The sequence below is a fragment of the Malaclemys terrapin genome, chromosome 15, assembly GCF_027887155.1.
Source record: "Malaclemys terrapin pileata isolate rMalTer1 chromosome 15, rMalTer1.hap1, whole genome shotgun sequence".
In the NCBI taxonomy this organism is placed as follows: domain Eukaryota; kingdom Metazoa; phylum Chordata; order Testudines; family Emydidae; genus Malaclemys; species Malaclemys terrapin.
The window spans coordinates 24904161-24965108 of NC_071519.1; the positions used below are offsets into that span (position 1 = coordinate 24904161).

General features: G+C 48.9%; 1 protein-coding gene across 1 annotated transcript; it reads right to left on the minus strand.

Moving 5' to 3' along the window:
• Nucleotides 1-34791: 34791 nt before the first annotated feature.
• SPATA19 (spermatogenesis associated 19) lies at nucleotides 34792-41569 on the minus strand. Its single transcript, XM_054005629.1, is given in 8 exon segments — nucleotides 34792-34854; nucleotides 36443-36527; nucleotides 38210-38287; nucleotides 38805-38896; nucleotides 40167-40271; nucleotides 41212-41268; nucleotides 41379-41474; nucleotides 41477-41569. Coding segments are annotated over 7 exon segments (597 nt in total). The 3' UTR covers nucleotides 34792-34854; nucleotides 36443-36451.
• Nucleotides 41570-60948: the final 19379 nt, after the last annotated feature.

Below are 60948 nucleotides of genomic sequence, written 5' to 3' on the forward strand. Positions count from 1 at the left end.
TGTCAGTAACAGGACTCCTGACCTTGGGAGTGAAAGCATCAAGCCAGCCTGCAGCTGGGACAAGCCGAGATTCTCAGCTTTTGATTTTGAGGGGCATCAGCAGGCGGATTTGCTCCTACTCTTTCCAATCCTGCATACACAGGGATCAAGCACAGTGTTCGAAAATGTGTCATCTAGCTCCCTGTTCAGCTCAATTTTGCCCTTAACACAAACAAAGACAGTCGTGTTTAAAGATAAGTTAGCTGACCGTGGTTAACCCCAGTGGGGATGCCAAGTAGCTAAACCAGCACCTTAGGGAAACAGAGGGTTAGCCATGACCAGTTACTGGGCTTTTAAATCACTCCATGCCCTCTGACTCCATCACCGCACATCTTCGGACTCAATGTTTTTCCAGGTACAGACCAGGCTTTGTGTGGTGCATGCATTTCCCTTTCACAACAGGGTACTTCCAGCTGTGATGAAAGTGCCCGATGTCAATACAAATCGAAGTGGTTAATAGATAAGCAGCCAGTGCTCAAGAATATGCAGCCCGGTTCCCAGGTTCTGTAGGACCAATAAAACCTCTGGTTGTACAGTATAAATGGCTCATCTGAGCAGTTTTTTCTAAGCCGCTCATAACGCAGCCCTGGGAGTTTTGTAAGGGGACCACTCAGTGCAATCAAAATAAGTCTGCTGACAGGACTGCAGGCTGGGAACTTGCTGCTTTATTTAACTGCACCACAACAGAGTTCAGGGGGGCTCCCATTAACAGGCAGTCAGGGAGGGGAGTAAGCCTTGCTCCACCCCCCAATGCTCTGGGGAACTCAGTTAACCCTATTGTTACCACTTTACTACAGGGAGTCTCTCAGTTGTGACATACAGACACAAGCAGCAATTATTTATCATGGGGGTTTCCTTTTCCCCATCTTCCCATGGAAGTGGTCTGGCTGCTTACTGATGGGGAAAAACAAGGCCATTTTCTTTGGTCCTGTGCAAAAATATTGGGCCTTATTCCCTTACCTGGCATGTCGTCATTTACAGCTCCCGCAGGGAGAACAGAAGGCTGGAGGAAGGAAAGGATGGGAGGCTGAGAACGGGATAGGGAACCTTGCATCTTGAGGCCACCAGTGCTGGCCACCAGAGTGCAGGCTGTGCAGCCGCTTGTGTGAAATGAGCTGGTGGGCTCAGCCCCCAGTTGCCAGCTGCTCACATCCCAAACGCCACCATCGCCTGCCCCGGGACACCATCTGCCCCCTTGTGGCCAGGCTGGGAACATGCAAGCTGGAACTAGGTACTGAGCTGTATTTGCATCTTAATTTTTAGCTGCATGTTTGCTGTGAGGCATAGAGCTTAGCTTTGTCCGGGGAGGGAGGGCAGACAGACATTTGGGGGATAACCCAGATCAGTAAAGGATTCTGTCACCACCTGCCCTGTAACCTGTGGGCACCTAAATGCTGAGCTGCTGTGTCAGACCCCAGACACCAGTCGCCTGTCCACAAGCGCACAGCCTCACTCTAGCTTCCACCAGCCTAGTTACTCCTTGCAGAGTCACCTGAGTCTCCCCAAATCCACCCTCCTTGAGTTCTTCTCTCCCAGCCACTCAGACTTTTCCCTTATGGTTTGCCACTCCAGTCTCCCCCAACGTCCGGCCACCAGCTTACTTTGGTGCACACACTCCACAGAGGCCTGCTTGGAGTAAAAACAAACAAAAGGCTTAGTTAATGAAAACATCACCAATCCAAAAATGAAATAGCGAGGCCGAGCAAAGACCGACAAGTTACCTGGAAAATAAACAAAGTCGCAACCTCAGACGTTACACTTTCAAATTAGATCAACTCCCTTTTCTAATGCAAGTTACCTATTGCCTCTGAACAGTTTCCCAGCATGCCCCCCACCACAGAAGGAAGCCAGTGTTTCACGGACAGCACCTGCCAGTCATGGTTCCTCAGTTTCAAGATGAAGACCTCTATTTCAAACCTTGGTTTATAAATGGTTTTTTCCCCCCATCCCTCCCCCTCCCCCACCTTTCTCTCCTGGCACAGTGATTAAGCGGTTATTCAGGGTGGGAAAATTGTAGCTGGGATGTCTCAGTGTCTCCCCATTAACTCTAATGGCCCATCACTTTTCTTTTCCTGGGTTGTACAGGTGGTTGGAGAGGCAGTCCCTCCCTGCCTGACTACACCACAATTTCTGAGCACAGTTTTCTATATACATGAATACATAAATTCATAATCACAGTATATCTATATCACAATGACCACCAAGTTTAGAACATTGTAAGCTTTTGTAAAAGGCCTTACTTGGCATATTTTTATACACAGTAATATTGTACACAATCAGTTGTTTCATCTGCTTATTTTCAGACCTTCCATTCTCCCCCGGCCCCTTATCGTCACAGTGTGTGTGTTGGAAATCAAGTGAAGGATTTACCTAAGACTCTCTCATTGCTAAATAATGGAGTTTGAGAGACAATGGAGTTTGAGAGACAAGGCTCAATTATTCCATGGGACACAAAGACCCATAACGCTGCATGTTGGCGGCTAACCAACAGACTTCAAGCTATAGCCCTTGGGAAGAGAAGAATCCACATTAGATTCCTCTGCCCAGCTGGAGTGGATATAGCAAGAGTGACTGGGAGGAGAACCCCCAATGCATGACTGTGCCCAAATGGTAATGATCCCAGCTAATACAACCTCCCAAAAGAACAAATCACCTAACAAACAAATAAACTCTCTCTCCCTATGAAAAGAATCCCCAACAGAAATCATACAAAAAAGCTGAAAATTCAGTGTGGAGAGAAGTTCGTAAATAATGAATATGAATTAGAAAAATAAAATATATTAACTTACAGAGTAGAGTACAAATCGGGTTGGTAAATATCAGTCTATAAAGAGCAAATTGCAGTGGCGCCTTGGTTTATTTAGTTTTACGTGAGGCTTTCTGAATGCACCCGCTCAAAACCACTCATCAGTTCAGCTCAGCGGTTGTCACAATTGTTCAGTAGATTAAAGGGACTGACTAGCAGTTTAGGTACACAAGTATTTTTTTATTAAGTGCTACAAATTATTTGGTTACATTTTGAATCTCAGTGAGATAAACAGTCACATTTGGATTTCTGCATTCCCCTTTAGCACATGAAACCCAAGCTATGGCCCAAGAAAGGAAACAGGAAGTGAAACTAAAGCTGCCTATTTTGATTTTCCAAATGCCAATGAAATATCAAAAAAGTTGAAAAAGCAGCATAAATGATTAAAAGTCAACCAAAAAAATCTTCTGGGTGCGTTTTAATGAAGTTAAGGAGGTGCTCACAGTATAGAAGAGGACAGTTGCTAGAAATAGTCTCTCTTTTGAAGAAGAAAAAAAAAAAGACAAGACTATCTTTTAAAAATTGGAATACAGAAAAATTGAGAAATATGTAGGCATAACAGTTTTCCATCTCTACACCAACCACAACGTAAGCACTGTTCCATTTAAAACACAAACTCAGAGCATGTCACATCATAAATGCAATATTGCCATTTCTTGCAATTTTACCACAAATCTCGAGACATTTAGTGTTTTTCTTAAAGCCCCAGCTCCTGGAGTCATGTTAACACGAGAGTTTTTTTTTTAAACTCAGACACACTGCTTCCTTCCCCAGACCTGAAAAAGAGGTGTGTGTAGCTTGGAAACGTGTGCCTTCCGCTAACAGAAGTTGGTCCAATAAAAAAATATCACCTCACCTGACTTGCCTCTCAGAAAGTCAGCAGTCATTTTTTTAAAAGTAAGTTTCTACCCTTGAAGCTGAGGAGAAATGGTTGAAAATGTGACTCAAGAGAACCTTAAAAGCTCAAAAATAAGAATGCAAAGAAAACACCCACTTTTACCAAAAAAAATCATGATTTTTAAGCCCATCTTGTCATTTTTTGAGGCCTGACTCGTGATTTTTTTTAAACAGTTGGGGTTGGCAATAGTGTGAAAGGAAGGAGGAAATGCTTGGTCCGAACACATCAGTTTGCCCTTAGGTACAGGGAGTGCAGAAAGGGTTGTCTGCCTGCCAAAGACTCTCATTGCTTGGTACGGAAAATGAAAACACCCAGAGTTCCAATGGCAAGGATTATATAAAAAATCCCAATGATTCAGGGCATAAACCAACCTCTGACTAATGAGGATCAGGAGGAAACTACCACAACTGCCACTTGCTGGGTTTCTTGAACCTTACTCTGAAGAATTTGGTGCTGGCCACAGTCAGAGACAGGGCTAGGAGGACCCCTGCCAATTCCTATGCTGCTAAACCCAAGGCAGTTCCCGAGAAGCTGCAACACTGTTAAAGTTTTTCCAGGCTTCTGAAATAGGGTGTTGTCTGGCTGCATGTGTGATCTCTGCCCAGCCTGGCCAAGCTAGAGGAGTAAGGCCTGTGCCCTCTGTTAAACAGCTTAATAACAAGAGAGACAGAGATAATTGATTCAACGGGAGCTGAAGAAGTGGAAGCGCCGTCAGCCATAACCCAGCCTGGTGCAATCGCAGTTCCAAATATTTTGAAAGACCTGTCAAGCTCCAGCGGAGAGAGTGAATGGAACTCGAGAACATCAGGGCAGGAATACAGCCTGGCTCACTTAAACGGTCCTGAAGACCCCGAGCTGGAAGGAACAGAGACAGGCAAGTACCAATGCAAAGGGATGCTCAGGTAAGGAACGTCAAACCACTGCTGCTAACTAGTGTCGAGAAATCTCCTGGTGCTCCATTTCCAGCTGGGGTTCACACTGGTTTGGCTGCTAGTATAATCAGGGCTGAGAAGCTCCCAACAGCCAGTTACAGGCAGTCTGCTGGACACCTGCTGAGACAGACCAGCATTTGGAGAGTTGAGCTCCTAATGGAATTTTGGCTCCTAACTCCCTTAGATTCCTTTCATAATCCCAGCTGCTGCAGCAGATCTGTCTCCTGACTGCTTTGAACCCCACTTGGGCACAGAGTAGAGCTGGTAGGAAATTTTCCAATGGATCAATTTTCCATCAGAAAGTCAGTTGGTCACAAGCAAAACATTTTGCGGGAAGGTGTCAATTTCGAGGAAATTTCATTTAGAAAACCAAAAACAAAAAAATCAGAATGGGGCATTCTGAGGGGGGGGGGGGAATGGAACATTTTGATTTTGGTTTCTAAACAACTTGGGTTTAATTTTTTTTATATTCTATAATATAAACTAAAGTCAAAACTAGAATGAAACTGTTCGATTTTATCCACACCAAATGTGTTGATCACCCATAATGTTCAGGAGGGTTGGGGTGGGGGGGGGTTGGAATTTTGTTTCCTGGGGCATTTCAAGATTTTTCATTCCATTTCGGAATGGAATGGGTTCTTTTGGAACACAGGGGAAATCCCGCGACAGTGAAGATTCAGTTCCCATCCAGCTCCAGTATGGAGAGGGAGAGAGACCCGCTGAGAATAAGGCTCCATCATACTGAAGCGTGGATTTCCTCTCTCAGCTCTCCCATGACCCCCCATCCCCTTCCTTCCCACTGCTTCTGCTGCAGCACATCTGGATCCCAAGGTGGCGCCATCCAAATGGGTGAAGGGAGGGAGAATTTATCATCTGGAGCAGAGATTAAAAGATGTTCATAATGCCCAAGCAGGGCCTCTGACTGAAGAGGATTCTTCCTCCGCACCACCCAAAGCCCAATCAGGTCCATTAACCACATCGGGCAGCCAGTAAAATAGCTCCCCAACGAGGATCCAGGTGAGTCCTCAACTTTAGGCTGGAGGGGGTAATTGTCTGGCCATGACAAAGGTGATGCACACAACCAGGCTGTCCGAGTCCCAGCAGGCAGCCAAGCTCCATGCACCGAAACAGAAATCACCAGGGACGGTCCCAGAGCAACCGGAGATACGGACCTTCATCCGCCTGGCGAGGACACACCAGCTTCTCCGCCCACCCTCTGCTGACGCGGGGCACCTGGCAGGCAGCCCTGTAACATCCACGTGCAAAGTTGGGGGCCTCCTCCAGGAGGACAACAGGGCTGGTGATGAGGGTATTAGCCACTGAGCTGACATTCGGCAGGTGAATTCTGCAGCGTGAAAGTAACGTCATCTTACAGAGGCTGGTAGAAAGAATCCAGTCCCCAAGGTACGATCACCCACAGGCATTTCAGTTAGGGCCCAGCCTGCTTCCATTGACTCCTAGGGGTGTTTTCCTATTGACTTTAATGGGGGTGAGAGCAGGTCCCTCGGCTTGTACTCAGCTCCGTGATCAGGAGTAACCAGGAAAGCAGTGCACAGAGATGGGAACAGAGTTTATGCCTTCGCCGCTACTGCTCCCAACTTAGCAGGCCCGATTCAGACCTCTGCTAGTCCCAGACAAGCTCAGGGTAAGTCCATTTACTTCAGTGCAGCCACTCTGGATTTGTGCTGATGTCAGGCTGGTTTCAGCTCTCGGGGGCCTACTGAACATCTCCCCCAAGCTGGGAGTGGTCTGGGCTCAGCCTCTCCATTCCGTCTCCTGAAGTACCCAATTCCTCGGTTCCTCCCACCGCCCTGCCAGGCTGCTGCGGTGCGAGCGTCTTGCATTGCTGTGGCTGAATGCAAGGGCAGATCTGATATACATAAATCAACATATTACTCATTTTCTAGCATTGCGGTTTGACAGCTGTTACATGAGCACATTGTTAAGAACTGTCAGGCGGTGATACATAGTGCCTTTTGCAACATATGTTGACTTTTATCTAATGGTTGTTCCATAATTAGCCCCAGGGAGTTCGAGTCTGAGCATCCGGTTGGCTGTGTGATCTCAGGTAACCTTTTCTTCTACTGGGAGAAAGTTAAGACAGGAGGGGAGGAGAGTGCCATGAGCCAGGCTGGTGGAGAACTGGAAGGCAGGTGAAGTTCACATGTTTGCTGCACCTAAAGTTTCCCATATTGCCGTCTAGGAACAAACAGGTTCCCATTTCCTTCCCTGGCTCCTTGTCAGCTAAGAGCCATCTGCAGGGCAGATCCTGAGCATCTGAGACTCGGGAGCTTTTCCAAAGAGCTGAAGCTGAATTTTAGGCTCTGTGTGAGTGGAGGGGGGGGAGGGGGGAGGAATATTTTTGAGACAGGATCTTTGGAGAAAGGAGGAGGGGGCAGGGAAGAAAGAGAAGCAAGACATTTGGGAAGCCACTGTGTGTGTGTGTGTGTGTGTGTGTGTGAATGCCAGGATGGGAGAGCCGCCAGAGGGCCCTTCCCAAGAACCCAGCCCAGGGTCTGCTCGGTCTGATTGCAGATCCTTGAAAAAAAATCACGTATAGAGCAAAACACAAGCTGGATAATCAAGGAGGGCAGAGCTCCCTGCCAGACAGCAGCCCCTCGGAGCTGATGCAGGATGGGTTGTTTCTTAAAAATAAACAAACAAATAAATATTTAAAAAGCATATTTCAGGGCTACAAGAGAGGCAAAGACGCTCCACCATTCTGTGATGTGTGCACCACTGCCTTCTGCTGGATGGAATCAAAACTGCTCAGCTGTGTGCTACAAGCCCTATACTGCTAACAGCTGGGGGGAGAGACTCCTTTAGCTCAGGTCACAGGGGCCATAGGAGGAGGAGGAAGATCTGGATGCTACCCCTGCTGTCACTGTGAAGGTCTGACAGCCTTTGAAGGGCTAGGTGAGCACAGGTTCATCACTATATATGCTTGTTATTTTGAAGATATAGTAAGGAGCCAGACAGTTCCCAGACATTGCAGGGGCATCTTGGGTGGAATCGTCCAGCTCTTGTTCCTAGCCGTGTTTGTCACTTTCATTAGCGACACAGACACCCTGTGGAGAAAGGAGCAGGTGCAGGCAGGAGAGAGATGCCAGGCTTGGTGTGCCATAGCATGAGGGGAGGAACAAGAAGCGGCATTAGCATACCACGCTGTGCCCAGCTCCACTCGATGTAGGGCAGACAAAGGACACGAGATGGCAAGGGGCAGGCAGTGAAGAAGACTGCTGGAGAGTTAGACCTCCCAGCTGAAATGTTCCTTGAGTTCAAGCTGAAGTAAGGCAGGAAGGTAGCCATTGGTCCTGAGGCTTTTTCCAGATGATCCCAGATCCCTCTCAGTAGCCAGGGAGCGGGACAGTAATGGGAAAGCAAAGCTATCCTCTACAGCTGGGAGAATATAGCAACCATGTAACCAAAGGGCAGCCCTGAGGCACGAGAACGCCTGAGCCCCCAGTTGCAGCAAGATGACCAGAGGATAGTAAGACTGTTGGGTGGGATGGATGAGTCGTCCCCTGCCCCCCCCCCTCCCCCTGCAGCCTTCACATTGGGAAGAAGAGGGGAAATATGGGAACAGGAGAGAGTGTGCCGACGTGGGAGGGGAAGGCACACAGCATGGGGAGATAAAGGGAGAGGACAAGGTGTGGAACATGGGGCAGTGCAGGGGGAATTCTTGGAGCACATCTTCCCAGACAAAGGTTGGGTCAAGAGGATGCTGGTAGCAAAGCCAGGGAGGGGCAGAGGCTGCAGGGCTTTGAAGGTCCCTTCCAAGTGTGAAATAGAGGCTGCTCATAGCTCGTCCAGCAGGTCTATCACCACCACCATTGGCTTCCAAGCACTGGGCATTGCTGACAAGCAACAGAGCTTCTTATCTCTGAGTCACAGACTCAGATCCAGCCTGGCTCGGTAGCGGCTGAAAGTCGCTGTTTGGTGACCAATGTGAAGAGAACCCGGTGGCTTTAGTGCGATTCCTGGCAGACCCCCAGCCATGCAACGAGGGTGGGCCATCTCAGCAAAGACCAAGGTCTGAATGGGACCTCACCACCACTACAGGGCATCCCTCCAGGTCAGGATGGAGGCAGCGGGGCACCAGAACACACAACAACCCTGGTGACTGAAGCCCTTTACCAGCACAACAATCGCTCAAGCACTAAAGAATGACTTGCTCCCTCTCGGCTCAGAAACTTGCGTCTCCCAGCTTGGTCCAGCCCAGCCCATCCCCACAGCCTGTCACCTCAAAACCATAGCCCTGGTGTTGGCACTTCTCGAATAGTTCCTGGGGAGACCAGGCTGTTGATGGTGGCACTGCCTCAGACAGCGGTCAAGTGCTTGCCTAGGCTCTCCACGTTCACATCTGGGGTCTCCAGCTTTTGCCACCCCCGCTCTCGTTCGATTTCAGGTGCACCAGTTCTTGGTCAACACAGGGCGGTGAGCGGGGGGGGGGGGGGGGGGAGGGAGAGTTGTTCTGAAGCAGCCACATTCTCCAGGATCATTGGCATTTCCCCCCCCACACTTTGTTACTCTGTGGCTGTCCTCCGTGTATTTGGAGGAAAGTGATTTTCAGAGTAAATCTTTTCCTGAACTTCAGCCTCCTGAGTGGTGGAACGTGTCCACGAAGTGGGTGTCTTGGATCATGTGTTTGGTTTTGTCTCTCCTTTTTACCAAAGGCACCCCCATCACTGGTGGTGGTGCAATCCTCAGGGAATGGGGGGAGGGTCCGTAGCAACAGTTGTTTTAAGTCCCTGTGGTGATCCTGCAGGACTGACCGAGTGCAGTATGAATGTCTCGTGCATGGCTCGATCAAGACCAGCAACCCAGAGAGAGACCGAGAGGGATTTTCTTACTTATAGGGCCTGTTCCGTTACCCTGGACATCATCCCTTTTAAAAACAGGAAAGAGCGTGGGGAGTTTTTATAGCTGCAAAGAAACCAGCCGCCGATCACCCATGAGCCTCCCAGGGGATGGCCTGGATCCAAACAGAAACCAGTTGACCCATTGTCCAAGCTCCCCCGGCTTCTAAGCAAACTCCGCTTCAGACACTGTGGCACACAGCGAACACGCTTGCTACTGAGCTGTGCAGCAAGCACCAAACCCCTTGACAAGGAATCCAGAGAAACATCTGGGGACAAAGAGAAAACTAGAATAAGACCAAGTCACTGCAGCCAGGGGCCCGGGCATCCACATGAGTGACCCAGTTTGTTCGTGTGTGTTACTATTCTGGCCACAGAGAATAGCACCTCCAGGGCGGACATTTGCACACACATCACAGGTATGTGACTACGCCAGACTACTGCATTTTAAAGCTCTCCCTCTGTAAGCCATGGGCTGCCTGCGTGACACAGCACTTGCCTTGATGCCCATCAGTTGCACAGAACCATGGGAGAGCGAGCCAGGAGATCCCATCCGGGCCCATCATCATCATAATGTAGAATGAGAGAGATGGACGGAATACAGCTGAATTTCCAGATCCAAGTCGAATTTTTAGGGCTGGCATCTCGGAAAAGTATCTGTTGCTTTGTCAGCTGGGCAGTTTGTTCTGGGTGCTTTGGAGGGAAGAAAGGAAGAGACAAACCTTTCAAGGTCAGTGTTTAGAGTGAGACAATTTTCAAACCACATTTGTGCTTCGGGGCCCGACGCTGCTCGCACTTCCCCATCTCCTGTGCACTTGGAAAGCACTGATGTCGGGGAAGGAGAGACAACAGGATAGGAGCTCACAGTGGCGGGGGGGGGTCACTACACACTGCTGAGCAAGTGTCACGAATCGGCAGCTTGGCCATCACCAGGAACTAAGCCTGGGAGATCCAGAGCTGCAGCACGGGTGAAAGGACCAAGTCCCCAAGCTGTGAACCAGAGCAGATCTGCGTTTTCTGTGGGTCAGCACAGAGAGGGAGGCGAAACATACCCCAAAGAATGGATTATGCACAAGGGGCTTTGTGTGCCTCCAGCAGCTGCAGAAGATCTGGGCTGGCATGGGATGGATCATTCCCACTTGCTAGTACCAGGCAGTTCTCCCAGCACACAGCTCAGCTAGACAGACTGTGCACTGGGGGAGGAGCACTGGGCTATTTAATAGGGCCATGTGATCAGTAAGGCAGCATTTCGCTTTGGAGTCTCCTTTTTGCATAGCGGGAAACCTCCCTTCTGTTGGGTCATCATATGTAAATGAAATTGAGTGTGGGGCAGGAGCGGACCACAAATGGGAAGGTTTAATCAAGCAGCCCAAGGTAGGAGCATGCCTTTGTGGTGTACTGAAAGCTATTGAAATAGTGATCTGTCACTTCAAATGCTTAAGTGGGATTCCTGGTCCTGCTTGCGGGAGAGGGGCCTACACATGTGATCTGGGGGCCTAGCAGCAGTCAGTTTGCAGACAGCCTGCTTACAGTAAGATGGGGTAAGTTGTGCCTCTCTGCTTTAGGGAGCAGCCTGCTTTCTCTCTCTCTGTTTTTAGCTCTTGTATTGTTAAGTTTCTGGATTTTAAGAAATAAAGTAGGGTTACATTGCAACCTTCCAGCAAGATAATTCTAGGGGTTTTTTAAACTAACTTCTCTGTGTGTTTGCCATGAACTTAACAACCTTACAGGCTGAGAACGTGGCAGCCAGTCTGCATCTCAATGTATAGGCAGAGAAGTTTGCAAGGGCCCTTTGAGAGGATGGGTGAGGAGGGAGAGCATTCACATAGAGACAAGGGATGATTTAGTGACCGGAAGAGTGGATACATGAAATTAATGAATGGAAAGGAGAGATAGATGGACCAAGAGACATGGGGACGGATGAGGACACACACACACCCCGAGCCAATCAGCACAAAACCAAAACAAAACAACCCCCAAGTAGCACAGCAGTCCAGTACCCCTGGAAGTTGGCACCAAGGTGACTGCCCCCCTTTCCCCTGAAGCCAGCTCTTGCTCTGAGAGATTTCCTTCAATTCAATTGCTAGAGGCCTGTGTTTTGGAGCCAAGAGACAAGGGTTGCAGTCCTGGCTCTGCAAAGAATCTTAAAAGAATTGTAACTTTGTCTGATGCACAAGGACCCATTGCATGGGGCTGTGAAACAGGACGGCCCCAGCACGCAAAAGGCAGCCCACCAGTTCACATATCTTCCAGGTGCAGACGCAGCACAGGGGGCTTGCCTCAGGCCTAATTCAGGGAGCTATTGGCAGAGCCCGGGAACAAGATGCCTGCTCCAAAGCTGGCCGAAGCCAGTGGAAAGGCTCCCGTTGATTTTAATGGGCTTTGGATTGGGCCTCGCCGAATAGGTCCACAGACCCCAGAAATACCAACTACAGACAGAAGTGATGGGGCAGTTATATACATAGAAGGATATATCTGACTAAACCAATAAACTTTGATTTCAAGCTCTTTGGGGCAGGGACCATCTGTTTTCTGTGTTTGTCCAGCACCTAGCACAATGGAATCCCGGTCTGTGGCCGGAGCTCCCAGGTGCTAACAACAATGAATGGCGAGGCAGATGAAAGAAAAGCTAGCTTGATGCTCCTTCAAGTACATCAGCCTGGGAAAGATCTGAAGCTGTTCAGCCTCACCCCCAGACATTATATATGAGAGACAACCCAACCACATTTCCCCCTCCATCATGGCCTGCATTATAAACCTCTTACTGCGACGTGGACGCTTGAATCCCAAGTCTTCCCCGTAAAGCCCCCTCTGATCCCATTCTATCAATATCAGTGTCAAATATTCACTGGTCCTTTTAAAGTGACTTCCAGCTGTTTGAGATTACACACGAGAAAGAGGATAAATCCAAAGGGATTCGCTGTTTTAGGGTTCGGGGGACATCAGCCTCAAGAAGTCTGCAAAGTTTGAGGGTTGTTTTCTCCCTTGCGTGCGTGTGTTTTAAGGGGGGTGAGGGAAGGGAAAAAATCAATACAAACACAAAGATAAATATGCTTTTCGGAGCTGCTTGGCTGCAGCCGATTCCTCTGGCCCTGCCACAGCGACTGCATAATTCATCAGCTCTCTAGTAATATGCAAATACTGCAGCTCCCAACAGGCTGTCCTAGGCAGGCCTGTCTCTCTCCTCGCTAGGAACCCGCGAAGCTGAGAGCTCACAACAGGAAACAAGAAACTCGTTGGCTGAGCCTTAATTGTGAATTACGCAAAGCCCCCCTCGTGAATTATACAGGAGGCATGATGCGCAGGCAATGGACTTGTTTATATGTTCTGCTCTTGTAGCTTTGAACTATAGCTTCCTACTTAGCTGCATATCCCCCCCCACCCCCCAATATTAGATTCAACCTCCCCTGCACCACTTTCAACCTTACCCTCCTCCAACATAACACACACGCGCAAATATTAGTCTCCTGTGAGTCTAGAAACAATAGGAAACCTGTGCTTTATGGCCACTGGTGCACCGACTGCCCAAGCGACAGATTAAAAGGCATACTGTTGTCAGCCTAACACTGAATTCTTCCATCGCAGCACCACTATGACTTGCCCATAGTGGTGCCACCCACATCATTTATTTTAAATTTCATTTATTTTTCACCGTGTCTATTTCATTTCAGTTGTCTTAAGCAAACAAAACAAATACTTAGCATTTTTTTTAATATGGTGATTTCAAGGTGCTTTGCAAATACAAGGAAACCGAGGCACCGAGAGGCGGGTTAAGTGACTTGCCTGAGGTCCCACACAAACATCTGTAGCAGAACCCGGGACTCTGCTCTGCACTGGATGGGACTGGTGACGGTCAATTTCATAGTTGTTTCCAGCCCTCTCACGTGCTTCCTTACCTGCAATCTGGACAACTGTAACTCACACTCCCTGGGGCTGAAGGGGAAATACACACAGCCAGGTCAAGCCACACAAAGCAGTCCTGGCTTCTTCAACAAAAAAACCTTCTTAGAGCCCCTCATACCAGGGCTCTGCCCACTCTTCTGCCTCCCTGCTACTATTCAGGGCCCTGGTTATACTCTCTAAAGCCCTTAGTGGATTGGGCCTGACCAGTTTATGACAGGCTTCGCTTTCTCCATGACCTGCCAGGAATGACAGAGCCAAGGCTCATGCTCTCAGGAGCTGGTGATTGCCCATGATGGGTTCCCCCAACTGCAGAACTTGGCCCTTTGGACAGTCCTAATAGATCACAAGAGTCCCAACCCAGAGCAGCCGTGAGGAATGGAGAGAAACCCATGTCAAAATGGCTAAACCTTCCAGTGATGAAGAGCACCGTCCTTCAGGGCTGGCTCTTCAGTTTTGTATTCGGTGCCCCAATACTATGGTGATGGCCTGATCACACAAGACGTATTGACCCCTTTAAAGATCTTCAGAGCGTCCCTGCCCAAAAAAGCTATTTTCACGGGTGTTTTGAAATAATCATAAATTGCCCAGGGAGGCTGTGAAATCTCCATCACTGGAGGGTTTTAAAGCAGGTTGGACAAACACCTGTCAGGGATGGTCTAGATAATATTTAGTCCTGCCATGAGTGCAGGGGACTGGACTAAAGATCTCTCAAAGTTCCTTCCAGTCCTACGATTCTATGTCCACAGTTAGAAGAGCATTTGTAAAGCTACTGACAAACACCTGCATATGGGGCTTAATGCTGCGTGGCTTTGTCTCTCCAACTCCACTCTCAGGTCATTGACCATCAGAATTACCAGCCATCTATACACCTAAGGGCTCTAAAGGGCTCACGTTTGCCTACTTTGTTCCTTATTTTATAGAGGTAGCGTCTAAAAACCTTGGTCAGGATCAGGGCCACATGGGGCTAGGTGCTACACAAATACACCATCAGAGACAGTCTCTCAAAGAGCTTATGGACCCAATCCTGCAAATTACTTCACATGAGCAGATCCTGGAGAACAGAGCCCCAGAGGCTCAGGCATGTACTTGCACAAAGCTCAGTGCATGATCAGAGTCTTCGTTTGCAATCTGCTTCCATGTAGATACAGGCCTGGTTCTCACATCCCCTCTTTTCCCTCAGCTAACTCACTAGCCCATTCACCGGGGTATGCGTTAAAGGAAGGAGACCCAAGGGTGCATTTCACCAGCACTTAACAACCAAGCAGTAGCTTGGATTACATCCGGTTAGGGGGGTTCTATTTCAAGAAGGTCAGTGGCTCTTGCCAAGTGGAGCAAAGAGGCTGCCCGCTGGAAAGAAAGAAAAACAAACCAACCAGGCTTCAGGGCACAGTTCAAGCTGCTAAACCATGGCACGCGGGGGAAGAGCAGGTGTCTTCAATACAACCTGGCCAGGCATGGTGGTGGTGTGGTTTTTCAATACTGTTCCCTTATGGCTGGTGGAGGCTGTGTGCCCTCAGAGAGGAGCAGGTTCAGGATAGCAGCTAAAGCACCTTACACAGAAGAAAGGTCGGAGGATGGTCGTGTAATCAAGGCACAGGACTGGGAGCCAGTAGTGCTGGATTCTAGTCCTAGGCTCTGTTGAAAGCTACCGGTTTGACCCCAGAACAGTCACTTCCCCTCTATGTGCATCTGTGTCCCCGTCTGGGGGATGTGGGATGCTCCCCTTTTCAGAGAGGGGCTGGGAATTTTATGGCATTGAAGTGCCCATCTCTAATGTACAGATGGGTTAGGCAGCAAGCTCTTTGGGGCTGGAACTGTGTCATATTTTACAAAGCACAGAGGTACCTTCACAGCAGCTACATAAATGACTGATAATTATAACAACTGCCTTCAGGTCTAGACAACCTGTAGGGACCTCCTCAGATCTGCACCATCCCCACTGCACCCATCAGCAGAATCCACGGTTACCACTTACAAAGCACTGCAGACTATTAGCATAATCAGAACAGTCATGATCGACTATCATTAGAATCTCATCTGCAGCCCCATCCCTCATTAATAAAACTTGCTTCAGTCTCTGTGCACCTTCCACCTTTCCTCGCCTGGACTCAGTTGCTGGCAAGCATGAGAGTTGCAGGACTGGTTAGTTACTTGCACCATTAACTTCTTCTGAACCCAGATGCTACAGCAGAACTGCACAGGCTATTTTAAACAATTGCGCAAGGATGCCACTGATCTGTTCCACCCCAGAGGGGGCTGCATTTCAGACCTGGCCAAAGTGGATCCTCACACATAGCTCCTAAAGAGCTAGTTAGTGATACGGTGACCAGATGCCCCGATTTTATAGGGAGAGTCCTGATTTTGGGGTCTTTTTCTTATATAGGCTCCTATTACCCCCCACTCCCTGTCCCGATTTTTCACATTTGCTGTCTGGTCACCCTAAGTTAGTGAGACGCTATTACCTCATACAAGACAGACCTATTAAAGGAAGGTGCACAATGACTCTAGATCAATCAATGAGCTAAAAACAAAGGTGCTGATCCAACCACCTACCTATGCACAGGCTTAACTTTTAAGTGAAGTCAATGGGATTTAAGCGTGCTTAGAGCTCTACTGAATCGGAGCCTAAGAGACATTCTTCATTGCTTTAAGATGGCCACCAATCTCATTCCTTTGGGTGGGATGGCTGCTACCGGCAGCCCTCAGGCAATGCTGAAGCTGGGGCATAGAGACGCTTTAGCTGCTCCGTTGCTAACCGAGAGACTTCATAAGTGCTTCTGCAGCAGGTGTTCACTGAGTGCCCTGCCCATAAAACCCTGGGCTCTGGGGACCTCTGCTGGAACGTGCATTGGGCATTCCCCTGCATAGACTGTGCTTGCTCGTTCACTCCAGCTTCCTCCCAATCCCTCTTCAGCCTCACTCCCCTGCCCTCCATGTCCCAGCCTCCCCCCCCCAATATCCCCCTCATCCTCTTTTCCTCTCCAATACAACCCCCCACCTGCCCCCATCCTCTGATCACTTTGTTTGTAGGTTGCTCCCCTTTCCCCCTCCCCCTCTATTTAGCCTCTAAGCTATTTTGAGTAGGGACGGTCTGTCATAGCCTTGTACAGCCCCTAGCACCATGGGGCTCTCATTCTGATTGTGGCTTCTAAACTCTGCTTCAATATAAACTAACAATGACACGCTCTCAGATAACGAGATGCCAGTGGCCTTAGAGCTGGGATGCAGGTAAGTACATTGTACTCTGGCTTTTTTTTTTTTTTTTTTTTTTTGCTCGCTACGTGTGTGGGCCAGGGCACACGGGTGACCCAGCGAGAAAAGCCTCCCCCGCCGGCCCCACCCACTCAGTTTTTAGCTGAGGATTTGGGGGGGTTTAAAAGGAGGATTTTCAAGGCATTTCCTTTCAGTCTGAGAGACAAACACTACAGAGAAGGGAAAACCTCGGGCTAAGACCTTGAGGGAATAGAAGGGCAAAAAGCTGTGTGTTTTTATGAGAGATTAGGGCAAACCTAGTTTTGTCTTAAGCCACTCAAGGCTTATTAAAGCCCCCAAGAATAGACTGTGCACCTTGGAAAAGCCTCCCAGGGCTTAGAGAAGAAAAGTCAATTTAAAAGTAAGAGAGCAGCGTGCTTAGTTAAAGAGGCAGCGTCTTTCAAACTGTACAGAAAAGCTGCCCAGGGACTGGAGAGCCGGGGGCCTTTTAGGAAAGCACAACATACGTCAAGCAGAGACGAGCAGAGCCGCGGGGGAGACAAACACACCTCATAGGCCTGATATATGCTCAGCTTTGTACTATCGCAGGTCAGGGTGTAATTTTATACCAGTGCAACCCCTAGCCTGGACACTGTTATACTGGTGTGAAGGTGCCTTATATAGTGTAACTTATTCCCCTTCCGATACACGGAAACACCTTTCTATTGATCGAAACCCCCACCCCAGCGTGCAAGTAATTGTATCACTTGAACACCAGTATAGTTAAGCACTACCGTACAGTTTTCTAATGGAGACAAGCCCTTCGTGGGGAGGTTGGCATGCTGAAAGCTGCCCCCTTGTGGAAAATGGGGTGCATTACATATAATAAATGTTTAGTGCCAAACACTGGTTGCTGAACACACACATGAATAGGGTGACCAGATGTTCCGATTTTATAGGGACTGTCCCGATATTTGGGTCTTTGTCTTATATAGGCACCTATTACCACCACCACCCCACCCCCAATTTTTCACACTTGCTATCTGGTCACACTACACATGAACAACATCATCCCCGCTCCGAGGAGCTGACAATGGGACTAATTATGGTTAATGTTAAGCACTTGCGTACGTCTTTGCAGGCTTAGGGCCTAAAAGCCAAGGTCTGGAATCTCCTCTGGGCAAGTGTACGGACTGGTGAGTATAGCCGTGCCGTTCACTGTTAGCTAATGCTACAGAAACAGCCCAATGGTCTGTGCAACACGGCATTGGCCCATGCTGGACGTTTCACAGGGAAAACATTGCACCGGGCCAGCTGCGTAATTCTGTAACTTCCAAAAGACCTTGCTGACCCCAGCAGGTGACCAGCAATATGCCCTGAAGCATGAACACAGATAATCATTTTAATAATATATTTCATGCAAGGCTGCTAACCAGCCACCTTCCCCCCATGGCACCTCCCTGTTTGGAGGGAAGAGGTGGCATATTTACAGCCCAGAGCTAGTTCCAGTTGGTTAGGAGACAACCAACCCCTACCCTCTTTTGCCACCACCCTCTCTACAAGGTTCTCTGTCCCAGGCCTTTAAAGGAATAGAACCCATGACCCCTTCCTCTCGCCCCATATCTGCCCGTGTCATTTCCAACACCTGGGTACACCTTAAAGGGGTCACATTGTAGAACAGGGGGTACGGTGCCTAGACCCTACTACCCTTAAGAAGGCAGGCCACCCCGTCACAGACACCAGTGTGTACAGAAGCCACCAAAGCAGACTGCACTTGCTGGAGACATGAAGTCTTGGGAGAACAAATTAAAAAGCAATGGCTGCTGTTTCCTGTGTTGTTCTGAGCCCCCAACTCAGTTTTTAGGAAGATGTATTAGATGGAGTTATTTCCTACTGGCCCATGAGTATCATATCCATGGACTACACCAGAGAGACTCAATCAAAGCTTATTTCAAAATCCCCCCTTCACACACACCTTTCTTAGCACAGGTCTCTCCACCCTTCCATGGGACTTGACCACCAAGACCCTTGAGGTTCTACATTTACTGCCTCAACTATCACATCAAGTAAAAAGACCTCCTCTCTCTCTCTCTCTCTTTCTCTGATCCAAGAAGGGGATCTTCTCACTGCCATCCATGCTAGCTCAGCCTAGGATCTAAAAGGCAAGCTGGATTCTCTCTCACTCACATCCTATAAAAGATTCCACAACCAAAGGTTAGCTCACATTTCTGTTGGCAATGCACAAGCCAGACTGAAATGCAGCTTACTTTACTTTAGCGGTATTGGCTCTCCAATGCTAATGGAGGGTGGCGGGGGAGAACCATAGCAAAAAGGATGATCTTCTGAACCAGGATTCGGGAGAGCTTTGTTCTATGCCATCTCTGCCACAGACTTCCTGCGTGACCTTGGGCAAGTCACTTCTTCACTCCGTGCCTCAGTTTCCCCACATGTAAAAGGAAGATAGTACTCTTTCCTTTCACCCACCTCTTTTCTATTTAGATGGCAAGCAATCTGGGGCAGAGACTTCCCCTTACTATGTTTGTACTGCTTCTAGCACAAAAGGCCCCAGATCGTGGTTTCAGTCCTGAGGTGTGACTAATATTAATACAAACTTTTTTCACTCAGGAAAGTATTTTATTACTTGTGCAGCAACTTATTTGAGGCAGAGAATGACTCACACAGAGGAAGATTGACATAATGAGTAAAATGGTACTGTGTTTACAGTCATGAGCTCTGAGGCGTGAGCAATCTTCTCCCAGCCCGGACCCAAAGCCAGATGCAGCCTTAGGGATCCCAGCGAAGAAGTTGTATCATTTTCTGGCTGGAACACTGAAGCTGTTCCTGGTGGGCGGCTCAGTAGTTTCAAAGAGGATGGATCTAGACAGTTCTCAGGAGTAGCAGATGACAGAACAAGAAGCAATGGTCTCAAGTTGCGGTGGGGGAGGTTGAGATTGGATATTAGGAAAAACTTTTTCATTAGGAGGGTGGTGAAGCACTGGAATGGGTTACCCAGGGAGGTGGTGGAATCTCCTTCCTTAGAGGTTTTTAAGGTCAGGCTTGACAAAGCCCTGGCTGGGATGATTTAGTTGGGGATTGGTCTTGTTTTGAGCAGGGGGTTGGGCCGCATGACCTCCCGAGGTCCCTTCCAACCCTGATATTCTATGATTCAGTGAGGTTGGATTTTAACACATAGGAGGTAGAAAACCGAACTGAAGTGAGTCACGGGAGCTGGGATAGGCTTGTCAGGAGAATGACAAGGTTTTCTTCCCACCTGTCTGTTTGGAAAGTGGGGGAGGGAGGAATATGGGCTCCCAAGGAATTTATAAGGTAGAGGGTGTGGTTTCTTGACATTTCCTTGCTTGATCTATTTGGGGTCTGCTGGAATAGTGCTCCAAACAGGAAAATTACTCTCCCATCCTGCTCCCCCCAAGGATAACCCATGAGTTTAGCAAGAAAGGGCTGCTCTCACACCCCTGAGCGACACAGTTAAGCTGACCTAAGTCCCCATGTAGTCAGCGCTTGGAGGAATTCTTCCACCGACCTAGCTAGCACCTGCTCAGGAGGTGGACTGACTACAGCGATGGGAAAACCCCTCCCGGCAGCATAGGTAGAGTCTACACTGAAGCGCTACAGTGGCGCCGCTGCAGCCTTTTAAGCGTAGACAAGCCTGAAGGTTTCTGTAGCGTATGCAGCGGACTAGGACTCAGGAGATCTGAGTTCAAGTCCCAGGTCTGACAGCTTCCCTAGGTGACCTCAGCAAGCCACTTGGTCTCTCTGGGCCTGAGTCCCCCATCCATACAACAGGGCTAACGGCCCTCACCCGCTTTGAGGAGGGCTGCTCTGTAACAAGAAGGTGCATTGCTTAACTCCAGTAAAAATAGCAGCGAAGACAGGACAGGTCAGGTTAGCAGCTCACAGAAAAGCCTGTAGCGCCGCCTGGAGTTGACCCTGAGCTACTAAGCCCAGTTACAAACCCAGTTTCTGTGTCTTCACTGCTGTTTTAAACCCAAGTTAAGAACACAGCTGTGTGTTTTGCAGTGTCAACCTGCTCTTTGTCTGTGATTCCACCCCCTTTTGGGTCTGGAAATGGGTCTTACAGCGCCTAGGCCAATGGTGCCCATCTTGATGGTGGGTTCTAGATGCTACCGTGGCATAGGTGCTGGGCCTAGGGGTGCTGCTGCACCCCCTGGCTTGGTTTCCATCAGACACAGGGTTTACAGTTTGGTTCAATGGCTCTCAGCACCCCCGCTATACACACTGGTCCAGCGCCCCTGTACCAGGATAGAATGACGCAGCTAATATCAGACTGTCCCATGACAGAAACTTTTTCTGACTCCTGGGGCATGTCTATGGGGAGCAATGGGTGAATTAGACTTACCCCCTCCTCCTCTGCTCCTCTTGTCCCCAAATCGGCTGCCTTCTGCTCATCTCAATGCAGCACAGACCCCTTTCCCATTTAGTCCTACCGAGGGGGCAGTTCTTTAGGCAGGAACAAATCAGTCAGTCCCTCTGCTTGGCTTGTTGTGGATGCCAGAGAGAGCCCCTTCTGCTGCAGAGAACTGCTAGCCTGTGGGGCACTGAGCTACTCCCTGACAGCAAGGCCCTTAGGCTCCTGCCAGCCCAGCTGGGGCTCATTTAAAGGCCATTAGGTGTGACAATCAGCAGTTAGCAGGAGCAGCTGTGCAAAATGACCTGAAACAAGCTCTTCAGGTCTTGCTGAGGTTTGAGAGAGGCAGGTTAGGCCGCAGGAAGCAGAGATTGCAGGTTAGAAGGAGGCGGCATCCAGCATGTGCATTAGGGAAACCTGGTGTTGTGTTATTGCTGCTGTCATCCGGCTGCACCCATCACCCTGACACACACACAGCGGTGACTGACCCCTCCCTCCACCCCGACTCCTTCCAGTGCTACTGGGCAGCAGCATAATCTAGCGCGCAGGCTGGGACGAAACAGAGAACTAGGTTCTGCTGCTGGCTCTGCCTGTCTGACCCCCTGCCTCAGTTTCCCCTCTGTAAAATGGGGGTGGTGATAGTGCTAAACGTGACCCCTCCTCACACTTTCCTTGGAAGCCTTGGGTCTGATCCAGCAGGCTGCTAAGGTGCCCTAACTCCCTGGGTTTCAGGGGGTTTGAAGGCCCTCTGGACCAGCTTTGAGGAATAGAGCCTGGCATTTTCAAAAGGGGCTTAAAGGAGGGAGGGGCCCAGATTCCACTGAAAATCCAGGGGAGACAGGAACTCCCCTGCACCCCATTTAACAATGCCACCCGTCATTGCTGATCGGTCAATGTCGGCTCCTGCTCCTTTTGAAATCAACAAGAGCAAGATCCGGCCCCTAAGTCAGAGTCCTGGCTTCTCTCTTATCCTGAGATTAGCGCTCAGTACCGCTGGGGATGCTGAACTGGAGCACCAGCTGGCCTGTCCTCCATTTACCCTACTCCATTGCCAGGGGAGCACCGGGGGCCTTCTCCCTTTCTTCCCCAGGGGGTGAGGAGCTCTCCCCCAGGAGCTGCTTTCTGTCTCCATACAAACACAGGCCCTGCCTTTGCTCCATTCCACCAGTTGTGCCTCTTCCTCCTGACCATAACACTTGCCCCAAGTGGCTGCTTCTCCCAGATAAATAGCTTCAGTAGGTTTCTCTTGACTCCGGCAAATATGCTCCTCTGGCAACTGCTTTGCGATGATGAGGGGGAGAGAAGGGAGATGCAAAGAGCCCCGGGGAGGCAGGGTCTATGCCCTCTGGGTGCCAACAGCTGCTCCTGCAGACAGGGAGCAGCTTGGGGGAGCAGACGGGAAGGAGAGCAGGTCCAGAGGGACCGCAATCAGCAGCCTGGTGCTGTGCCACAGGCCACTTCAGGGGGTACAAGCAGAGGGGAGGAACTGGGCAGGGGGCTGGAGGAAGTTGCTTGCTGCCAGATGGCTCCATCTCCATGGAAAAGGTGAACCTGCAATTCTGGGACCTGCAACAGGCCACTCACCTTCCATCCCAGTTCCCACAGGGCCCTGCAGCAGCTGGCCATAAAACCCATTCGAGTGACCCCACCAGGCACAAGCAGCAAGACACAAAACCAGAGGGACAGAGTCCTAGGACCATCATCCCAGGCACAGGAACAACCCAGACCCTATAGCATTATCGGTCCTTTCGACCCATTATCCTGCCTCCAGTCATGGCCAGCACTGTACCTGGTGCTGCAGGAGGAAGAAGGGAACACTAGGAGGGGGGCAGCCGGTCTCAGGCTTTTCAGTGTGGTGCTGTAGGCAGGGGTGAGAGGGAGAGGAAGGCAGCGAGGCTGGGACAGGGCACAAGGGGGTGTCCTCATGGGGGTGGAGACAGCTAAGGGGCCAGGAACCTAGGAGCGTTCTTGTCCTCAGAGCACGGGCCCTCCAAAGCGGAGCACATTTGTCCTGAGAGGCCTGAGTGTTGTGACGGGGATGGCAGGCTAGGCACATTTTCAGAAGCAGACTCGGATTTGGGTGCATCCATTTTAGAGAATCTAGTACTAGATGCCAAGGGACCCCATTGCAGCCCAGGGAATTGGGTGCTTTGCACCGATGGAGAATCAGACTCCAGTTGAGCCCCCCCTAATCAGCCTTGAAACAGCAGCCTCAGTGATGGAGCTTGGGCAGAAGATGACACCAGAAGTCCGGCTTCCTGCTCAGAGAACTGGACTATTTTAAGCACATTTACCTTCCTGTCTCCCATTAAAACCCCTTTCGTTGCTTCAGTTCGAGAAAGAGCCCTTCACCTCAGTAAAGGAGATTCTGGTGAACTCACTTGGGGGGGATAGGTTTTCACTTCGCCCCTAGCAGCAAACAATGCTGCTGAAGCCCCCCGGGGGCTTTTCAGGGCACTGCTGGGTGTTACCAACCCACCACCAGCTATTTCAGGGAGCTAGAAGGGGAGGATACTATTAGCAAGATGGCTAGTAATCAAAACCTGGCTGACCGGAAAGCCCACTCCCAAACTTCCCAGCTAGAGTCAAATGCCAGCAGAGCGAGCAGGGAAGCAGGAGAGCTCAGCTGGAAATGAGAACTGGGACCAGTAGTGACTAGTGATTTTCAGTGCCCAACTTGAGACGCCTTAAAAAGAGTATGTCTACACTGTGATACAGCTCCAACTCTCAGACTCTGGGTCAGCAGGCTTGGGCTGTGGGACTAAATTAGCAGTGTAGACGTTCCCACTCAGGCTGGAGTCTGGGATCCGAAACTCGGCCCCTCGCCCAGGCCAGCTGCGGCAGTTCCAGGGGTCTTTTTTACCAGCGTCAATACAGGGCTGGATTAAGGTTATGAAGGGCCTAAGAAAGAATTACATATTGCAAAAAAAAGTTATGAGGTCATCAAACATGTATCACATATTTACAGATTTATGTAAAACTATGGAAACAAGTTGATTCTACTCTCACTACACTCAATTCTTCAAAGAATTTCTCCCCTCCCCCCCAGCTTTAGCTATGGCAAAGTCCTGAATAATGTCATCATAATTCAAAGACCTGACGATTTCATTCTCCGTGTTCGAGATGGACAAAGCACTAAGATGCTCTTGTGTCATGGTGGATCGGAGGACATTTTTGACCCTTGTTAGAAGAGAGAAGGAATCTTCTCCACTACAGTTAGTGGTCATTAGTGACAAATACAGCCGTAATGCAGTTTCAACATTTAGGAAACGTTCTATCACACTGGATTCAGTGATAACTTGGTATAGCCAAATCGATTTGCTTTAGTCATCTTTTCTCTATCTCCTTCAATTTCTGTCCTCCTCCTTTCTTCGACATTGTCCATTGTAGGCCTACTGCGTACAAAGTTTGATATTGTTAGGGCCCACAAACACTGACTTAGCCCACAAAGACAAAAATCACAACCACCATAAATTGAATTCACAATCCGGATGGATTCATTTGTACAAAGCAATTTCTAAGGAGACAAAAAATTTCCGATGGCCCCGCTACCGTTGCTCAGCCATTACTTCAATATGGAATGGTGGGCCTACAGTAGGGCCTAAGGGCCTTATTAGCCTAGGGGTTAATCCTGTCCTGCGTAGACATAGTCAAAGGGACCTGAACTTTTTTTTTTTGAATGCCAGTCCCCTTTAAGGCATCTCAAGTTGGGCTCTTCCGAAATGGAGGCAGCCAAAATCATGAGTCCCTTTTGCAAACCATGGCCTGATTCCCTAGGACGAGAGAAACAAGAGTAGCCCAAGACCACAGGGAAAGGGAAAGGCAGAGAGACCAGGAAGACCCAAGAGCCTGCTGAAGCTGGCGGGAGGCGGAGATGGAAATTGACATGTCTCACTAGCGAAGAGAGCACCAGACATTTCCGCACCATGTGGGGAAGAGTTTTAATCTTCAAAACTGGCAAAAGATTTGAGCTACATGGAGAACAGTCATTAGCTTCCTTCATGCCTGAATGAGCTGACCAACTTTGCATAAACAATCTTCCTTCCCTCTGATCTGGAAAAGCTCCCGACGAGCAGCAGGAGGCTCCCAGTGCCGATTTCCAGCTCCACACCTGGCCCCCTGCTTCATTAATGATGCTTGCCAGTTGGACCACATGTTTCACCCAGCGAGTTCACCAAAATCCATTCCTCTCGTTTCCCCCGGGAGAGCTGCAGAGCAAAGCGAGGCACAGGGAGTTTACAGGGCTTGACCCCAAAAGCCTAACTCCCACGAACACTCCCTTTGCAGACAACTGCACTACTTGCATGAGGGGGTCAGAAGCAGGTCCTTAAATGGCTCGTTCAGGGTCAAACAAGCCAGTAATAGGGCCCCAGGGGTCTGACTCTCAATCGTGTGTTGTAGACACGCTCCCTCCCACAGCCAGGGATGGATTCTAAGAGCAGAGCTGCTCAATTACTGGCAAAACAGATGATTCATTCAATAAATTATATACACCACTCAACAACATCCTTAGCTGAACAGCGCACACAGAGAATATTATTTGACCCGCCCCACCTAGGAGTCCAGACTTCCAGATCCCCTGCTCTAATCCCCAGACACATTCGCTCCCCGAGCCGGGAACAGAACCAGGAATCCTGCGTCACGTGCTCCATCTCTGATCATTTGAACGTACGCACCTCTTGAACCCAGGTGTCCTGACTCCCCGTGGTGGGCATTGTATTTCCATGTGTTTTCGCATCACGCCAGGTGTCATAATACTGTATAAAAGCAGGGGAGGGGTTAAAAGCCAGTTCCCCACTATTCATCCAAAGAGAAGCTCGTGATGAGAGAGATCTCTCTGGACTTTTTTAGCCCGGAGATGAACATCGGCCCACGATGGTGCTGGAATATTAATACCAGGGAATACAAGGCCCTAACTCTAGCACATGAGAGAGATACTGGGCGTTCAGTTTGTGTTTGCCGGAGTGAAGGAGAAAAATCTAATTAAACATGGCATCTGGGCTTGGAGGAGCTAGGGATGGGGCTGGAATATAAAGAACCGCTGCTCCCCACAGATCAGAGGGCAATATTAATAAACCCACGCAAGGGGACCAGAGGATCAGATGATAATATTGATAAAATGCAAAGCAAAGACAAAGCAGCCAGGGGATATTGGATGGTGACGCTGATAAAAACGCCATAGAGACCGTATCAACAGCAGCCAACGCAGGACTGCACAGCCCTGCCCCAGGCTACACTCTGCCATGCACCTGGGTGTGTGTTCCTGACACGTGCATCTTGACAGCGCATGCTGCTGCCCCACTCCCCTCCGAAAGGGCCAGCAGGCACAGACCGCTCCAGGCCCTTCCCAACAGGGGCATGTTGCCAAGGCCTGAAAATGACCTTGGAATCCCTTCATGGGGCAGAGAAACCCCCGCACAGCTGCACACAGCTGGCTGCAGTCTTGAACTACCAGCCTGTCCATTGATGAGTGGGTGGCCCCTGATTCCCCAGGGGAAGATTCCTAGTTTGCTATCGGTCTGCCTTCCTTGGCCCTGCTCTCCTATGCCTAGGTAAGCGCCGTCCTGTTTCTAGGGTGGAAACTATTAGGAGAGGAGAAGGGTTTCTCCTAAATGTGAAAGACCCACCCTAGCAGTCACATCTTCCCTGCAGCGCCTTGCACGTTTCCCTGCGAGTTCAGTCCAGTCCTGCAGACACCCCTAAGGCCTGAGGGCAACAGCCCTTGCTTGGTTGCCTGTGCCTCTCACCCAGCTCTGCCCCTGCCCCTCACTCCTGATTTCAGCACTCACTGCTCCTGCAGTTCCACCCCCCACCCAGCTCTGCCATTGCTCTACCCCCCCCCCCCCCCGACCTGCTTCTGAACGGCAGCCACCAGACACACGGTTTCCAATGCACTTGGTGGGATGCGCACGCTCTGTGCAGGGAACGAGGCTCAACCCATTGCCCTTATTGCTCTGGGGGCGGTCGGCGTGCAGCCTGCTCCCCCGAGGGCAGTGCTGGCTGGCTCCGAGCAGCACAGCGGGCCAGGCAGGCTGATGGCAAGGGACAGAGCTTCGGCAGAGAGTCTCTCCTGGCTGACAACGCTCTGCCCAGGTTGGTGCTCACCCATGGGCGCTTCGTCAGCTGGTCTGATTGCCAGTGTTTACTCCCAGCCCCAGAAAGTTCAGAGGAGCAGCTGCCCAGTGCTGGCCTGCAGCTTTGGTAACAGGACTGGTGAAGACGACCCAGTGCATGAGGGGGAGAAGAGAGGCTGGCCCAGAGGAACCAGCAGAGAGCGGTTGTGTGTTCTCTCCTTTCCCCCACTCTCTCGAAAAGGCCTTTTGTGCTGGGCAATAAGGATCAACAGCAATCCCTGAGGAACGACCCCAGAGCTGGCAATCACTATAGGAACAGGCCAGGTGGTAACCCAGCCAGGGCCTTGCTTCGGAAGAGACACTGCACTAGACTGGCTCTCTGATGGAGGCAGGAGGGGTACTAGTCGGGTTAGTGCCGAAGGCTGAGTGCTGGGATAGGTGTGGGGAGAAAGGGGGATCATCGTACGCAGGGCGGAAATGGAGGCGTGCCATCTGTCGGGTGAGGGATGCAGGGAGATGGGGTAAGCGCCATAGGCAGGGTGGGGGCCCCGGGTGGGCTAGAGCTAAGGGGAGAGTTCAGTGGAGTAAGTAAGCCATAACCTCTGCAGCTGCTGTTTTACCAAGTGAGCGCGCGTTTACCTTTCCCCCTCGCCTTTCATCTTACATCGGATCCTGAGCGTGAAAGATGAAAGTTTATTCTCTCCCTCTCTCTGGGAGTCGGAGCACAGAGCAATTCTGCTGCCAGCTTGCTTCCTGGGGGCTGAATGCATTAAGGGAGGGGTTACCTGGCTGGGGATGGAGGCAGGGGGCACTCTGTTGCAGGACTGTAATCACACTTGGCATATCTGAGTCTGTTGCCTTCGGTGATGCAAGTGGGGAAGATCCCTTTTGTGCTAGCAGAGAAGGTGCGAGGCAAAGCCCGCTCCAGATGCAGAGACAACGCGGCTCTCTGCGGGCTGCAAGGGGTAGCGCACGGATGTGCCTGGGAGAAGCAGAGCCCTCGGCAGCTCCAAGGTACTGGATGCATAAGCCTTGCATTGCTCCTGGGAGGTGGGCATAGTTATCCCCATATCCCAGCAGAGGAAAGCAAGATGCAGAGCCAGTGACCGGGCTAGTGATCGAACACGGGGCTCCTGGATCCTGTCCACTGGGCAGTGCTGCCTTGAGGTGTCTAAGGCCTCCGCCTCCTCCAGCTGCATATCTCATCTGCTGCAGCTACGTACGAATAAGGAGCTGGGGGGTATAAGGACCTGTAAGGTCACACAAAGCACAGGGCTTGTATGTGTCGGAGGACAGAACCCACGTGCCCCAGTTCTAAGCTGCCTCTCTCGGGAGGCCAAGAGTGTAAAATGCTGCCTGTGGGCCTCCAGGGTTCTGGGGCCACTAGGAGACAGTTCAACTCCCAGCATGAGCTCAAGCAGTCCCGGGGCTGCTCTGACTGGCACCTCGGGCTACAACAGGTCCCAAGAGCCCATCCAGCAGCTGAGCAAGGCCAGAGCACAAAGTGCACTGGTCATAGCCCCTCAGACCCCGGGCACGTCCCTGCATGGGGGAGGGTCATGCAGGGCAGTCATGCTGGGGAAACACTGCCCTCACAGGTAAGATCTGCTGCTTTCCAGCCCCTGTGCACCAGGCCTGTCGAGGGGCTCAAAATGCAGCCCAGAATTGAGGTTGTGGTTACTTTCCCTGACCACGCAACTCAAGGGTCAGTGTCAGCTGGCAGGGGAGGGAGAACTTACACACATAAAGCAGCTAGCTGGAAAGTGCAATGGTGCATGAGCCCCCACCCATCCAGTCTATACATGGATTCATGGGCACGTGTCCCACACGCCCTGACGCGGCAAACCCTCCCCTTCCTGCTCCTTTGTTCAGGGCCCAGAGCAGGAGTGCACCTCACCCACTGCCACAGAGCGGTTCATGCAGAGACTAGTGGGACACCGCTGGCCACGTGGCCTCTGGCTGGGGGGCAATCGTGAGGATTGGTACCGACAGCCCACAACTCAGTCAGAGCATGCAGCCTTCAGAACTGGGTCAGCAGCGCCATCTGGCTGCTCCACATGGGCCAGCTCCTAAACACGCCAGGCCTTTTCCAGATGCTTTGGGGTGGGCGTGGAGGGGGGGATACAAGAACACGGTGGGTCCATCCAGTTCCTTGGCAGGATGAAGTTGGCTGGATGCAGAGCCCCCACCATGCTGCTCCATGGGACGGCAACTCCAAGATGCGTCTGTTATCTGTCAGGAGCAAAGGGGTTAAATATACATCTGCAACCCCAGCTGTTCTCTGCCTCCCCCTGTTCCCCAAATAAATGAAGGCGGGATGGAGGTGCGGAAGAGAGAGCCCCCATCATGAAATCAAAGCTGCTTTCCGCCATATCGCCCGGGGCCTGCTCACATCTGTCCGCCCCTGAAAGAAGTTACTAAAACTTTGAAAGAACAGCTGCTGTCTGGATTGCTTTTGAGGAATGGGGGGGGGGGGGGAGGGGGCTTGACACTGGGAGCCTGCCACATAATGGAAAACGGGCTGAACAATTTTGCCACTCTATTTTAGCTCCTTTCCTGCCTGTGACAGATCTGTTCTGCCTGGTGTATTCCCACTTGCTGGTTAATCAGCTCAATGCCACACAATCGGATGTTGGGCTCCAGTTTCACGCAGTCACGACTTTGCCTTGACAAATAAGAATGCACCACGGACGGCCGCTCTATCTCTGCAAAGTCTCTCTCCAGCCCTGGCCCTCTCCCACAGCCCAAAGATGCAAACAGCTCCATCTCACTCGGCGAAGAGGGCGTCTCTTTTCACCAGTAGCATGAACCCTGTGCTGCTCTGCATATCCCCAAATCTGGTACCCCAACCCCCTCCACCTGAGTGCCAGCACCACCTTGGCTCACCTACCAACCCCAAGTCCCCTTGGCTGGCCGGTGACCCTCAACGCCAACTGTTATCCACTTCCCAAACCTGCTGCCCTAAGCCATTTATATGAGAACAAAATCCACAACCCAAACTATTATCTGCCCCCCCACCCAAGAAGCTGGCACCCATCTTCCACCTGAAGCCCCTAGCCCATCCCCACTACTGCGTGCATTCTCCATCTGCTCGCCCATAGCCCCGATCCCTCCATCTGCCTCATCCCTGGTGCACTTGGTTTGGTTGCCCACCTTCCCCGCAGCCCCGAGCAATAGTGTAGAGAATAAAGAAGGTGACAGGCTCAGAAAGAGCCGTTGAGCACATATTAAATAAAAGATGGCGTATTTCAGAGCCGTTGGAGTGATGATTTAAACATGAAGTCGAAGCTAGTAATGGTGTTGTCAGAGCTGTAGCGTTAACACCGATCAATAATTCACTGATGTGCTGCAACTGCGCCTCGAGCCATGGTGTCTGCCTGTGGGGAGGCAAGTGGGGCTTCCCTTAGAAACACTCCTCCTGCCCCCAGCCTCCGTGCCAGGCACAGCAATGCAAGTTGCAGCTGAACTACCCACTGCAGCCTCTCATCCGCCAAGCGGCTTCGCCTGGGAGAAAGCAACAGAGCCGATAAACACCTCCCTACAAGCTCTTGGGACTCAACATTCAGCCCTTACTGGGGCTTGGGGCTCAAAGACGCTTGGGTGCCCAAGCCCTGTCAAAGGCAAGGGAAGCCCTGACTGGAGCAGGACGGGGTTTGTTGCTAAGTAACTTGAGCAAGGCTTCACCTGGCCATGCTATTTTAGGCAGAGCAGAAGGGTGATGAGGGGAAGGAAGAGATTGAAGACGATACCCCCCCAAATAACCATAATGGGGATGTCACAGTTCAAGGCAACTGCCCCTGTAGCCCCGCTCTAGGCTCCTCAACCATCACCTCTCTTGGGTAACCACCTGAGTCTCTCTCCCTTCTGACCAGGGTTTTTCCAGGCTGCTGTTCCCTGCCTATACTGTGATATTCCCAGCAAGCCAGACTGCTTAAACAGCCAGCGGCTGCACTCTGCTTTCTCTCTAGAGGTTACCAACAGCATAATGGCCCCAGTTACTAGTCACCACACAGCTCTTTTCAAGCAAGCATGTTTATTCGTAAGGTGAAAGCATTGCAGAAAAAACGTATTAAAAACCAATAACAGAACCTATGAACATGCTAAAAAGCTTTCCAGAGATCATCTCTCCTGACTCCAACTATGAGCTCTGGTAGGAGTCAAAAAGCCTAACCTGGGTTTTCCCCGTGGTTACAAGTTCAGAACGGTCTCAGATTCAGAACCAGAACAACCAGAAACAGTTCCCGCTTTCTTTATACAGCGTGGGCCTTTTATCTTGGCCTCATGTAATAGGCAATAAGCAGACAATGGCCCACTCTTCAGGACGTAGCTTCAAAAGGGTGGAGTTTTGCATAACCGGAGTGGGAATTTGCATTCAGCTCCCCCTCGATAGTCCCCAGGAAAACTGCTTCACACTTTTTGTTCCAAAAGGCCATTCGGGTCTGGCCCCTTGTTCAGGATAGTCCTCTGAACTCCCAAGTCTCACATCCGTCTCTCGAGAGATTCCATAGAGTCCTGGCCCATACTATGACAAACCGCTCATTGAATACAATGTACCTCATACTTAAAGATAATTCAGTAAGGTTTCCCAACAATATTGCAGGAAATTACCATCGCTGTCACAGGGGGACCTTCAGAATTCATAGATCCATAGGTCCCAAGCCAGAAGGGACCACTGTAATCATCGTGTCTGTCCTTCTGTGTAACAGGCCAGAGAACTGCCTGAAATAATTCCTAGAGCTTTTAGAAAAGCAATTCCAGCTTGATTTACAAGTTGCTAGTGATGGAGAACCAATCACAACCGACCACAATTAACCACCCATACTTAATTCCCCTCACTGTTAAAAATGTAGGCCTTACTTCCAGTCTGAATTTGTCTAGCTTCAACTTTTGGCCACTGGGGTGTGTTTGACTGTTCTCTGCTAGACTAACCCATTATCAAGTATTTGTTCCCCAGGTAGGTACCTACAGACTGCAATCAAGTCACCTCTTAACCTTGATTTTGTTGGCTCCCTGAGTCTATCACGAAGGCATGTTTTATAACTGCTAGAGCTAGCCTCCCAGCTCAGCCTGCTGCCCAAACCCTCGCTCCCCCATCCAGGGCCAGTCACCATTTAGTCTCTTCCATCCAGGGAGAGGTACATTCTGAGCCCTGATGTAAGGAGGTCTAAAATACCTGCTGGCCAGTCAGGGTCTCTACAGAGAAGTCAGTTATCCTGAGGAACTCCCACTACACCTGAGCTGTGACCAGCTGGCCTTTCCAAGCGATGGCTAAGAGCACTCGCTCGGAGGAGGCATTCCAGCCTCCCTCCCTGGTTTCATTTCTAGCCTTAGGCTGGAAACTTGGCCCCATCTGCGGGATCGCCCAGACCTGCTTTAGGACTTTCACATTGGCCCAGCACTTAAACCACGCCGAGCATGAGTTTTCAGACTGTGGTCCCTTCAGCATTCCTGCCACAGCCATAGACAGCCCCGTGCCCCTGCAAAATCCATGACCCAACAAACACCTTGATTAGCTTCATCAGCACCATTTAGCTACACTAATGCCTTGGTCATGGCTGAATGACCTCGCATTTGCCATTAATTTCCCTTTAATCCAGCATGAATCAGTGCCCCCTATAACACAGGTGCAGCGGGGCACTGGTTCCCCTCTGGGGCTCAATCATGCGTGGAACAAAGCTCCATTTGAGTCACTAATGAGTTCGCTCCTGCCAGAGGCCTGGAGAAGCTGGGCTTGTAATAACAATAATGGCTTTGCCCTCCTCCTCTCCCTTGTTCAGGGCTTATTGTTGTTGCCAAACAAGCAAGAGGAGCAGCTGGTGAGGGAGCAAGGATGGGTGGCAGGTGAATCCAGGCGTTTTGCTATGCTCCTTGGGGGGTCTGACAGGAGGGATGAAAACAGAGGGACTCATCAACAGGTTCAGGGTCCCAGAGAAGGAAGCGGGATGGAAGTGGGGAAGATGATGGTTATGGCGGTGGGAGAGACAATTACTGGACAAGGCAACTGATGATTAACAACATTAGACTGCTGGTTTGCTAATCATGCTGACCAATATGGCCTCATGGTCTCCGTGCCTGTCAGTCCATATCAACTGGTGCCTTTTGTCTTATACATAATCTCTACTCCAAAGACTTTGCAATTGGTCTTTTTGTTCTGTGATTGTACAGCACCTAGCGCCATGGGGTCTTGGATCAAGGGACTCCTAGGTGCTACAATGACACAAATAATAAAAGAATAATAATTATTATGAAGAGCATCAGAGGACTTTTCTACAGCCAGGCCTTTTACAGTCCTGCAAGGACTGCTTTAGCTACATGGTGGGCAGAGCAGGGAGGTCTGCAGGGAAACCTCAAGGATTGGTTTGCATCTGGGGCACTTCCACGGGTGAGAGCACCCCCACCTGGCCATTCCAGGCTAGACACCATTCATTTGACCCAGGATCCAGTAATAGTCCCAGGCTCTTTTTAGTAGAACCCTTATGAAATAATATCTCCACCTTACCCCTGCTGTCTCAGACCAACAATCCCACTCCCCCATTTTAATCCTGAGTGCTCCCAACCTCCTTCCTTCCAGTCATCAAAGTATTTGGAATACAAACAAACCCATGGGGGGAAATATATAGACCCAGAACTAACTGGCCCTGGGTCTGCTGGGACCCTGAGCATCTGTCTTGTGCATCATGCCCTGAACTTTCATCTACTTGTTCTTGTTTGACTGGTAAGCTCGTTGGGGCCAGGGCTGTATCCTCCTGTGTGTCTGTACAGCCCCAAGCACTGCAGGGACCCAGCTCCGGGTAGAGTTACAACACAAATAAATCTATAGAGAAACGTGGGACAGATTTACCCTAGGAAAGAGAAACTTGTGTGCAATTGGCTACATATTGGAGGGGGGTTCTGAGATGGGAAATCACAGCTCACGAGGACAGTCTTGATACTGCAGCGATTGCCTGCTCATGGGGAAATGGAGGGATGGAGATCTTCTCCCACACTCCCCTCCATGCCTAATTCCACCCAGCTGCGATGCACATTACAGCCTCTTGGAGTTCATTTCCCAGGCCCCCTCCCTCCTTCCCACTTCAGTCCCTCAAAAACATTTCCCACTGACATTGATAAAGAACCTCTTTCCCTAACTTCTGTCCAGCCTTAAACTCTCAGCATCTGGGGCTGGGACTGTCCTGTCTTACATAGGTGGAAAGCACCTGGGGCACTGAGTACCAGACAAACAGAAGAGAGAGAGGCACAGACAGACTAGGGTGACCAGGTGTCCTGATTCTATAGTGACAGTCCCGATATTTGGGGCTGTCTTATATAGGTGCCTATTACCCCACACCCTGTCCCGATTTTTCACCCTTGCTATCTGGTCACCCTAAGACAGACAGACAGACAATATGGCAGAGGAGGGAAACGTCAAGTCTTTTACAGATGTGCATATTCCCTTATTGTGTCTCAGTTTCCCTCATCTCCTCCCCTCCCCTACACCCACCCGCCTCCTTCTGTCTCACTCCACCTCTCGCTGCACTGCCATCTTGCAAGTAAATATCCCCATCTTGTGGACAGTCATTGCTAAGCAGGCCAGAGAGCCTCACAGACTCCCCACAGAAGCACAGCGGCAGACCAGGCACATTCTACATAACAAGCGTCTTTATGACCAGCTCAGGTTTATGAAACAGGAGTTAATATGTTCGCCAGATTTGCTCTGAAATGGTTGGAGGAAAAACTTCAAATGCAGCCTGTCTCTGCAGTAGGAGCCCCAGGCTGGGCAAAATGCTGCAAAAAAGAGAAGCAAGAGAGAGGTGAGCAAGAGCGATGGCATCAGATGGGCCAGGATCCTAAGGAGGTAAATAGGACTAGCGCCTTTCACCAGGGATCGCAAAGCACTTCCCTTGTTTAATGGGTCTTAGGCCCCCATCACCGTGGCCTGGGGGCACATGCAAAAATTCAACAGCACTGCTTCAAATGAAGCCGCTCCCTGCCAGGCATTGCAAACAGTCCTCTCCAGCCTTAGTACATGAGTCTGCCATGATCTACAGGCCAACCAACGTTTCATCAGGAGGTGGGAGCTGGCACCTGGCACCGTACCCTACAGGTCAGAGGAATCGGTCTCTGCTGTATGCCTGGGAAAACCACGTTCCACAGCCAGGGACCCTCCCCAAGAGCGGAGCCTGGCTGACCTCAGCATCTCCACTCACTAATGACCCCTCACAACAGGGGGCGCTGGAACAATGTATATAGCGGGGGGGTGCCGAGAGCCACTGGACCAAACTCTAAACCCTGTCTATAATGGAATCTGCTTCAAGCCAGGGGGTGCTGCAGCCCCACCACACCCTAGTTCCAGCACCTGTGTCTCACAACCCCCCCCCCTTACCCTATAGGGAGGACAAGGATTCTTGTCCTGTGTCACACCAGCACGGAAATGCCAAGGCCAACGTCTTCAAACATGGCCACCGAGGGGTCTCGGCATGGGGCTGCCCAGCTCGGCTCACCTTAAAGGATCCTGAGTTTGAGATGCTGAGCTAGTCAGCTTGGCTCAGGCCACGGCGGGGCGCAATATCTTACCGAAGGGATCAGGCTTTGGGCTAGATTCCGTGCTGAGCCTCTCGGGAGATACCACACAGGAGGGGCAGCCGAGGAGGATGACGACAAAGGTGGCTTTAAAACCACCTGTGTCCCCCCTGGACACTCCCTGCCTTCCCTCTGGCCACAAGCTGCTGGCCGGGACAGCTTCCCTGGCCACGGTCAGGTTTTGACGGCAAGCAGCTCCGGGTAGAACTTGATTTAGGTAAGCTGACTGTCAGCCCCCTGGGTGACTTAGAATGACAGTTGATGCTATCCCAAACTGGCCAGCCAGGATGGCATGGGACCACGTGCCCTGAGGTTTCCCATAGGAGAGAGAAGGCCAGCGAGGGTCCAAGTTTCAGATGCCCCTGGATGCCTAGGCCAGGTGTGTCATGAGGTCACAACTTGTCTTGCCCCAGGTCTGCAGCACCGGCAATAGAGGCCAGGAGGGAATCTTGGCATAATTCACTCTGGGGAAATCGCTTTTATTTGTTATCCTGACGCTCGCTTATTTGGACCTACATGTCTCAGTACAAACGCTGGCCCTTCATCACGGGCCTAAGTTTACTTTCAGCCCAGGAACTAGCTGGGGGAGGCCAGCTGGTGAAGCAGTAGTGATAGGAAGAAACTCAGGGCTGGATTAAAATGGAGAACAAGCTCCTTTCTAACCTCAGGAACAGAGGGTTCACTCTGTAGGGTCAGGTCTATGGAGGTGGCAGGTTTGAGGAAGCTAGGAGCAGTGAATCAAGGAATGAGTTGAGACTCACCTCCAATGTTCTACCTGGCCTACATGCCTTACCTGCTATATTTAGCTTGAAAGCGTGGCTCGGATCTCAGTGTTCGACCTGTTGTTCTGCATTGCTTGAAGCATGACCTGGGACACACTGAAGAAACAAGAAGTTATAGGGAGGTGTTGGACCCAGCAATGCACTGGGGAGGACTTCTATCCATCCATCTCACGATTTTGCACAGGTGTCCATCACTGCAGGATCTGAACACCGGCCAGAACCCAAAATGTGCTGCTACCTAACTGCAGAATTGGGTTTCCTGCACCTGGATGTCACTTAGGGGGATCTAGGTTTCAATCTCCAACTGATAAAAGCATCGAGAAAGCAGAGGTCGCAGTTGAGTCCGCAGAGGTAGAAGCTAGAATTTGATGTGCCCTGTCAAACTGGATCAGACCCATGGTCCATCTAATCCAGAAACCTGTCTCTAAAAATAGCCAGCAGCAGATGCCTCAGAGGAAGGTGCAAGAGCCCTACAACAGGCTGATGTGGGATAATCTGCCCCCACAAAGGCCTCGCCACATCCCCAAATCACTGGAGTCTGGCTTAAACCCTAAAGCAGGGAGTTGTTATCCCTTCCAAAATTCTTTTCTTTTTGCATTAACTATAACACTGAATATTTTTCTTATGCAGATAAATGTTTGGCCCTATTTAATTCTTTCATCTCAATGGCATCCTGTGGCAGTATGTTCCACAATCGAATCACACGTTGAGAGAAAAAGTATTTCTTTTTATCGGTGTTGAATTTTCGACCTTGCAATTAATTGAAAGTCCCCTTGTTCTTCTGTCGTGCAAAAGGAGACAAGGGGTTAATTTCCTGCTAGAGCAGCTCTAGTGGCATGGTGACCATTGGCTTGATCTCTCTAGCCAATGAGGACTCTGGATAACCAAGGAACTTGGGCTCTCTTCTTCTAGAAGAACACCTGGTTTAGAGGACTTTTGTTGGATTGCCAAGTGGTGACAAATCTGGACAGCAGCAAACAGGTCTGAATTCTCTCCCTATTACAGAGGTCTGGCAAAGTTTTCACTGGGGGCCCACTCCGAGTATCTGGCTACACATCCATATTTTTAAGGATCAGCACAACTTGAAACCAGGCCTGCAGGGCTACTAGACAACCAACATCCCCACAGTGCCATGCAGCAGCAACTGTAACCTGGCCACTCCCAGCAACCCACAATCTGCAGAGGTTCAACGCTACAGGAAGTTCCACCTCAAGTGATCTGAAAGAGTGGCCTTAGCAGTCCCTGATGGGCTTATATAGGGACAAAGCCAACGAGGCCTACCAGGATGTGTCCAGACAACACAGCTAGCTTCCACGACCGATCTGCTTCTCTGTTTCTGAACTCCCGGTACTGATCTCGGCTCTGATTCTCGAACGACTCCTGGGACCCTGACCCCATTATCCGGTATTGACCCTCAGCCTGATTCTTGACTCTGTGCAGCTCAGATCCTTGTCTTGACTCGAACCTCAGCTTGACTCTTGACTCCGACACTGGCTCTGACCCATTTCAGTTCTGAGATTCCAAGCGCCTACCCCTAGTCTGGCCTACCTTTGCCCAGGATCCTGACATGATTACCTTAGGGCTCCAGCACACTGGCCCCACTCCAGCACGTGCCTAGTCCCACTGCACACAATCCAGAGTGCTCAGCACTGAGACCGGGAGCTCTTTGAGACAGGGACTGTGCCTTCCTGCGGATGGGGGCAGCACCTGGTGCCTTTTGGGCGTGACCTGAGTATGAGCTGGCAGATGTTTAAAGGACCCTGCCAAGAGGATCTCACCTGTTTCGCACTTGTTCCAGCCTCTCCCGCATGGCTTCGTTCCTCATGTCACTCGATACTCGATAGACCCGGGTCTGACTGCAAGAACCACACAAGTCCATTCAGGTGGTTTTATGACGCTGGCCTGGTCACCCATAAAAAACATCCAGTATGCCACCCAAACCCAGCTCTGCACAGGTCCCCAATCTTTGTGTTATCCCAGTATACCCAATGGTAGGACTGTATCCTCCAAGATAAAAGTGCTCCTCGTTAGTTCTAGTAGAACCCAAGAGACCAAAATCGCTGATATGTAAAAGGTTGTGATTGGTTTTTTTTATACATTGCAATATAGATGCATATAAACTCCACAGCTCCATGACCAAACACTGCCCACTTTGGGCCAGATCTCAGCTGGCGTGAACCAGCACAGCTCCATTGAGTTCACCGCAGTACACCAGCTGAAGTTCTGGTCTTTTGGTTCAGTCCCGAGCATCCTGGCTCCCACTGACGCTCATTGCCCTCACTTCAGCGGGGCTTCCCCTTTCATACTCCAGCTCAGTACCCTGCAGAATCAGACCCTTTGCCTCTTCCTAGGGGATCGCTACAAGGGACCTACCTCCATCTTATGAACTGGATCTTTGTCCTCTCCTCCAGAAGACCGCGGCTCGATGATGACACTGGCAGTTTTGTGCTAGAGACTTGAACAGACTAGGAAAAACAGGGGAGAGCAGAGATTATTCACAGCCGCAAACCTTGGCATGAAGGGAAATAGGATGAAACGCAGCTCGGAGTATTAACCAGGAAAAAAAAAAGCCCTTTACTATCTACTTTATATCAGCATTACTGAGACCACAGTGGCTAATGCCAAATGCAGCTGAGAAGTGCCTATTACCCCTGAATGCCAGGCAGTTGACATTTCAGTTATGTGGAAAGGTTGCTTTTCAAGTTCATGTGGAACATAGTGGGAGAACAGGATTTGCCCTACTGGATCAAACCACTGCTGAAGCAAGTCTGTATCCTGGCATCATTATGCATCATAGGGAACCACTGGTGTGCATGGTGGGAAAAAAAAGCCCGTGGACGTCAAATGGGAGTCTCTCCGTTGATTTCAATGCACCGTGGGCCAGTCACTAAATCTTGCTTCTGGCAGAGGTCAATTGATGCTTCAGAGGAAGAGGAGGAAAACCATAACGCAATTACCTATCTGTATATACTGCTGTCTACACAGGAGGATAAGCGTTCCTCACATTATCAGATCACCTTGCACTTTTGTAGCTGATATTTGATTAGCCCCTTAAACTGCAGAGCAAGAAGGAAACAGTGAGCCAAACCAAACCAAAGATGGGAATTACTGCCTGGGAAGTTTATCCTCTGTGGAGAAGGACTCCATTCGAACCAGCAAGGGCCAGATTTTCAAAAGAGCTCAGCACATAAGTGGCATGCCAGGAGGAGCCGGCTGTTGAGCACTTTTGACAATGTGACCCTTGTTTGGAGGATGCCAAAAGGGGAGGAAAAAAACAAAAACAAAAAACTCTTGAAAACCTGGCCCTGAATGTGCGTGATGAGCCGTTGGGAACCTGGCCCAGCTGCCCAAGAGGTTTGGTGTACACAAGGAATGCTTTAAAGCGAGTTCCAGGGGATGGATGACAGTCCAGCCATCTATTGCTGCTATGGTTTCACTGGCAAAGCCAAGCTTGATATTAACAGCAGAAGGAAAACGGAGTATTGTTTCCTATTCCGTTGAGGTTCTCAGACCTCAGTCATTGTTAAGGTGTTGGAGCACTTAACGTCTCCCTGGTGTAACCCCTCTGGACACCCTGGCCCATGCTACCCATAGCCCCACGTGAGGGAAGTGTCTTAACACTAGCATATGCCACTCAGACTCTACTTCTTCCACCTTCTCCTGTACAGTGTCACAGGGGACACCGCCACCTCTCATTCCACACACCGCCCCCCGGACACTGTCCCAAGGCGATACCTGTGACTTTGTCATTCCTGAACCTTGGCCAGCAGAAGGGGTCGCTTTGGTTTCTGCCTTGTTTTCCAGTTTCTGCTTAAAGAACTTGGAAGCTTCTTCTTCAATCTGAAAGGGAAGCAAAATAACATCTTTCCTCGCCAGCAACTCCTGAGGAAGAGCAGTGACTAGAATGAACTGTGCAGGTATCAGACCTCAATGGGTCTTAGGCACTTGGGGTTTTACTTTATACTTCTTGGTAACTGAGGGCTAATAACAAAGCAACTATCCATTTAGGGAAAACACTTGGGTCCCTTGTTTCCTAGCAGGTACCATCTCATCTTCAGAACACAGAAGGGTGGAAGAGTGGAACCTGCCAAACCAGTCCTCTTAGAAGGCTAGAATGTCGTCTCCTAGCTGGGCGTGTATTAAATATGAAGATCTACCGTAGTATCTGTTTAGGCAAAGTAATGATCTCAGAGCCTTTGGCTTCAAAGTACCTTCAAAGCAGGGTTGAACCAAAGTCCCCAGAATACCATTTAATCCCAAAAGTCTACTGTGTTGGGGGACAGTCTCCTCACCAAGATTTTCTTTTTCATAACAAGGGTGGTAACAACCCTGACGTTGAGTCAGATGGGCATGAAAACCACATTTCTCCCCTCCGTCCTGGTTATCATCCAAGTACCCAGGCACTAAAACCATGCCCCCTAGTCTGTAACCATCCAGACAACTGGGCATTCAATGTGGTTTCCTCCTAGTTAGCATCCAGGTAACCAGGCATTAAAATCCAGGGTCCCCCCCACGTAGTAGCAATGTATTCATGCATCAGATCCAGGATCTGATCCTGCCCCCCACCCCACCTCTAGGCTTAGCAAGGTACCAAAGTATTAAAATCCTCCCCGATTCAGTGTCCAGGCACTGAATTGATTTAATCGGGGCTTAGTGCCCCCCTTTACCATCTGGGTGCTAACACAGTACTCCACTCCCTAGTTACCGTCCTTGCTGGCGTCTTATTGGCTAGGATCTCACTAACTTGGGCATGCTGCTACTCTCTGGCTCTCATCCTCACCTTCCTCAGCCAGTGCTCTAGCACGGACAGCATCTCTGTCTCCACGACTTTAATGTCCTGCAAGGAATCAGACAGGGTGAGGCTGGCATGAACCCTGTGCATTTCCCCCCGCCCCGCCGATGGGGAACTCACAGCTAAGCCACAGAATAACCCCATCGCCCCCTTACCGGAGCCTTGCCGGGTGGGAACCGACGGCCAATCGATTTACAGATCAAGATGTACACGCCCCACGTGGAAATAATCATCCTAGGGGATCCTCTCCCCCGGGAGGCGAGCCCTCCTTCAGCCTCAGTTCCCCTCTTCCGCAGGAACTGGTCTCTGCAGTAAGAGTCCTGGCTGAGGGGCAGCATTGTTGCATCACCAGGCTCCGTGGCACAGCAACCGCTGACCCTGTCACAATGGTAGGTGGCGGCAGCAGTGTACCTCCCTGTGCTTGCCCCTCCCCGCCCCCCCCGGCAGCTCATAAAAGAGGCAGGAGGAGGCTCCTGTGTTTTCTAAGCAGGGATTTTCCCTTCTGAAGCCTCTAGCACTTCCTTGGAAGTTGGGCTCCTCCCCTCTGTGGTATGTAGGCCCTCCTCACCCGGGGTGCTGAAGCACTGCATTGTTTTTCAAAAGCACCTAAGGGAGGCGTTAGGTGCCTAACTGAATTTCAGTGGCATTTGGTCACCTAACTCCTTTCAGCCCCCGGGCTCTATCCTCCTAGCCCCCCATCAGGGAGGGAAGTGCTCTCCCCATTTTATAGATGGGGAAACTGAGGTACAAGGTGATTGCCCAGGGTCACACATGGTGTTCGTTGCAGAGCTGGGAATTGAACTCAGGTCTTACAAATCCCAGGCCAGAGCCCTGGGGCCATCCAACACTTTCTGTGGCAAGTGCGTTTACTGGAAGATATTTTACTCCTCATAGAGGGTACCAAGGAACCCGCAGGTGCTACAGGAAGGTGTGGTGATCTCCTTTCCACTGACTCATCATCGAGCCAATGCCCCAGCATGTTGCTCAGAGGCACTGTGCTACTGGAGGTGCCATCTTTTCCACAAGATGGATAAAACGGCGGCACTGGCCATTAAAGAGCCCAGGGTACTGTTCATAAAAGATGAGGCATTAACCTCATTCCCCGGAGGACATTCCAGTTTCTAGCTAGCTAGGTATGGTTAAGTATTGCCATCCACCCCCGTAAATCCTTGCAGCAGCTTCTATGGGATTCTTCACTTTCTGTGTCACGTCGCCGTGCGCTGTGGAAACAGCTGTCGTATCCCACACTAGAGGCGACTGCATTTCAGCAGTGGGCAAAGTGGTTCCAGTACAGGTTTTGGAAAGAACTTGGGGATCTTCCAGGTTGAAAGCTGCTAAATAATTGCTGTTTGATACAGGGCCTTGCTCCCTAAGCTCTGTGCACAATAAAAGAACACACAAGCCCTTTTCTGACATGCCTAGATGGAAAAGTACTTGTACAGGAAAAAATGCTCAACTCTGCTCAAAATGTTGGGGTTTTCAAAATGTTGCTCGTATTTGGAGCAAGAACAAAAATGAAACTCTGCTTTTAGCAGCATGGTTGGAAGTTAGGTGATCAAGCTGCCATTAACTCAGAGCTGACGATCGTGTGGTTGATGGCAAAAAGAAAAAAAGACATGGGGACACAGTAACTGTGCCAGGGCATGACCTGAGGAGACGCAAAAGGTGGGGATGCCCACCGGTCTATCAAAAGGGGGATTCCAAGAAAAGGAAGGTTGGAACCAATGGTTTAGGTCAGTTCCGGGTGTCCATTCCCATAGACTTCCCAGGGCTCCTCTGAAAGGTCATGACTGATCTGGCAGCACTTGGTAATAGCCAGCAGTGTCCAAGCTATGTGAACCCCTGGGACAGCAAGTACCTTCTCTCTTTGTTTAAGGCTGTGGAGAAGTAGCTGGAGCAAAGGAGAGGGAGGGGACAGCGCTTTCTATGCAGGCCCAGAACTTCAGTTCAGTTTCTTCTCTTGAGCCCTATCTCATCACTTACACTTTTGCTCTACTTCCACAAAGGTAACGCGACTGCAAGATGCTGCCAAATCAGATTCTCCCGTCACTCACCCCAATGGGAGCAACACCACATGAACCAGGGAAGTTTCACTCATCATTACCTACAGGACACTGATGGAATATTCCCAAAGTCTCATCAGCTGGAACATGGACTGAGGAGATGTCATGAGAGAACTGAAGGGATTTCACAAGAGCGCATGACCCCAGAGCCGGGAGTTATAACCAAAACACCAAGAAACTAAAAAATGAATCAATGCCACATGCCAGCATTTTTTAAGCAAATATTTATTTATATCAAAATACAAAACATTTCTGAAGCAAAGTAATGTTACATGAGGAGCAATTAAATGTTAAACTTTATCGATTCCAAAATCCATCATTCTCCTACAGAATGGCTAGTTTTACTTAACATTGCAACACTGCCATAATTTCTTAATTGGGTATATTTAAAAAAAAAAAAAAAGCAATCTATGGACATGCAATGTTACTGGTGATGAGTCGTTTAGTACTCAGCAGGCCTTAAAATACCAGCAAGGGAAGGTCTGGGGACAAGCCAGTCACATTAAGGCAGGGCTTCAAATTAATTTTCCTCCAATGTTCATTAGACTATGTTTTTTAATTGGCAGTAGTCCAGGTGCCTAAGGGGCCAACATCCTTGGCAAACAGAGCGGGTTTATTGCTTAGAGCCACCAAACTAGAAGCAGCTAGGAGTTGCCTCCAGTGAATGCCAAGCAGGTTAGCTCTTCATTTGGGATAGGGAAAGAAAGAGCGTTTTTTTGGGGGGTGGGGGGGAGACACTGTTTGACAGAGAAAACCAGGCAAGGTCTGTGTTTGCTTTGGCCAAATGAGGTATAGTGCCAGAATGGCTGAGTTGGAAGATTTCTCAGTACCGGCTGGTTGTATTCCCACTAGTGCCAAATTCCCTTCTCCGTAACACCTGGGCACATCCACTGACGTCAAAAGCACGGTGCATCAGTGTGAGAGAAATGAATTGGGCCCCAAAGACTCAAAGGGAAACACTCAGCTTCCTGGGGGTTCTCTGCATAGCCAGCTTCCCGGGAGGCAGTCGGGGAGGGGGGGAGGAAAAAAAAAAAGGAGTTGTCCCTATCCCCCAGGAGGTTACATTTACCTGCCAAGAACAGATTAGCACCCAGTTGGGGAGAGCATCCCCGTTTCCTCCCCTCATTACAAAGTCAGGGACTGAACAAAATTTGACCGATGTCCTCCCCCAGCAGAAACAAGGCCCCCTGCCCTGGCTCCCAAGTGACAAAGCACCATCGCTGGCTAAACTTCGAGGACTATGTCCCAGTGCTTACTGCCCTCTGCTGGTATTTTACAGACCTTCACAAAACTGAGGCTGAGAGCAACAATACAGCTAGAGAGAGATTATATAGAGCGCAGAATTAAGTTTTGTATAAGGCTTTGGTACAGCACCATCATGTCTTGGATTTATTTCTAAATCGTTTACAGAAAAAAAAAGCTTACTGAAAAAATAGTGTTCTGTTTCTCCTCTTTTTTTTTTTTTTTTTTTTTTTTAATTTTATTCTCTTGAATAACATACCTGAAGTTAAAAATTAACCCTCTAGTTGCCATTCGGGTTCAGGTCGAATATTTTTGCTGTGTGCATCTGTGCAATTTAAAAACACACTGAAAACAAAGAGTCAAACTATTGTCAAATTATTACACAGCCACCCCCACTTGCAGTAGCCGCCGGCACTGTCGTTACACGGACAGAGCGACTAAGAGTTTGACGTGCACATGTCAGTAACCAATATCACAGTTCAGAGCACTAACCGTTATTAAAAAAAGAAAGAAAACCACAACGACGAACATTAAGGAACCAGTGGGACTAATGTTTCTTTTATTACTATTATTAAAAAAGTCAGTTCCACCGGCTACCATTTAAACAGCACCAAAGAGCACCCTAATGTGTGTTATACATTGTAATACTCGACATTCAAGAAATGGAAACGAGGTTGAATGGTCTCTTCAAGGGTTAAAGTCATTTTTAAATATAGGCAAGGTTTTTTAAAAAAAGAAAAAGGAAATAAAAAAGACCCTAAACAACAGAAGATCACTTGGCGTTCTAAAGAAAATCCCACCGGTTTAACAGGGAATTAAACCAATAGGGGTCTATGGAAATTTAACAAGGTTCCACAGACTAAAAAACGTATCACGTTGAATAGAAAATGATAAGCTGAATATAGGAGTTTCAAACTATCCTACAGAATTCTATAGGGATATAATTTTCTACTAAACTCCATAGGATGACTCAAGAGACCAATAGAAAGGTGATCATTTGTTATTAAAATTCTGTAGGGCTTTCCCACAAGAGAAATCCAAACAGAAAGTCCACAGTTGTACAGAAAGTCTTAAGTTGTCTTTTTTTAAATTTTGAGACTAAGAGTGCTGGGCACTCCAACCTTGCCCCAGAGCAGGATGGTTCTAAAAAGAAGCCGATGTAGTTATTGACCATGGCGGAGAAGGGAGTACGTGTATGCGAAGCCCATAGAGGAAACAAACTGAAGGGGAAAAAAGGCATCCCCAAGATCATTAGCCTGTCCAGATCCATTCTGCAGTCAGCAGCCCTCATGCCTTGCACTGGCCTTTGTGAAAACCACTGGGCAGTAGCAGGAGTGGGACTGGGACCTGAAAAGTAAGATTGGCCCTTTAAGTGCGTCTGGGCAGGAGGATGGATGAAGCACTCCAAATAAGCAGCCACATGGTAGATGGAAGTCAAAGGAGTGCTCAGGAAAAGCTGTAAACTCACCCTCCCTTACTTCTGATCCTATAGGGGGCTTACATGTAGGCTCACTGAGGGCACCAGAAGCGAGGCCCTTACTGAAACGCCTTTTTGACTGCGTTCGCTCCCCCTCCCTCTTATTTGTCCTTTTAAGGTTTTAAAAAAATCCTCAAGTTCCCAGAACATCCATTTAAAGCAAATCCCCCAAACGCTTCATCCTGCAAGAAGCGCGACAAAAGCATGCGCAACATCTGAAGTGGGTACGACAGGTGGACGGATGGACACTGGGGCTTGTGTGTAAAAAAGAAAGTGGACAGATGCTCGTCTCCGAGATGACTCCCTAAACCCTAGAGCATCGGGGTGGAAACGAGGCGTCGTTGGTTTGCATTTGGCATCAAGAGGGTTAATAATATTACTGTAGAAAGTGTGCTTTATAAACGTCTTTTTGCCATTATTTTTTCTCTCTCTCTTTTTTTTTTTTTTTCCTGTAAGTGATTTCTAGGGTAGAGGGGGATGGGGAAAACAAGAAAGTTGCTAACACCCCTGCCCCCAACAAAAACCACCACAATTTGAGTGTCCCAAGCTCAAAGTGCATGCTAAGCCACCCATCCTGAATACAAGAGAACAAGGTGACTGGGGAAGTCCTTGTCCTTCTTACTGTTTAGTCTTTCACATATTTACTGCTAATCAATGCAACCTAGCGGTGCCATCTAACATGCTTTTCTTTGCTCTCTTAGCAACTGGTGCTGAACAAATCTTGGTTTGTAATTGGAAACACTTCTTTATTTATTTTATATATATATATAAAAAGATCAAGAAACGTAACAGGTGACAATGAAGAAAGAAATTGCACGGTTTCGAAGGACTTGAGCTCCTAGTGTCCCTATCCCTCCTGAACGGGTTACATTCATGCTTTTGCTGGTTGGGGTCACCCTGATACACAGCTTGGTGTGCTGCGCTCATTTTGGAAGAGTTGGTGATTGCAGCGCAGTAGAGCTTACTGGGCTGGTTCATGATACCGCCCCACCATGTTGCAGTGCCTTCTTGAGGACTAAAGAGATTTTCCAAGATAAGATCTTGAGAAAGAGACTGGAGCCTGCTCTATATGGAGATTTCCCTTAGGCCACCTCCAGTGGATATCTTACTCTTTGCCCGGTTACTTGCTTGATGTACAGCCCCTTTGGAGGAGGGAAGGGGATGGAAGAGATTTGAGGTCTATTTCGCGGTTTTTTACATCATTGCTCTTTCCTCCTTATCTTTCCCTTCCCCTAGCTGGGAAGCCATATGTAAAAGAGAAGACTGCTAGGAGTTTTTAGTATGGAGGAGAAGGGTGATTATGTTTCCCTCAAGCATGCATCCTTCCCTGCCCCACCACCAGTGGCTGCTCCTCTGAAGCCAAGCAGGATTTGGGGAGGACACAAATTGCGCTAACCACAATCCATTGCTTTTCAGGTCAGCCAAACTATTGCTGGCTGGGCTCTCAAAGCTGGAGCCCAGAATGCCTCATGACAAGTAACTGAAGCAGTGTGGGCAGAAAAGGCTCTCTAACCTGCGTGAGCACATATCAGTATGACATCTGGAGCTTGCATGCCCCTCATAGCCACATGGTCAACATCACAAAAAATACATAAGAATTCCACTGCCCTAGGCAACTCGCCTGTCCCACTGGCAGAGCAGTTTCTGTGAAGAGACCCATCCTGAGAGAGGCAAGAGGATGGGAGTTTCATCGCCTCTCACATTTTAGATCATACTCGTGAACTCATGGCTGGCCTGGTTTCTCTGCGGAGTGGGGAGAAAGTCACCCACTAAGAAAACACACTGACCAAAATCCAATAGAAAGAGACCAAACATTTACAGTTCTACATGGACTCAGCTGTGGGAATTACGTGGCCACAAAGGGAGTCCGAACACCTTTCAGCGAGAGAGCGTCAGGCTACAGGGCCCACGAGGGGAGGAGCACAGCCAGAGCCCATGTTAGGTAGGCCCAGAAATCCTGTCCATGCTACCACATCTCAGAGCCACACTTTTGCTTTTTCCAAGAGAAGGGCAAGGCCCTTTGCCTAGTATCTGGCCACCAGCTCAGCCTCCCTTTGTCAAAGTCAGACAACAATTCCAAAGAAAATGCAGACTGGAGTGGCTAGGGGTTCTCACCAAGCCACCGACCTCAGAGCATAATGGGAACAGTAGCAAATGCCTCCCCATTATTCATTTAGGGCCAGCTCCTGCTCCCACTGATTCCAGTGGTGCAGAGTCAGATGCCCAAAGAGAGGAAGAGAATAAGAGGTAGAGTAAGCCAAAAGCTGGAAGCCTCAAGTCCACAATAATAATAATACTTAGAACTTACTCAAGGTCAAGATTCCAGCTTCAAAGCTCTGCACAAACATTAACTCATTAATCCTCAACCTTACAGGGTAAACAGGTACGGTTGGTTCCCACCGTACAAGCCCAAAGGCACTCTGGGAAACTAGTGTCAGAGTCAGGATTAGAACTCAGGACTTCCTACTGCTCATTCCTGCAGGCAGGCCACACGTCTCAAGGTCTTGAGCCAATCCCTGGTCTTAGCGAAGACCACAGGCGTGTTGCTGCTAGCCTCAACGGAACCACCATTGGTTTGGCTCACCTGTCAAACAGATAATCCCTCAGGATTGTGAAAACTTCTTTCTGAACTACACTGCAGATTTCAGTTCCATCTTCTGCTCTTCTCTGCCTGTGCAATCTATGTCCATGCCATGGGGGTGGGGCAGCAACGGGAACTTGCAGTGGAAACCCAGAGTGAGGATCCTTGCCTTAAGTTTAAAAAGAGAGTCTTTCACGTCATTCAGAAATTACCTTCAGGCTTGATCCGCCCCCTCTCTCTCTCGCCCAAATTCTGAGTCATGTTTTTTTGTTTGGTTCAATATTGCTTTGAAGAAAAATTGAAAAGAACTTCAGTAGTAGATTCCATTGCACCTGCAGCGCAGTTATCAGTCCTGCCCCTTTAAAACTTCAATGGGAAGTGAGTGGGGTTTTGTTTTCGTTCAGGAATTGCCTGTTATTTCATGGAATTCACCCTGCAGGCCAAGAGGAATTGTGGTGAGCTAAAACTACACCTCTAAAACTCTCTCTGCTTGTACCACAGACAGGACACCTTGGCTTTGGACTGCCTGGTGAGAGGGACAGGAAAAGACAGTCCCAGAGGACACCCACTGAGGCTTCAAAGTCTACGATCCTTTTAGAACAGGTATACAAGTACCTAGACAGAGGATGCCCTGCTACAGTGGGCAACTGAATTCCATGATACGGGTGAAACCTACAGACAACATGCCCCCAACTGAGCCTGTCTAGAGGTCTCACGGGGGACTCTCTGCAAACATCAGACGACTCCAGGGCCTTCCCAAGCTTACAAAAATTAAAGCCTTGCTTCCACTGAGGATCCCCTGAAAACGGGAGGCCTCCAGTGGACAAAGTCTATAGCTGCTGAGAGCTGCTCCATTCCAACGTGCTGAACAAAATATCTGTGTGAGCTGCCCTCAGCCCCAATCTGTCCTGTTATTAGATACTGAGTTCTCTGCAGGTTTTGTAAAGGCAACACACATTCTTAAAAGACAGAGGGCCTACAAGGCTTGGTAATCAATGGAAACCATAACGAGGTAATGGCATGCCCCTTCTAGAACCTACTAACACTGGAGAAACTCAGAAGGGGCCCAGAACAGATCCGCAGAACAGTATCAGCTTCAACATTACCAAATCCAACCTTCCTCTCAGGTCATTCCGGAGCTAGTTCATCCAATGCAGAGGCTGCCCGGCTGGGTGGTGAAAACACAGCCATCCCCCTCGGATGGTAATTTGCAGGTGGTGTTAAGGACTTGGATTTCTTAATCTAAAACAAAAAGGCTCATTTGTTTTCCAATAAACGGCTTTAAAAATAAAGTACAAATTCCCTTCTCTGAAAAACAAACTTCAAACACCGCCTAAAGCAGAACTACAGCTACAGGCACCTTCTCCTCATTGCAGTCAGTCAGTCCTAATTCACATTAGCAGCAGATTCCCTCTTTCCTCTCACAAGACGCCTCCTAGAACAGGCATCCACAAGCCTGCATCTCCGTTCAGGAGGCGCACGTGGCAAACACGCATGCTGTAATACTCTGCTAGGTCTGCACACCCAACTTATAGTGGTCTGGTGAGTCTTTACATCAGCCATTCTGCCGCCGCTGGTTTATTTTTTTAAACACTCCCGTCCCCCACTTTCCATTCACCCCTCCCCCCCCATTATTTTTCCTTTTACTCCGAAGTGATAGTATACAATAGCGACAACTTAAATGCACTTCACAGAACAGATAAGCTGCACCACAGGCACAAATCACAATAACTATTGTGGAGCAGATAGATTTGAAGCTCATACAGTAAGCAATCCAAACCAGCTGTGTTGCCCAAAACCCCGAGCTTCCAGCCAGGGTAAAAGATCACATGAATTCCTAATGGACCCACCTGATCCAGAGGACATCTTTAGCTGGGACATTTTGTTTGGGCCACGCAGAAGATCTGTTGTATCACAAAGCCCACGATCACCCTAAGATACGGTGTTGCTCAAAATGGAGCTAAGCATAGGTACAAAAATAAAGCAAACTATGTGATTTACTATATATATTTGTCTATATTTATATATGGATGAAGAAGTGGAGAACTCTAAATGCAACACAATTCAAAAATACTAGCTCTGCTCCTGCGGTTAGATTCTCTCCACCTCCGACAGCCTCTCTCTCTAGCCTCCTGGACATTTTGGATGCATATTAATAAAGTACTTTCTTTTAAATACTTTTTATTTCTTTCCCTCCCCCTTTAAAATAGAAAGTAAATATATATTTATATAGTTGTATATACAATGCCATTTTCAATACACAAAGATCACGTATTTATGGGGTCATACAGTGTCAAGACGGTTTCATTGTCGCCTGGTGTTTCAGAAACAGGGGACATACTTGCAGTTTCAGGCCCCAGGATCAACTTCTCCAAGGGAGATGTATAGCCCCTACAGGTCTGTTTACTCCTCCAGGGAGTTTTATCCTGTGACCTCAAGAGGAATGGGAAAAAAGCCCTCCTGCTTTGTTGAGAGAGACCTTGGTTTTGGTCACTCAAAATCTTGGGCCAAACTCTCCTCCTCTTGTTTACACCCAGAGGTAAATTGGGTTGCATGGCGGCACTTTTCAGATTTCAGCTCCAAGTCTTGCTCTGTCTGGAATGAAAGGAGGATCAAGGAGATTCCTGGGTCCACCAGGAAGCGAAAGGGGCGTGGTTTCCCAGCTCCTTCACACAAACAGGCTCGCCTAGACACCGTGGCAGCCATGCGACATCCCATCCCTCATTCCACACCTGCCCATAATTTCCAACCATTTGGGAGATATTTCACTGCATTGTGCAACGCACTGGCAGCTAAAGGACCAAATCCTGAGAGCTGAAGGCCACCTGACCTCCGTAGAAGTTGCCAGTGTTCATCAGCTCTTAGACTCGGTCCCGAAGCAAACAGCTGTCAACCAGCCCCTCATTACTTGGGAGTTATAAGAACACTCTACTTTAAGGATTTTTAAATTTTTGTTTTAAACTTATCAACAAAAAGCATGCTTGCAACATCTGAATCCCCAAGACTCAGACCAACCCACATCCTGCTCCCCTTTCTCCCTCCTCCCTCTCCCTACTTAAAGTTCTAAGCCATGCATTTAGCAAACTCCCAGAGCCCTTAGGATTTGGGTTGGGGATGACCTCTCAATTGCACGTGTCCTGAGGTTACCCAACAAAACTGGGTGAGATACGTATTGCCATACAAAAAGACAAGGAACAGAGACTCCGGCATTGAAGAGTCTACTAGGTTAAAACATAAGAGGGGGAAAAAATCCATCTCTGAAAGGATCACTGATAGGGACAGAAGAACAAACCGATGAAGAATGTTCTCCACATGGAGTGTATCCTGCGGAGAGGGCAAGGAAAAACTGAACTCACTTCCTAGCTTTCCCAGCTCTCATCCAAATCTAACTGCCTCAAGCCCCTTTCTCGGAGAGCAGAATAAGGCTTTATGATCATTCCCTGGACACTAATACTTCCATACAGGGATCTGTTTTCCTACCACAAAAGTGAAACAGAGAGTGAGTGAGTGAGTGTGTGTATCTACCTTGCCAAACCACAGTTTAGTTTGGGGGCACACTGCCTTACACACCAAGGCCATCACTGCTTTCTCAGCTGTAATGAGTCTTCAATGCTTTGTATTTACCATCAGCACTTTTGAAACATTAGTGAATTTAAACTTCACAACCTTCCCTGTGAGGCACTATACCAGTCTGAGAGATGGGTAAATAGAGTCACCGAACAGGGAAGTGATTCAAGATAATAAAAAGCAAGTCAACAGTGGAAATGGGAACTCAATCCTGACTCCCAGTCTTCCTGTGAAGACCACCCCTCCTCTGCTTCACCGTGCACTCACCCTCTTGCAGAGCACCGAGAAAAACACGCACAGTGAATTCCCTCCAAAACCCTGCATGTGACAACTGACCACCCACAAAACAGCGAAACCGACTGCACACGAAGTGCTGACAAATCACTTGTCAGTTACTCGTCACCTTCATGGTGACCTATAACAGTAGTAAGTACAACATTTCCAGATGACAATGTGATTTTGAAGTTTATAGTGTCCCTTTAAATACACGGATTTTCAAGAGTCTTGGAGAGCACACATACACAGTTCTAAACTCTGCTCTAGATTATGCAGGTGTAAATCCACAGTAATGAAGTCAGCTGAGGTATTCTGAATTTATACAGGTTTAAGTGAGAACAGAATTTAGCTAATTTTTTAATGCAAACAAAGACTTGCAAATCTCTAGTTTATACACACACAATGCAAACTTCACTTCATAGCAATTAATGCTTCCTCCTTTACGAATACAGTATATGCTACTTTTGGATGGACCAGTGAGCATGATGCTTACTGCTGCCTTTCTGGAGAGGTAAGGGGTGAACAAGTCCACAAGCTAGGATGACAGGCCATTCAAAAACTTGCAGAAATACACCACCACCACCACGTTGTGATGGCATCACAGCACTCTGGCACGGTGCATCGCAACAGTTCAGCTTTTTGCTGCAATAGCGCAAATGTTACAGCAAGGACAAGTTTCTCAACTATAACGCCACAGCTTGCAAGTGAGTCTTGGGTGGTGTTAGCTGTGGGAGCCTTGTGCTCAGCATCTGAGACTCTAAAACCACACAAACTCTCCCCCCCCCCACCCCAAATAAGGACCCTGCACGACAGGGCATTTTATAGCGGTTTTATCTTTCCCTGAAGTTTCTGGCATAAGTCACTATGGGAGGGAACTAGTTTCAACTGAGCATTGGTGCAATCGGGCATGGAAAATGCTACATTTCGCAAATCAAGGAATAAAAGAAATAGGTTTTCATCTGTTTCCTCAGAAGCAAATGTTTCTGAAAAGAGCAGGTTTCACTTCTCATAAGTGACCAGAGAGTAAAATCCATATTGATTTTACATTAGAGGGCTTTTGTGCGTTTGTTTTTAAAAACACTAAAAAAGTCAGAACAAATGAGGTGCCATTAAATACTACACAGCAAAGCATTTGTTGTAGAGAAGATTTTTATATACATGCCTTTCCTGATCCTCCCCATGCATCTACATGCTTTCTGCCTACAGCACTCCCTGTGCCCAGCAATTTTGGCAGTCTAGTTTGAGAGATGCTCAGACACAGGCCCTCTACCCAAGAATGTAAGATTGTCAGGAGACCACGTAAGCAGAGATGTGGCAACACAGACCTGGTATAAGCAAGTGTAAGTTCACCGAAATCAATGGGTGTTGCACCTGGTTACTGAACCCCTGGAAACCTGTTCTCACACAGACTAGTATAAGCCTGGAGTAACTCCAGTCAAGTCAATGGAGATACACTAGTGTAAACGCAGAGTCAGATCAGAATTCAGCTGTTGCTCTCCGTTAAATGGACATCAAAACAGTGAACAACAGCACTATTATTCACTACCCCTCCCGCAACACAACACACTTCCTGACAAATGACTCCACGGGGAGCACACTCAGATCTTAACATGCGGCTGGCAGCAAGATATTCTCGATTCTCCAGGTATTGTAAGGATATCTGTCTAACACCACAAACATCACCCCCACGCGTGCACACGCTGGGGTTAGTTATACAGACACGGATTTGTTTTCACATCACACACCTGCACGCACACACACGCGCAAACACACACACACACACACACACAGATCCTGACAGTGTGCAACATGTGCATCTGCATACATCCATCACAGGCTGCTTTAAAGATATCTTGAGGCCTCCTGCGGCATTGGCTTGGGCACCAGTGGCAGCTCGCAGCCCTGCTGGAAGAGTGTAGCCCTTGCCGGCCTACAGGAAGCAAAGCCACTCCTGACTCCTGTGCCAAGAGCAGAAACTGAAATAAGCTGCCATTTTGTATTGCCAAGCGAGAAACTGCGCTGACAGTCCACTTTCCAGCACAGCCACGCGGAGAGACGGGTGGCACAAGTAATCAGTTCCTGGCACATACTGGTCCTGGTCACGCTGAGACATAGTGATGAGGTCTCGGAGGATTGCACAGTAAATGCTGTGGGTGTTCCGTGCTTCAAATCGCCCTCAGTTCAGATGCTAGGTAGCAAACAAGTGAGAACCCTCTCAGCCCAGCGTCCCTCGGACACGGTCCTGCTGGGATCACTTAATGCACCTCAAAACGATCACACGTCTGTGAGGAAACCAAGACTCTGCCTGAGCAGCCACCGACTTGCCCTGCTCACTCCCTGTCTCACAGTTCAATGGTCCTCTCCCCCTGCCTGAGGCCATATGCAAGGCAAAGACCCAAAACAGTGAGTGAAGGTGTAGGTCTCTGTAGACTCAATAGAACCTGGTGCCCACTGACTTTTAGCTCCAGTACACGTGGCTGCTTAGCCTTGGTTCCTTCCCAGTCCAGCTGGGGCCTGGGCTAAACACCTTTTTCAAGCAGCTCCCCTCCCCGCTCCTTGGGCCAGCTAGCTTGACTGCATCCCACTGCTACCATCTTGGTTCCAGGATTTGGTGATTTAAATTATTTGCAGTGGCTAGAGAAAGAAAAGCAGCCGGTCCTGATTTGGGGATAGAGGAACAAAATGAAGGTCAGGCCCTTGTAATATGGAGTAGCTAAGAGGGGTTCTCCATGCCTTGTCTCTGTTCCTATCCCTTGCCCCGAGTCTTACTGCTTCTCTCCGCTTCCCTCCCTCCCGCCCTCTCCTTATCCCCCACCCCACCCCATACCAAACATCTAACATCCTCCCCGTCACCCTCAACATCCCCTTTACATGCAAATATATCAGAATCCTGTGCATCTACATCTACCTCTTTTCCTATGTTTCTCTACCTATTTATACAGCGCTTATGTACATCTCTATTTCAGTTCTTCAGAAATGTTCCTTTCTATACAAGGATCAACTGCCAGCTCCGGGCTGGAGTGACTGGTGAACCCCAAGAGGTTCACAGGAAGTAAGGAAATAGAGGAAGCTGGAGTTGATTGGCCCATCCTCGCTGGGAAACCACTTCTGCAGCCTCCACATCCCAGTAGAGACGGGCCTGAGCCATCGAGTTTGGCCTTGGATCCGAACGTCTCAAAGTCCAGACGTGTTTGGATCCAAGGATTTGGTTCTAGCCTACCACTAAAACAAAAGGGACAAGTCACCCATGTGCCTCTTCCTCCTTCGCCTGTGCACGGTGTACTGGCAGACGGCGATACTGCCTCCTTTTGCTGGTGTCTCCTATCCAAAAGCAATGGACAGCTGTTGACCTGGGCTGGGGTTAGTTACGTTTCCCAGCAGCTAACATTGAGCATTAAAATCCACTGCACCAACAGCAGCTGCCAAATCAAAGAGTGTATTATTATTTATATCACTAGTGCTTATGAGCCCTCACCATTCAGCTAAAAAGGGCAGATAAGAGGGAGCCACCTAAGCTGCTACAGAGAGCATCTGTTAATTATGAGCCAGAAAGTTTTACTAGTTTTTGTCTCTCCTATCTGGACTGTTGGGCCAGAAGTGTAGGATTTCTGCCCTAGTGATCGTCAGGAAAAAATTAATTCCAAATTTAATCATCCTAAATTGGGATCATCGGCCTGGCTCCCTCCCACCCACCCCCCGACTTGCTCAGTGAAAGCTTCCACCACCCAAATGGAAGGGCAAATGGAAAAACAAAATGAAACGGTCACCAATAAACAGACCCAGCTAACATAGTAATGTCTGAAAACTCATTATGGAGGGACTCCAATAACCATTCATGAGGAGGGAAGACAGCCCTGCCACTGGAGGTCCTGTCCCTGAACGTCGGGACAGCCAGTGAGGATGATCCAGGGGGATCTCAGCTGCCTCATGGGGACATAGGACAAAAAAGTTGAAGAAATACAAATTCCAAAACCCCAACCAATCCACTCAGACTGATGCTGTCCAGGGAGCAATTCTAAAACAGCAGCAGCATGAGACTCGAATGCAGTCACCTTGTCCAGAAGCCATTGGACAAAGACAAACCTGTGCTGGAGAAAACTAACCATGTCCATGCTCTCTCTCCATCCACCGCCCTCCTTAATCTCTCTGACCCCTTAAAGCCCGGGGGAGGGGGGCACTTTTCTTTCTCCTCCTTTCCCAACAATAAGAAGGAATTCTAAAAATGGTTTGTGTCTCAAATAAAGAGCAAATTCAGAATGAAAGCAAAGTCACCGGGCATAAAATACACCCAAGTCTGGAGAACAGGCCATATGTACCCCTGGGGTAACAGCACTGACTGCAGCGGACTTACAGAAGAGATGGATGTACCCACATATATTCACTGAGGGGGAACAATGTAAACCTCTTTAGGAGATGCCAAATCCCCATGTAGGTGTGCTTACTAATCCCTCAAACTAACACCAAAGCCGCTGCAGTGGTACAGCTCAGCACACTTCAAATAATACATTAAGTTGTGCATTACATATTCATTAGATAGCCATCAATTAACTCTCTGAAACTGTTTATTAAAATCAAGCTTCTGCTTTTATGAGACTGTCATTAGACCTCAACAAACAGGGTCAGTTTCCCAAATGGACATTTTTTAGGATACGTTTCTTTTTAGTTATATTGTTTACTGAAGTTAATGGAGGGACTCCAAATTTACACACCAGTGCATTGGGGACCAGAATCTCACCGTTTAGGCCTCTGAAATCCAATTTCTTCAAGAATTTTGCATCCACACGAGTGTCCCTGAACAAATGCCATGATTTTTGCTTATTGCCCAGACAATCTTGCAACTTCCTGATATGTTGTACTAAGTTGGAAAAATCCTGATCCACCTCTATAATGAATTTGGGACTACAGGTCAGGCTCTCTGCCAAGCCGATAGGGGCTGGAACAGGAGAAGGAGGAGCGAATGACCCCCTGCAGACTTAGGAGTGGTACTAGTGGGCTCTGTCCTTCAGCCCTCCCTGGCCAGCCCCATCAAATGTACATCACAACAGCCCCATCAAATATGCATTTTTAGTGCATCTTATCCTCAAAGGACTTTACTAATAGAGGGGTGAAATATTGGAACGGCCTTCCGAGGGAAACGGTGGGGGCGACGGACCTGTCTGGTTTTAAGATTAAGTTGGATAAGTTTATGGAGGGAATGGTTTAATGATAAAACATAGTAGCCAAGGAAAACCAAGCAATGGTACATGAACAGCATAATGGCCAACAAGGGTCAGGCTAGAGACTCTTGCCTATATGCTCGGGGTATTACTGATCGCCATATTTGGGGTCGGGAAGGAATTTTCCTCCAGGGTAGATTGGCTGAGCCTCTGGAGGTTTTTCGCCTTCCTCCGCAGCATGGGGCAGGGATCACTAGCAGGAGGGTCTCAGCCGATTGAAGTCACTAAAACACAGGATTGGGGACTTCAACGGTAGAGTCCAGGGAAGGGTCTTGCGGCCTGCAGCATGCAGGGGGTCAGACCAGATGATCATAATGGTCCCTTCTGACCTTAATGTCTATGAGAATAGTAACTAATGAATCCTCAAGAGTCCTGTGAGGTAGTTAAATTAATATTATTGTCCCCATTTTACAGATGGAGAAACTGAAGCAGAGAGGTGAAGTTACTTGCCCAAGGCCCATAGAGGAAACCAGTGGCAGAGATGAGAATAGAAATCCTGACTCCCAGTACTATGCTCAAACCACGCCTTTCAGTTCCATTTCATAAGGGATAACTTCACTTACCAAGCCTACATTACACATGAAGTTCAGTAGCTATCACAACACAATTTCCTGCGATCTGCATGCGTGTCTGACTCAGCTTTTCCTCCACACTTAACTAGAAACAGGATCATCGTCTCCAATTCTCCCTGAAAGTATGGCTGAATCACAATCCAGTGCCACGGAGATAAATTGAGACATCACAAACAGACATAGCGCCTTCAACATACTGAGAACTGCCTCCAAAAGTCACAACAGGAGAATGGAAGTAAGTGACCAAGGAGGTATTCCAGTTGCTGTTCAGGTAGCAAGCTCCAGACACTGGAAAATTATCATGGATTCCCATAACCAGGACTTCCTGTATTAGTGAAAAGAAGATCCAAGAAATCTGGGAGTAAAAGACAAGGTGCTCGATTCTGCATCTGGGGGCAGCGTCTGACTGGTATGTCAGCACTCACAAAGGATATTTAGACATCTGATAAATACGTTGCACTGCTAACCTGTGAATTTATAATGCATCCAGCACCATGGTATCTGGAGACTATCTATACATACGATGACTATCTATACATACGAGGGCATAGCATTTTCCATCTGAAGATCTCAAATCATATAACAAACATTAATGACTAAGCTTCATAACTCCTCCTTGAGATTGGGATACAAATCCTATTTTATTTTACAGGCAGGGAAACTGAGGCACGAAGACATTAAGTCACTCACTCAAGCTCTCACAGTCTATGGCAGAGCTGGGAACAGAAGCCAGGTCTCTAGAATTCCAGTCCGGTACCTTAACTGCAAAAGTCATTTTTCTCCAAGTGCCTACTTTACATGCAGGTATAAACCCCCAAATCCACTTACTAAGTCTCCCTCCTCACACCAGTACACTTTGCTTATAAACATAAGACGTTCTCAACAAAGAACAGATTTGCAAGGCAAATTTGAGTTTCAAAGAGTTGGGCCTAAATTTTTCAAAAGAAACCTGCAGGGCTGGCTGGAATGCCATACGAAGCCTGCGCTCTGAGGAGGTCAGGAGGACCCCACCACCACCCAACTTTTACAGAGCAGTTTAGTCAGTTCTCCTCTTTTCTCAGAGAGGGACAACTAGCCCTTTGCAGAGAAAACTGTTCCATCAGGGCATCCAGGTGCAATCCTGGGAGATAATATACATTTGCTTAACAAAATAAAGTGAGGGAGGAAGTTCTGCTTGGCTCCTCTCTCCCCCAGTTTTAAAAGGAAGTCTAAGATATAGTCAGATTTAAATACTACTACTAACAATATTAAAGTCATAATCAAACTTTTCCTGCTTCGGTCAGTTGGCTGTACTTACACGGCTGACACTCATGGTCTATATCTGCGGTACAACTTCACTGTCGATTTGCAGAAATGGTAGCAGTGCACCTGCACTCCCATCCCCCACATATTGTTGCCCATGTTCTCAATCACCACACCTAGCTGCAATAGGAAAAGTTGTCATGTAAAAAAATCTGGCAACTGAGATTATGTGGAAATGGAGCTGAAGGATTGTGATGGGGAGAATTCTTACACAGAAATATTCTACACAGCAGGAAAACCAAACTTCTCAAAAGGTGCAAAAATCTATGGATTTGATGTTATGATCTTGTAGTATTTACATTCTTGACAAAGCAGGAGTGCTCTGTAGAGCCAGATGAAAAACATTCCTGCTGTCGGTGGTGCCTCACGGTTCCCGTGAAACTTTGTTTTTTTGGATGTTGCCTGGGATTTTCAGGAAAACCAATAAAAAGGGAGGTATTTCCATGGGGGATGGCCATAATTTTACTGATGAAACAGCAAAAATTTCCTACTAGGACAGGTTTACAAAAAAGGAGTTTGGCCCAGGAATTTTTCTGCCATGTTAAATAAAAAGCTGTGTTTGCAGCTGACCAAGAAAAAGGCAAAACATTTTCAACAGGGTAGAAACGGGAGAAGAGTTGGCATCCTTTGGCACAGCTCAACCATCCCAGGTTGCCAAGGTGAAAAGAACCCCCCCACACACACACCCATGTAGACCATTGAAGCCAGATGGTTGTGAAAGTAGTTTCCAGAATGAAAGGAGAGGCCATTTGCCATAGCACTGGCAACATTTGCTATGGTTGAAGGGGCCAATATTTTTCCCTTCATGCCCATCACCTCCCCCTTCCCCAAACATTAACCACAATAGTAGCTAAGGTCAAGGAGACAGGGAGGAGGCAGCTGTAAAGGCTAAAGAATAGTTTGAAAAAGGAAAGATGCTTCCATGTGGCTCACTGGCTGGATTTCCCTTTCCAGGGTCCTATATGGCTCACAGAACTGAAAGAGATGGAGAAGGCAGCAGCTCCAGGTCTCTAATGGTTGAAGGCCATGGAAAGCAGGGGGTTGTCTGCTCAAAGTGTCTGCACAAGAAACAAACCCGTAGAAAACTGACCACGTGAGCTGGCATATTCTGCCAATCGTCCCTGCATCTAAGTCCTCTAGGGCTACATAAGTCAGGACAGTGAGAGGGTCTTGGAGACAGTCATCCCAAGAGACCCAAGATACTGCCCTGTTAATATGAAGAGCTACCACGATTAACCCAGAAAGTGCTCGAAAAGTAAACATCCTGCATGGACGGTTACAAAGCAAGAGCAGAAGAAAGAAGGGTCTTTGCAAGTGAAGTGAAGTTTGCCCTGTACAGAGAGTCAGCAGAAGGCCTATGCACCTCATCAAAATAGAGCTTCCGGGAGACTTGAGTGGTGCGTAGACATTGTGCTACCCCTCTGCACAG